This window comes from Sarcophilus harrisii, chromosome 3 (genome assembly GCF_902635505.1).
Source record: "Sarcophilus harrisii chromosome 3, mSarHar1.11, whole genome shotgun sequence".
NCBI classification, from domain to species: domain Eukaryota; kingdom Metazoa; phylum Chordata; class Mammalia; order Dasyuromorphia; family Dasyuridae; genus Sarcophilus; species Sarcophilus harrisii.
Window position 1 is genome coordinate 446,026,862 of NC_045428.1, and position 72,089 is coordinate 446,098,950.

General features: G+C 35.7%; 1 protein-coding gene across 2 annotated transcripts; it reads left to right on the forward strand.

Annotated features, from left to right (window-relative positions):
- Positions 1 to 14,067: 14,067 nt before the first annotated feature.
- Positions 14,068 to 49,058, forward strand: GJA3 (gap junction protein alpha 3). 2 transcript variants are annotated; one of them, XM_031960829.1, is made up of 3 exons: positions 14,068 to 14,483; positions 22,113 to 22,210; positions 47,220 to 49,058. In XM_031960829.1, the coding sequence occupies exon 3, from the start codon at positions 47,237 to 47,239 to the stop codon at positions 48,623 to 48,625; it is 1,389 nt and encodes a 462-aa protein (XP_031816689.1). In that variant the 5' UTR covers positions 14,068 to 14,483; positions 22,113 to 22,210; positions 47,220 to 47,236; the 3' UTR covers positions 48,626 to 49,058. The 2 variants fall into 2 exon arrangements, with proteins under 2 accessions (XP_031816689.1, XP_031816690.1); XM_031960830.1 differs by lacking the exon at positions 22,113 to 22,210.
- Positions 49,059 to 72,089: the final 23,031 nt, after the last annotated feature.

Below are 72,089 nucleotides of genomic sequence, written 5' to 3' on the forward strand. Positions count from 1 at the left end.
TCACTGGCAAAGTTGACTGTCAGTCAACTATAGGTGGATCTGCAAATGAAACCCAATTGCATGTGAACTATCTATCTATTATTTCTCATCCTCCTTACATGACCAGTCCAATTCTTCAAGCAATATCTTTTTGATAATTTTTTTGTACCTCTTTTCCCGCCCAATTCTTTTTTTTTTTTTTTTTTGCTGAGACAGTTGGAGTTAAGTGACTTGTCCAAGGTCATACAGCTAGGAAGTATTAAGTGTCTGAGGTCAGATTTGAACTCAGGTCCTCCTGACTTCAAATGCTCTATCCACTGTGTCATCCAGCTGCCTCCCACCCAATTCTTTATGTTCCAATTTGTTTGTTCCCATCACACATCTCTCTATTTTGGATGACCCCCAATTTTCTTTCTAAGTTCCATGACTACCAGGCATATATCATCATTGGAAGATACTGATGTTAAAAAGATACTTTTGTTTCAAGGAGAGAAATCTTGGAGAAGATAAAACCACTATCTATGTATCATACAACATTCAACACCAGAGGGTGCTCTGGGGTATACACAAAACTCCTGGAACTTTTCTCTGACTCTCAGAATTGGCTGTTGCCAGATCTCTGGCTCTGCTCCTTGTAGGGGAGTGTTTGGATTCTCAGATCAGTTTAGGGAGCTTGTCTGCACCCTTTAATTAAATCTCATGGTTCAGTTATCCACACCCTCTTAGAGTCCCATTTGTCTTTTTATTTCATTTTATTTAAGGTTATTTGCAAGGACATATTGTATAAAGGTTTTAATTAAAATGATCAAAATAAAATAAAGCTAATTAATATAGATTTGTCCAGCATGCATGTTCCCAAATCATGATGCTCCAAGCTTTTAGCTGGAAAAAAGGCAAAGCTTCAACATTTGGTTGCCTTTGGCTCCCAGACCCCCCCCCCAAAAAAAAGGAAAGTTTTGAGTCAAAGCTTCAAAGCTTTGCTCTAACGATGCTACCAAATTGTGTTGGCTTTAGAATGATTTCTAATTGCTTGAAGCATTCTGGTGATCTCTCTCTGTATGACAGAGGTTAAGCAAATAAGGATACTGGGGGTTGCTTTCATTTTTGTCTTTGAATTTCCAAAACTCAGCATAGTTTCTAATACACAGTAAAGCAATTAACAAATGTTTGTTGATTGATTGAAGAATAGAGGGATTTTGAGATGTGGAGAAAGAAGTAACAACAGATGGTCTCAGTTTTCTCATAAAAGTCAGAAGCAAAGCCTCTAGAGAGAGATTCTAAAGCCCCATACTTCCATCTCTCTCTCAGGGAGTTTTATGTATAGAGTTTAAGAAGAAAGGTCTGGAACAGCTGCTGCAGGGAACATAATAAGAAGTCAATTAGGGAGGAATAAAGAAGTTGCAAACTACTTACTATATGACTTGGGAGAAAGATTGTTGCTGACAGAGTGATTACAAAACAGACAAGTTCATATTTGAGTTGGACTTTAAATATTAGATAAGTAGGATCCCAAAAAGTAAAGAGAGGGAAAGAGAGCTTTCAAGAAATGTGGAAGAGCTCTGAGTAAGGTTAAAGGTGTGTAGCTAAGAAAATATGAGAAATTTAAAAGACAAAGAATAATTCAGTCTAGCTGAAGTATAGAGTATGTCTAAGGTGGTAATATAAGGCATTACCATTATCTCTAGTATCCAAGAATAAGATTTTCATATCAATTAGCTCTGTCCAGATGAGCAAGTTGTAAACTATATTAGCTTTCTCAATTAACAATAATTGGATTTAAGATATCGAAATGACTCAGTCATTTCAATATTTTCAAGTAAAAGAGATGAAACTTTTGTTTTATATGTAATCAGAAAGGATTTTATGTCCATTGCTAGTTACTAAATTTGGTAATTTTACTGAAAAGGATAGAACATACTGTGGAATGTCTATAACTCTGCCTACAAAGGTGGAAAGCGAATCATGTTTGGCATTTGAATAACAAGGCAGCCCCATTGCAATTGCATTGTCTACAATAGTGTAAGCAGTCCAGTTTGAGAAAGGACCTTAATGTACCTTATCTTGCCATGTGATCTCCAAAATCTTCCTAAGACAATTCAAATGGAAACAATTCCATTTCTTGGCAAGGCATAGTTTAGGTTTTATAGGTATATAAAAATAAAGTCAGCACGCCAGCTCTGTATCCCTTCACTTTGGTAGGCAGTTTAATGCCTCTTCTCTCTTACACTTCCTTCAGAGCCATCCAAACAGGGAGCTAGCTCTAGCAATGTGTGTGTGTCAACCTTAACATCTATGTATATAACTGGAAAATATACTGCCTAGATAAGTGAACTTCCACAGCATTCAGAATGTCTCCATTTTCTGTAACCAATGGGTTCACATATAGATGGTGAAGTGCTGGCTGGTGGAAAACCTCTGTTTCATCAACATTAATTGTCAGGCCAATATTAACATAAGAGGCAGAGAACTAATCCATATTCAAAAGAATACATCTCAGAGGCTGAACAAAAAGTCATGTACCAACTCTCCTGCTACTTTAGTCTTGACATTTAGTCTTTTCCAATTAAATAGTTTATTGTCAGTGCAGTAGCTGATCTTAATACCTATTTTCATCCTTGTCTGACAACATTGTGTAAAACATCATGCTGAAAGACATGAGAGCAAGCACACATCCCTGCTTCATTCCCCTGTTACTGGAAAAGTGTGAGAACATTTTCCTTCATCCAGAACGCAGTGCAAACATGCCATCATGAAACTCATTTATAATACTGATGAATTTCTCCTGACAACCAAATTTCACCATGATGTTCCACAAACTCTCATAATCAACCTTGGTCAGGACAAGAGACCTTGGTCAGGTCGACAAGCACCGACCATCCTCTGTCATACTTCTGGCACTTCTCCTAGAGCTCTCAGGCAGCACACACCACACTGACCATTTCTTATCCCTTTCTAAAGTCACAATGACCCTTAGGTAGATGACCATCTTCTGGGTAAATATGAGCAAATTAAGAAGGACTTTGGCAAGAATCTTGCCAGCAGTACTAAGAGAAAGAAAAATAAATAAAAATAAAAATAAAAGAGAAATATCTACCCCCACCTCCATCCCATGATTGTCACAGGACAACCTGTTTCCTTTTCCTTTATAGAAATGGATAATGGAGGCATCCTTGATCTCCTAAGTGATAACCTCTTGCCATATAACCTGCAGAATTTCAGTCAGCTTCTGTATGAGCAGTGCTGGGACAGAATCAATGCCAGGCTCTTTGCCACACAAGAGGTGCCTAATGGCATTCAATATCTCTTCTTTAGTTGGAGGTTCAACTAGATGGATTGACTTCAAACTGAGATATAATCAATGGCTTCAGCACTGGTTTGATGAATCTGGTGAGAATACTATAAAAGTGTACAAGCTAGCTTTCCAGAAGGAGGAGAGGGAGAGAAAGATCCAGAGAAAAGGAAAAGAATGAAGAGAGGAGAAAAAGGAAGAGGAGGAGAAGGAAAGAAAGAAAGAAAGAAAAAAAGAAAGAGAGAGAGAGAAAGAGAGAGAAAAAAGGAAGGAAGGAAGGAAGGAAGGAAGGAAGGAAGAGAGAGAAGGAGGGAGGGAGAGAAGAAGGGAGGAAGGAAGGAAGAAAAAAGATCATGAAGAAGAAAGCTAGGAAAAAAGGTCTTGAGGAAAATGAGGGGAAAAGTCAGTTCTATGGTACTCTTTGGAACCCCCACTCTATTTAATTAACATAGTCCCCTATCAAGGAACTTTCCACCTAGCATTCCTTCTGCCTCCTCATGTTACCTCCTATATTAGCCTTGAAGAGCAGGGACAGTTTTGTTTGGTTTTTGTCTTTCTTTATCCCCATTGCTTAGCATAGTATCTAGCACAAAAAGCCTTAATAAATGCTAGTTGACTGGCTGATCTGGTTTTCATCATCATACCTTTTGCAAATCTCTTTATTGGAGGTCATCGTTTCCTGATCCTCCAAATTCAGAGCCAGGAACAGGAGAAGGCATACTCCTTTGTGACAGAACCAGAGTTCTTGCTCTCCTACATCTCCTTATACCCTTTCCCTGAAATAGGGATCCAATTTCTGTAAAAGGCAACAAAACTGTCCCTTGGACCTTGATTGACCTCTACTTTCCTTTAAAAAAAAGGTTCTTGGAAATCAAAGGTCATAAAAAGTTTCACCCATATAGTGTTGGGGTCCCTCTGACTTGATGGATGTCTACAGATGACACAAGTCATAATCCCCTGTTATGCTGACCATACTCGCTTCCATATAGAAATGAGGGATCAGTTCCACCCATGCAAATTAAGTACTACCATAATCTTGTTGCATATTCTTGCTTAGGTAATAACAAATTTGAATTTTAAAAAGAAAAAATAAGGGGAAGAGAAAAAAAATCTGTAAACAAAACAAAACAAAACAAAACACATCAATACAATGAGAAAGTGTAACATTTTGTTTCTTTCTCCTGGCTCCTCAGGACATTACTGCTGCCTTGGCTACAAAATCAGTCTAAATTTTAATTCCCAGATTCTCCAGCCCTTGAGGCTCAAGATCCTGAGACTTGAATCTCATCTGCTAAAAAGGAAAAGGACAAATAAAAAGACTAAGAAGGTCTCAGTGTCAGGGGAGGGGATAGGGGTTGGGGCAGGGTTGTGGCCTCAAGGCCACTAGTCATTGTGAATTAAGGAGACACCTTGCCCTCCCCAATAGTCAATTCAATACAGAGTTGGTGAGAACTGACTTAAGCCCTTTTAGAAGATCCTGATACACTGTAGTAAAAAACAATACCCCTAAGTAACAGGTCAGAGGCTAACCAGAACCAGTTACAGAATTTCTGCACATGCTCCGGTTATCACAATTCTACTAGAAGCAGCTCCTTAGAACCCCCCACATGGAAACAGGATCTTATCAAGTTGATTGGGTCTGCATATGAACCTTACCCCTATTATGCATTTATGCACCATAATGTATTTAGTCATTTTCCAATCAATAGACATTTGATTTGCTCCCAGTTCTTTGATAGCACCAAAATCAGGTGCACCATTTCACCCAACTTTCCACCTGTGAAGAGTGAATAGCAGTCACATTCCAGTAAAACTGCCTTGGCTGGCAGGATAAAGTAGGTGGAGAGCAACCAACAGGCTTTTGAAGAGGACCTATGACATCACCAAAGATATTTTGGACTTGTGCCTGAATCAGGTTTAAGTGAGACAGAGTTGCACCCTCACTCTCTCTTCCAAAGTCACTGAAATCCAGCAGCAAGACATAAGTGGCAACTGGAACAACTTGTTCTCATCTGCAGGTGAAATCTTCACATGCTTAGGATGGACACCCCCCTAGCTCACCAACAGGTTTGAGCCGTGTTGGTTACCTTCACCTTGGGTTAGCCAGTCTGCCAAGGCAGTTCTACTGGAACGTGCTGCTGTGCATGCTACAGCTTCTTGCAGCCACAGGTGAAAGCTGCGTGAAAAGGTGAAACCAAAGGTGGATGAGCAGCCCTGAAAAGGGCTTGGCAAGCCCTCACTAGCAGTGCTAGTCCTTCCTGAACACTTCATACACACTAAAGTAGAATGTCTAGGGCTTGAACCAAGGATATCTAACATTGATGGGGGGCAGATTTCTCCCTGTCTGTACTCCTCATGTGCTCCTAAGACACTAGTCCTGAACTATGCCCATCCCCTCCCCCAAAACACCCACAGTAGAATTGCTTCCACTCCCTAACCTAAACCCAGATTACTTTTCCTTCCCCTCCAATCTATCCCCATTTCTTCCCCTAGTCCTGTCAGTGAGGGAGTCGATTTCTTGGAGTCCAGTAGCTATTCTGGTGCTATTAAGAACCAATCTCAATTCAATTAAATTCAACAAACATTTAGATAACTAAACTTCTCCATCTCACACATTTATCTTGATGCTCTGTTATATTTCATGATTGGTTTAAATGTTTCTAGTTAAACCTTTTAATCTATTGCATGGGTTTGGGCATAGTCATTTTTTGAAAATGGACATATAAGTGGTAGAGAAGAATGATTATTATATGTAATCACTTGAGTATATGCTCAGGGCATTCAAGGAGTTTATCTCATATTGTAAGAATTCAATATATTCAGAGATAGATAAATACAAAGATATTTATATACAAATACAAAATAATTATATGAAGAATTATATTTCAGGAAAAGTCTCACATAGGAAAGATATTTTTGTTACACTTTAAAAGAAATTAGGGATGGAATAAAGTATAAATTAGGAAGGAGTACATTTTGTCCATGGTACAAGGCACAAAAATGGAAACTCCCTCAGCCTCTTTCTATACCCCACAAACTCCTTCAATTCTTTCTATCACAGAAGAAGAAACATTCCCCTCTTTTTAAAAACTATCCCCATAATTCTATTTTCTTCACTTCCTCCAAGGCCCAGCTCTCCCATTTATCTTCAGTCTCCCCCTCTCAACCCCATTTACTTACAAACATGCTCTGGTCTGCCCACTCCTATTAAAAAAAAAAAACTTCCATTTTTCTTTCTAGCCTATCCATCTACTATTTCATATTTTTCGATGCTAAATTTTTGGAAGAAATTGTTTGATTTCCTTCCCAATTCATCTATCCTACTCCTGCTTCACTTGAAGTTTTGACCATATAAATTATGTTAATTTAATGTTTTGCTTACAGTCTTAGAATGTCTTCCTATCCTCCCAGCCTTCATCTTTGATGTTCTTGACTTGAAAATAATTTCTCATCACTTGGTAATCTTAACCATATTATTTCTCTTCTCTTACCAAATTGCTGAGTAGAGCTGGGAAAAAAATCACAAAAATGAAGTGATTTCATTCAAATCAATTAATGAATATTTATTCATTAAGCACCTGCTATGTGCTTAATAGATTTAATCAAAGTAGATGAACATCTATTGTTCAGCAGAAAAGCTACATTTTTAAAAATTAGGACTCAAAAAATTGTAATCATTTGACTTTCTGTTTATATTTTAAGAAACTTTGAATCCAACTTTATACTTCCAGGAATTATCTTAGCATTTTTTACATGTAGTAAAATTAATTTTCTCATATATCTTGTGAAACATTTTTAGTCCATGTATTTTTCTACTAGGGCAGCCAGGTGACACAGTGAGTAGAGTGCTGGTCCTGGAGAAGACAGAAGACTCATCTTATTGAGTTAAAATTTGACCTCAGACATTTACTAGCTGTGTGACCCTGGACAGGTCACTTAACCTTCTTTGCCTCTATTTCTTGTCTACAAAATGAGCTGGAGAAGGAAATAACAATTAACTCCAATATCTTTGCCAAAAAACCTCATATGACACAACAACAATATTTTTCTATTATCTTGAACACAGATAAGTTTATCTTACCAAGTTTTAATTATTATTATTTATTCTTTATTAAATTAATTAATTTATTTACAACTTAAGTAAAAAGGGGGAGACCACTGCCATATGCATAGAACATAAGAGAGGATTCAAAATATAAAGCAATAAATTTCAATTTCACGAAAACCTACATAATAAATACTACACATTGTGTTCAGAACTCTTCATCTTATCTTTGCTTCCTTGTTGGTTTTCTTTTGTTCTCTGCTGTGCAACTTTTACTTTATTCTTTTTTCACCTTGTTTACCTAGGAAGGCTATAATTAAGTGCAGATATATTTACACACACACACATACATATGTACACCCATACAGATACATACATATATACATGCATAAATATCTATAATCATACATATATTCATGCATATTTATGTAAAACCATATCATTTTTGTTTGTCTTCTTGTTTCTCTGAAGATGGATAATATCTTCCTTCAAAAGTCCAAGTCTTTCCATATTTTTTCTACATTTTTAACATAGCTAAAGAAGTCATTCAATTTGTATAAAATATACATTAAAAATATAATTAAATTTATATAACATGTCACAGTAACAATGATTTCAGGGTTCTATATTGGGGCATTTAATACCATATTATTTGATTCCATAGATTTTCTTAATTTATCTTTTGTGGTATCAAATTAATTTAGCCTAATCTGAACCACTATGCCTTTTTAAGGTTATTTTCAAGACAACAAATCCACTTACTACTGAAGCCAGGAAAAAAAAGTTTGTTGGGTTTTTTTTTTTATTGTAGCTATTCTAAACTAGTCCCTAAAATATTGTAGCTCAACCTTAGGGGCAGGTAGATAACAAAATACAGAGTGCTGGACCTGGAGTCAGAAACCTAAATTCAAATCCAGCTTCAGATACTAGCTGTATGATGTGAAGTAGAACAGTTGACTTTGTCTGCTTCAGTTTCCTCATCTGTAAAATTAGGATAATAATAGCACCTACTTGCCTGTGTAGTTATTAGATTAAAATGAGATTGAATTTATAAAATGCTTTGCAAACCTTAAGCACTATATAAATATTAGATTTTTTTAAAAAGAAAAACTGGAATGAACTTATATTTAAATAGTACTGTCTATAGTACAGTAGACAAATTTGGATAATTTGTTTTCTTTCAATGTAACTTCCGGAGTATTATTACAATTGTTGTTGAATTATCATAGCCCTGACTTAAGATACTTTTTCAAAATACCAATACCAATATTTAAACATTATTTCATTTTCTATATCTGTGCTCATTTTCTGATATATTTCAATCAAGTCAATAAAACTTCCATTAATTGAAATGTCTCCAGTATCAACATGGCTCTATCTCCTAATTTGTCTTATTGCATAAAATATCTAGAGTAAAATCAAGCAAAAAGAAAAAAAAATTCTTGGCTTTCTTAATTTTACAAATAATTTTATTACAAACATTATTCCCCAATAAATGGAAAAATTCACTTTGAATTTTGGGTGACAAGAATTTTAGAGTTCCTTTTCCATGATTCTGCACATGGGTGTTGGATTTTTGATTTTGAGGGTTTTTTACATACCTATTCATAATGGCTTGCTTATTCAAGCATATTTCAAGGAAACTCCCAGTTCTAGTACCATCAGTCTTTTCTTTGTTTCATGCAAGAGAAACAATAAAATATTTCTTTTTAAAGAATATCTAACGTAACTTTCAAAATAAGTCACTATTTCCATTTCTCATTCATAAATGCATGTTCAATATAGCATCATCATTAATTAATGTTTCTTATCCAATTTTGTTTCCTAAATTTTTCTGTCATAAATTTATCTCAATGATTTCTGGTATTTTCATGATCAACTGGTTGATTCAAGTATTACCCTTTAATGTATTAGAGCAAGATACTGGATGATATTTTGAAAATAATATATGTGAAAAGGAGAGAATTGATTATGACATCCCTAATTAGTTGATTTCTCTGAAGCCCAACTGAAGAAATTATGGCAAAGATAAAAGACAGGGTGGTACAGTGGCTAGAGCAGGGCATGGAGTCAGGAGACCTGGATTCAGATCCACGGTTAGATACTAAACACTGTCCCTGGGCAAGTCACTTAACCTTCAGTTTCTTCATCTGTACAATGAATTGGAAAATGTCAAGAAATCCTAAAACAAAATCAAGAAGTAAGACACAATTGAACAACAACAAAGGAGGAACTTAAATGAAGTATAAATAACTTTATTCTTTACTTTGTTGCCTCTTTTCAAGGTTTGAAGTTTTCCAAACAAAACTCACAGAAATAGACAGCAGCTTACTATTGGCTGGCCAAGGATCAACCATACCTCAGGCATTCCTTTAAAAAGTGGAACACTCTGCAGGGATCCTCAAACTTTTTAAATATGGGGCCAGTTCACTGTCCCTCAGACTCTTGGAGGGCCAGACTATAGTAAAAACAAACAAACAAAAAAAAAAAACTTTGTTTTGTGGGCCTTTAAATAAAGAAACTTCATAGCCCTGAGTGAGGGGGAATAATCGTCCTCAGCTGCTGCATCTGGCCCGCTGACCGTAGTTTGAGGACCCCTGCAAGGATTCAGTCAAAACAGAACACAAATGTGACCTCTGACAAATGAGGCCTCTGAAAGCAAATAGAAAAGAAGAATTTAGTCTTCAATATGGAATCATTCTTCACTCCTTTGAGAGAAGAGATATTATCTCTTTTCTCCTCCTCTACTCCTCACTTCCTTTGGCCAGGTTATCTTGAAGCAGAGATATTCAAACCTAAAGGACCTCCATATTCCATAGGTGTAAAAAGCTCTATCCAGCATTTATGAGTTGAAAAGAAAGTCAATTCTGCTCATTAAGACTTGAAGGATCTCAGCTAAGTGACTTGACCAGTAGAGCTGTCACGCTCAGAGGTAAAGGATATCAGGGCCCTGCAGTGCTAGAACCCTATTTCCTTGGCCACATTGGTTCCTTATATTTTCTTTCTACTAATAGACTCTCAGTGAGAATCCATTCTTCCCAATAACACTTTGGAAAAACATAGGAGAGTGTACTCTAGGTTTATGAGGATATTTTTAAACTATATTTCTTATAGTGTCATCTTAATAAATACCTTTTCTTTATCTAATTAATTCTACTAGCTGACTATTAAAGGTAAACACAAAGGGGGCTTGTGAATCTTAGTTATAGTACAGATGCACAGAATTCCTTAAACCCATGTAGCCAACCCATGGGGCCCTCCAAATATGAGTTGGTGGTGAGAGTCTATCTCAGGAAATCCTACAGAAGAAAAACAGTAATGTAGATTTTTGGATTAGGTGGGTCGGTTATGAACCACAACCTCATTATTAGAAAGTTTCTTCAAAAATAAAGAAACAGAAAATGTACTGACCACTTCTTTTGTGATGGATAAGGTATAAGACCCTTCAGGCCAAAAGGCCTGTCCATGAAGTTGACATTTTTGCCTTATTTATGTCCCTGTATAATCAATAAAATCCTTATTTTGTTTGTAACTTCAGGCCTTGGGGGAAGGACTATGATTATTAACAAAAATTGAAATCCTACTTGCTTACCTAGTGCATCATCTTTGATTTTAAGATAATTATTTCTGTGATTGACATCTATCAAATAGATATTGATAAGTTAAAAAACTGATTTATTTCCTTTCTTTTTATTTGCTTTCTGGTAGTTTTGTTATCTGAACTGAGTAATACTTGGGTTTACATTTTGTAATTTTATCTCTGCTGAAACTTGAAGATTGTTCTAGGTTTTCATCTAGGATTGAACAGCTTTTGAGGTGATCCAGTTGTGAAATTGTCAGTTTAATAATACTAGCCAACTGTTCATATTGTTATGCTGCTTTGATATTTTTCTTCTGTAATTCTGTGTCTTTCCTTTTGTTGTTTCACTAATTTCATAACTAAAATTTTGCTACTTCTCTTGCACATATTAAACACAAAAGAATATTTACTGTAATATATGAAATTCACTTTTTTTTTGCAAGTTGTGAGGTTAAAAAAAACAAACAAGTTCAATTGGAAAGGAAATTAGTTACCTAGTAAGGAAGGTCCTTGTCAGCAATGGGCTGTCTGGTAGCTTTTTAGTTTAATCCTTCTTGCTAATTAGGTAACAATCTCACTTGTTCCTAGTTGGTGAGTGAGTGAAAGAGTACTTATTTTATTCTGCCTACTAATCACTCGTTGAGATTTAAAAAAAGAAAAAAGAAAAAAAAAGAAACTTTGTAAAATTAGGGAGTTGTTGGGGAAGTGACTTTTTTTAAGTGTATCTAAAATATATTTAATTAAAAAGAGAATACGTTAAATCTTTTTTACCCAAATTGTTTCTTCAAAATATTATTGAAGAAGTAGGTGGACAGGAAAGAACATGAGATTTGGAGTCAGAGCAGCATTCACCTGTGCTTAATCTTAACCTTACTCTAATATTAACATTAACCTTACCTGGATTATCGAATGCAAGACACTAAAGGGAGATAATCACACCCTTCTTGACTTCTCAGGAAGGATGAGAACACCAAAGAGCAGTGGGAAGCCAAACCAGACATTGTCAGCAGGTTCCTTTTGGCCTGAAGGGTCTTATACCTTATCCAGAGTTTCCCTACTATCTTTGGCCCGCTACATCTTCCAATTTCTTTTGTTTTAGTTGAAACAGGTATATATAAATCCATCAGCATGGGAGGTATTACCCAAGCACATAGTCATATAACACAGGTTAGTAGTGATGTAACAAACAACATGAATCAACATGAGGAATTATACATACAAGTAGTGATGTAACAAATAATACAAATTATCAAATACAAGACAGCAAACACTACATCATGGCAACCCAGATTTCATAGAAAAAGGAAACAGTATGGTATGAAGGAAGGAGAGTAGAGAGAAGTTCTGGGTTCTAATTCAGCCTCTGCCACTAATTTGTTAGGTGGTTTGGGACAAGTAAAATAATCTCATAAAGTTCCTTTTCATTGTAAAAAGACTGTGATCAATGGAGATAATAAATATGAGAGTCTTATAGACTTTTAAACATTTTATAAACATCAGAAAGGTCGTGTTTTGTTTTGTTTTTTTTAAATTTCTTGATCGAAACTAAAAGCTCTTGAGGCAAGGTCTCAGACGAACCTGAATACAAAAAACATTGAGAAAGAGAACCAGCCTGGGCTTAACAGTAGAACCTTTAACAGCTCCATCAGTCTAGGATGCTGGTGAATTAGAAAAGTACAAAATCTAGTTAAAAGAGACAGTGAAAAATAAGAGAATGCCAAGTGCATTGTAAAATGAATGTTTAATAATCTGGCCCTTAAATGTGAACAAAGTCTACTTAGAAATAACTCAGAACACCCTTTAGATGATTCAGGAGAGAAAAATCAGGTAGCTGGGAGAAAGAAAAGCAAAAACAGGAAAAGGAAAAAAACAAAACACTGGATTCATAACTAGTCCCTCTCCCCCCCCCACCCCCATACACCAAATTAAACTTTGGAACAGTGCTCTCCTCCCCAGTTGTCATGTGTCCTTTGAAATACATGAAATACATATTGCTTTCGGAGATTTCTTTTTTCCTTCATGACTTCTCTTAATGTTTATTAGATCTTATTTTTCCCCCAACCTGAATCAACCTGAAATTAGTTATCTATATGTGAGTAATTTTACATCACCTCAGGCCCTGTATTCCGTTTCTCATATATCTTGCATGCAAATAAACAAGTTTAAAAAAAATTCATATGCCTATCCGGCTAAATTAAGTGTGTTTGATGAGAACCAGGCATGGCTGTCGCTATTTATAGCTTCTTTACAGTCTCTTCCCCCTGGGACAGCAAACTCGAGCGAGGGTCAAGCTTATAGGAGAGCGTTTCCCCTTGGCATTCACCGGGTGGCGCAACTCTTCAACACGGCTCAAAAACGCCGGTGGCCAACTATGCTTTTACGGGTAGCTTGGCAGGTTAAATGGGGACTTGGCTACTTCAAACTCCCCACTACGAACACTCCCACCTCAGGCCTTCAGGGGATGTGAACGCGTCCCGGTTACTTAATGAGGGTGGGGCCAATGTTTTACTGTCCTTGTTGCAGGCTACCCCCTCCTCCCTATCCCTGTGCGCTTTTCCCGCTGGGGGTGTCTTCGCTCTCCAAAAGTTTGGAGGGAGCTACTTATGAGCGCAAGTAGCTGTGTCGCCTCAAGCAGCCCCCGGGCTCTGGTCTCGGGACAGGTGACCAAGGAAGCTGGGATTTGGGCTAATCAGACAGAAGAGAAAAAAAGGGAGATTAAGCAAACGGAGCGATAAAGCGGAGTTCTCGCTGGGCGCCCTACGGCTACACTAGGGCAGCTGAGCCGGGCACCGATCCCTGTGCGCACGTGTGAAAGGGGCCGAAAGAGACCCCACAAGGGAAATGGACGCCGAGTGCAGTTATAAATACATGTGGGGACACATGGCTATGGAGAGGGGCAGGGCGGGGGCGGCGGCCGGGGGGATGAGGCTGTGGCAAGAATGTACGGTGGAAGCCAGGCGCCAGCCGGGGCTAAGTGTGGGTGTATTACGAGGCTACAGCTAGTAGCTGTACACACTCACCTCTGCCCCTGGTGGGACACACTTTACAGAAGCTGAGCTGCGAGAGAGAAATTTGCCCATAGTCCCACGCCAACTGTGGGCACTGCGGGGTCCCTTCCTGGGCTAGGGGTGGGAAACAGCCCCCCGCTTTTCCCAAAAAAGCTCCACTGGCCAAAGGGTAGGGAGAGAGGTATCCCTGCTGAGGCGCAGAACGCACAAAGAAGCGAAGCAGGCCGTGCGCCCCTCTGACCTCCCCCCACCCGGGCCGCCTCCACCAAAGTGATGAGTTTTGGAAGTGGCAGGGGCGTGGCATTGGCCGGCCGGGGCTACTCGCTTGGTGGGGGCAGCCATGCCCGGTCACGCATTAGGATAGCAGAGATGGCCGAGGAGGAGGAGAAGCCGGCTTCTCCTGGCTTGAGGCTCGCACGTTAAGTTTACATTACACTTCTTAAAGAAAAGATAAAGAAATATTAAAAGAAAAAAAATTCCAGCCTCGCCTTAGCCTGGCTTCTCCGAGTGGCCTTAGCCCTCCTGGGCTGAGGAGAGGGGGCAGCGCGCTTCAGGTTGGCCAGCCGCGGTCCGAGCTGTTGGGTAAGCGCAGGCAGAACGGACCGGGCTGGGCTGGATTGAGCTGGGGGATCGAGGTGGGGGAGCAGCTCAGGAGGGGCTGGGCCGACCTAGGCCCTCTCAGGAGGCCACAGTGTGGGGCGGAAAGTCTGGCTCGCTGACTCTATCTGGAGGAAAATGCTCTGGGCCTCTCGAGCAAAAGATACACTTTGATATGCCAAGCGCTTCCGTTCCACAACTTAAACAGGCTCCAGCTAGCTGGGATAAAGACCCTTCGGGATAATTGAGACTCATAAGATGTTTGCAGTTTTGTTCCTGAGCCTCCAAGTACTGTCTTGGAGAAATCTTTGGGAAGGGTTGGTTTCTTGAACTTTCTGGAGACTGGATTGGAATTGACCTTCAGTATCTTGAGTGTGTAATTTTCTTTCCAAACGAATAATTGTTTTACTGAATAGTTTGACTGAAAGTTGTGTTTTAAGCTGTGTGCTTTTTTTTTTTATCATCAGAAATTAAGTAAAATCTCAAGAATTATTTAAACATTTTCATGAAAAGCAGTTTTCTTCTAGCAACAAGTGATGGAGTACAAGCCATTGCAGATAGTTAGGTTTGCATTTCTCAGTGACCAATTTTGCTAGGGCTATTCAGAAATTGTGCTGGGTATTGGTGGGGGGGGGGGGCAAGAAAGGAACGGAGGGAAGGAAGGGAAAGAGGGAATGGAAGGAAAAAGGGAGGGAGAGAGGGAGGGAGGGATAAAACATAACAGGCTATAGCTTTAGTTAAAAATGACCTGGCTAAAGGTCTAGTCCATATGATGTTTAAGTGCCTATAGATTATCCAAAAAAAAAAAAAATAGCAATGCTTTTTATATATTTATGTTTGAGAATTTTTTTTCATTTTTAGAGAGCATCTGGATATGAAATTGCTGTAAATATAGTTTTGCTTTCCTAAACCTTTGTACTCTGGTGGGCATTATGCTATGACTAAGCTTGTCAGCATTTATAATAATAGGTAATATTTATAAAGCACCTTAAGGTTTGCAAAGTGCTTTACAAATATTTCATCCTCACAACAATTCTGGGAGGTAAGTGCTATTATTCCCATTTTACAGGGAAAAAAATATGGCAAACATAAGTTAAATGACTTGCTCAAGTTCACATGGCTAAAAAAGTGTCTGAGGCCCCTATTTGAACTGAGGTTTTCCTTAACTACAAGGTCCAGTGTTCTATTTTCTCTACCTCTTAGCTGCTTCTGAGCGTAATTTTATAAAGGCAGAGGTAAAGTTTTGACTTTACCATTTACAACCAAAGTATGTAGTCTGTGATTTTTAACATACAGACAAAAACAGCTGACACCACCTTATAACTCTGGAATTAAAATTCCCTTCTAGCTTAAAGATTTAATGTAGTGGCAATATATCAATCATATTAGGAAATGTATTTGTAAAACAAACATAGATTTCTGAATAACATAAAAGAAAGGAAAGGAGAATTAGTTGTATTGTCAATGTCTTTAAATAAATATCACCTAATCTGTTACTTTTCAATGGGGCAGTTTGATTCTTATTGGAATAAGTATCTAGGAAGGGTGCATGATCTTGGAATATAGAGTGATTGGCAAAAAATTTATAAAAAATAATTGTTATGTTGAATAGTAGTACATATTCATTTTCTTAAATAATTTCCACAATATATTTGTTATTCACATAGCAGTTTGTACAATGTTTTGCATATAAGGGGTGCTCCATAAAAGTTTGTTTGAATTGAATTGTAATGATGAATTGAATGTGTAATACATATATATAGTCTTTCTATGTAGCTTCATAGATGTGTGCATGTTAAGAATCTAAATTGTTATATTTCTTAGATGTGTCCATTCCTTGAATCCAAAGAACAAATGTAATATTTAAATACTGTCTGTATAAAGTGTCCTCTACAAATAGGCATAAATGTCAATAACTGATCACCTGTTACACTATCTCCTAAAAGTTCCCATATCTGGTCTTCATAGATCTAAACAAAACAAGGATATAAAATTTTGTGGAAACTTCTGCATCTCCTAGGATGTTAAAGATACAAAACTGAATTCAACTTGATTTGAAACTACCATCTTTAAATGTGAATTAGTATATATAAACAGAGTATGTAGTTTTATGATTTTGGTTTATGATTTTTTATTTCTGTACTCTGTGAGTATTTAAATAGGAAAAGAACACATTATAAAGATGCAGTTTAAGATTTATCCTTGAAATTGTAACAAAAAAAAAAACTTCAGTCCTAGATTTTAACTATTGTTAGATCCCCAGAAGATAGATAATGAATCTCCTTGAAAAGAGTTGTATTATTTGAATTCATATTCTATATTTCCATTGGGTTATAACCAGTTACCACATTTTATATAATTATAATTTCAAATAATGTTAATTCAAATACACATAACCACTTAAAGAGATTTCTTATTCATACCAATTGAGGACCTGGTTGTACATCACTTTTTTTTTCCTTTTCTGTATCTTCAAAAGTGCAATATGAAAGAAAATAGCAAGTAACTTTATAGTTTTGCTATCACCATTTTCTTAATAATAATCCAGAGAAATGGAGAAAATCATAATAGTTTAAATTCTGATTCTGGTTATCTACAAAATTTTATCTGCTTATGAAGTTCCAGATACCTTTTTATTAAAAGTGCTTCATTGTATCTATGCTATGGAAGATTACATAGATTTTAGATTAAAGGTAGATTTCAAAAGGTCTGTGAACTTGGAAGAGGGAAAAAAAAAAAAACTACATCTTTATTTCAATATAATTTGTTCCCTTTTAATATTTTGTATTTTAATAATAATTAATACTTACATAGCACATTAAACCTTGCAAAACACTTTACAGATATTATATCATTTAATCTTAACAACAGCTATGTAAGGTAAGATTATTATCCCCATCAAATAAAGAAATTGAGGCTCAGATTATTAAATGACTTGCTAGAATAATCCAACTAAAAAGTGTCTGAAGCCAGATTTAAATTTAAGTCTTCTGTCTCCAAGTCTAGAACTCTCTCTACTATTCATCTCTTTTATACATTTACAAATATTAGTCTTAAAAATTGTGCATATGTGTCATCAGACTACCAAAGGGACTTTTCACTACTCCTGTCCCTACACACAGAAAACCGCTGTTTTGGACAATTATGAGAGGAATAATAATTTTTTATTGATATTTTTGGGTTTTAAAAGCTTCAGAGATTTTGTGTGTGAGAAGAAAGAGGCAGGCAGGCAGACAGACAGACAGAGACAGAATAAGAAGAGAGATTGCTATACCAAGATTTAAAGAACATAAATCTGAACCTATGCATCTTCCAAAGGAAATTTTTGTATATAATTTATATTGCATAAAAATCAGGTTGTTTTTTTTTTTAAGACATTAGTGGTAACCATTTACTGAAGCTTAATATTGACCCTGAGTAATAATGAACAGAATAGAACTTGTACTGAAAATATTATTTATCTAAACCTCTTGAAGAGATTAATTTAAATCTGTGTGTTTCTGATCAACTATCTTCTAACAATGAAAATATTTCCTATATAAGGAAGCTATTATAGGTTTCTTAAATCACCATAACCTGAAAAATGTATTTCAATCACAGCTTTCCCACTAAGCTACATCACATCTTTTTCTTTTTTTTTTTCCCCTTAGTGGATATTGAATGTCATTCCTTGAAAAACATTTAATGTAGTTTCTGAATTAAAAGGAAAGTATGCTGTTTATTTAACTGGGACATTCTATAGGAAAAATGTTTCTATCACATTTTCAGATCATGTGATTTCACTGATTATTCAGAGAATAAATCTCATTCTTGTTTCAGCTTTTATGGAAGTCTACTTAACTTAATATCTGCTGGGTAGCATTTTTATAGTTCTCTAATTCATTCATCATTGTTTCATTCCTTTACAAAATAAAGGACTATTAGGCTCTAATTTTGGAAGCAGGTAGGTGGTGCAATGAATAGAGCATTGGGCTTACCCAATCTTTATTAGTGATTATGGACAAGCTACTTAACCCTGTTTGCCTCCATTTCCTCACCTGTAAAATGAATTGGAGGACATGACAAACTATTCCAATATCTCTGCCAAAAAAAAATTCCAGATGGGGTCACAAAGAAGCAGACCCAATTGAAACCACTCAATAAACAGGCTGTTTTAAGGTCAATAACAAAGCTATCTTCTGTTTGACGTTTAAAAATTCGAACATTTGTTTTGAAATTAAGCTGGGGAAGTAAGGTCCATTTTTTATATCTAAAAGGAAGTATTTAAATAATCCAAAAATTCTAATGGTCCACTTAGGGTTTTTAATGTAGTAGCCCCACCAGCTATAGTTCTAGAAAGTTTTAGCTTTAAGCTAAATTTTGCTGAACTTCTAGGTAGGATTGTTCACTGATTAGGATCTTATAATTTTATGTTCATGGTAGAGGAATTTTTGGATTAAGATTAAATTGGTCAAGCCAGAGAAAGGAGTGCTGGTTTTTGAATCAGAGGATCTGGGTTCAAATCTTACCTAAGATGATTTGAGGCAAGTCATTTGATGTCAGCATTTTCATGAATGAGTTGAGCTAAATCAAAGCTTCATAAACTATGAGTTATGACTCATATGGGGTCTGGTAACTGAATGTGGGGTTTGCAAAATTATGATTTATTATCAGTATATGTTTGACTTGTTTACCTATTTTATATATCTATATGCCCAGCATCATGTAAAAATTTCTTGGGTGAAAAGGGGTCAAGAGTGGAAAAAGTTTTAAGAAACCCTAGGCTAGATGGATTTGGGGGGTACTTTTCACTTCTAGATTTATGATTCTAGTAATGTTTCTAATTCATATCAAGACAACTTTCTTATCAATTGAATACAAATTAGAACACCTATTCATTTTTAAATTTAACTTTAAGATTCTAAGTATGGATATGATTTAATGCTAATTTTGGAAGGAAATTTGTAATCTGGAGTAGCACTTTTAAGAGATAATGTGAATAGGTTAAAGTTCTGACCTTGAAGAAAAATATGCATAGAAACACATTGACCATATTTGGATCTTTGTTTTTATTTCTCTTGTCACAGCCTCAAGTGACTCTTAAAAGCTATTATTTATAAACTAATGCAACATTCATTTATTTTGTGACAGTTATCCTGGTTAAGAATTTAAATTTCAATAAAACTAAGGAAAATGTGAAAATGATTGTTATATCTAATTAGAATTAGAAATCAGTAATTTTTTTTGTAACTAACAAGATAAAAAGTCTTAAATGTATTTAGCTTCGACAAATAAAGACTTAGAGGATATGTTAACCATCTATAAATATCTGAAAGATCAAATTGCCAAAGTGGGAAAGGAATTACTTAGGGTATAAAATAGAAGTTATGGAAGCAATATACTTTTTTCCAACATCCTAGGATTTATCAAGGATTATTTTTTCTGGCAGAGACCTTATCAAATTGTGACATCCGTTAATAAGGATTAAAGAGTAAAAAAAGAGAAATATGTTTACAATTCTATTAAATGCATGGAGTCTGAGAGAGAAAATAGGGAGCATATATTGTGTCTCTTTACTACAATATTAGCTTACTGAATCGTCTCTCGTGGGAATGGTACAAACCCATAGTTTGAGTAATTTAAAACTAGCATGGGGAAAGCACTGAAAATATGCCATTTGAGATCACTATGCATCAGGGAAAAAACAATAATTTTTGTGTTTGTAGTTTGTGTTGGTTTTTTAAATAGTTGTAGCAGTAACTTAGAAAACCTACATTATTTTAAACAATCCCAGGAGTTTTTAAAAATACAATAATAATTAAAGTTAAGCATAATATTATTGGATGAAGCACAAAATTGCTACAGTATTAGAAAACACCTTCATTATAAAGTTCTACTTATTTCCCAGATATATCTAAAACTGATTACCCTTGATTGCTTACCACGAATCTTCCCAGAGCCATCATAAATTGACACCTCTTCGATGAAGCCTCCCCAGTCTCTCTCCAATGAAAGTATTCTAGATTTCCTGAAATATTTTTATAGGTTTTTTTTCCTCCACACCTCAAAATTCTTCCACATCATCTGATGTTCTCTTCTGCTTGTTACAGTATCTGACAACAAAGTGATCCTTCCTCATCCAAGGCCAGTCCCATTACTTTATCCCATCCCTTGCCATCTTTTCTGCTATTCTGTGCCTCCAGTACTCTTTTATCTTCAGTTTCCCCTTATTTACTAGATCTTTCTGTAGATAACTCCATCCTTTAAAAAAAAAAATCTCTCTTCACTTGACCGTACCATCCTCTGAATTATTATCCTGAAGCCGGGTAGGGGTGGTAGAAGCTAAGAATCACATTCAAACTCTGCCTCTGACACTTTGTAGCTCTTGTGACCATGGAAAAGTTACACAAATTCTCTAAGCTTCAGTTTCCTTATCTCTGAAAAAAAAAATAGCACAGCTATTACTATTTACATTGCAGGGTTGTGGGGAGGCATAATTAAAATGATGTTTATAAAGCACCTTGTAACTTTCAAAGTACTACCTAGATGTCTATTAATATTGTTAATATCAATGTTATCCTATTAATATTATTATGCAATATTGCTTCTCCTTTTCATATACAAAAAGTCACCTAGTCTCCCACTAGCTTGCATTTGCTGATGGCCTTTGCAGTTTGACTTTCCACTCCACTAATCAACTGGAATTGCTTTATCCAAAGTTACCAGCCATCTCTTAACTGCTAAATCCAGTGGCATTTTCTCAGTTCTTATCCTCCTTGACCTCTTGACAACTTTTGACACTGTTAACCATCCTCTCCTCCTGGATACTCTCTCTGCCCTTGATGTTTTTGTCACTGCTGTGTCCCAGGGTTCCAGCCACCTGTCTCACTGCTCCTCCTCAGTCTTCTTTACTGGATTATCATCTATCTCCAGCCTTCTAAGTATGGGCGGCCCCTAAGGCATCTTCTCTCTCTGCAATTGCTCTCTTGGTGATCTCATCTGCTCCCATATGTTCAACTACCATCTCCTTGTAAGTGACTCCTAAGCTTAACTAATCTCTATAATGAACTTCAGCCCCCCATCATTGGCCATCTTCTTGGATATTTTCATAGGCCTGTTCCTCTTACCATCTCAGATACATACAGCAGTTTAAAATGAGTCTCATTCTCTACTCTCCCAAATTCTCTCCCTCCAACCCTCCCAATTTCTGATGAGGCTACCACTTTACTTTCAGTAACCCAGGTTAGGAGCCTCCTTTCCCCCTTATACCTGCTATCCAATCTGTTGTAAAGATTCAGTGTAAAACAGCCTTCCTCTTTACATCCTAGTCACTATATACTACTCTAGTTGAAATTTTCTTCATCTTCCTGAACTACTGAAATCCCTATTTATAATTGCTCTCTGCTTCTTTCCTCCTTCTTTCTAAATCATTCTCCATTCATTTGTCAAAATATACTTAAGGCACAGGTGTGACGATGACATTGTCTTACTCAGAAATTTTTTGTGACTTTCTGTTGCCTTGAATAAAGTATAAACTTCTCATTTTAGCATTTAGATCCCCCTATACACTTTTAGTCCGGTTCCAGTCTAACTTTCCACACTTATTTCTTCCCCTTCTTGAATTTTCTGTTCCAGCTTAACCAGTCTGATTGCTGTACGCTGAATTTGACCATTTTAAGTAGGAACTGCTGGCTTCAAGATTCTCAAGGACTGACAAATGAAGCATACTCAAGGTTGGTTTGCTTGCATAGGCTTTATCAAAAGATTTACTGAAATAGTAAGTTAATTAACAAACATTTACTAAGTATTTAACTCTGCTCCAAGCATTCTACTAAGTACTGGAAATACAAAATGTAAGAAAAAAGACAATTACTGTCTCCCAAAACTTAGATTCTAATAAGGAAGAAAATTCATTGAGGAAGTTGAAGGGGAAATGAGAAGAGATACAAGGGTGTAAGTACCTGGAGCAAGGGAATGATGGAAAAGTCTACAGGAGCTCAGCTAAATGAGAAACGAAAGAATGGATGGGCTACGTGCCTTCCTCAGATGGAAGCTCTGTCCTCCAGTTACAGGGAGAGGCGCAGGGGCAGAAAATACTGATGAGGTGGTACTAGAGTGATCTTCCATAATGAAGAATTTTCTAGGACATAAGAAAGATATCCAGAGAAATATACCCAGTAAAATAGGAATATAGAAATAGGTGAATTGTCTGAAGATGGCTATAAGCTGTCCCAAGACTCAGAATGGTTCCCTTGATGCTAAGGTATTTTGAATCCCAGGGATACCAAGTCCAGTGCCTTGGCATTTGTTCCACACAGATCTGCACTCTTATTAGAATTGAGTCCCATCACTTTGGGGGCAAGGGGTTGTCACTTAAATTAGAATTTGACACCAACAATCTCATATGAAGGGAACTTGTTTAGAGGTCATCTTGGGCTAGGTATGCTTATCCTCCACAGTGTTTTCTCCCGCCTAGATTCAGCAAATCCTGGGAGGCCAAAATAACTCTCATCCTGTACATATGGTCATAAATTTGGCAGTTTATCACCCGTCACTACTTTTACACAGGCTCGCCATGACTAGAATGTATGTACTCTCTGTTCAACTGTCTGTCAAGGCTCAGCTTAGGTGCCATTTTCTAATCAAATCCTCTCCTGGTGATGGACTCTTTTTGATTTTTGTCTTTGTATCTCTAGCATTTAGCACAATGCTTTATATATAGCAGATGTCTATATATTAATATATTTAATTGTGTTTTATTTTGTATAATATTTAGATGTATTTGATATAATATCCTATTAGAGGTTAAAGATTGTGTTAATATTTTTGTATGTACATTAGTACCTAGAAGGATATTTTTCACCTAAATTTTGGATTTTTACCATTTATGAGACAAATCTCTGGTAAGGAACATACTTTGCCAGTGAAATTGCATTCCTTCTTCTTCTCCTTCTTCCTCAGAGTCCCTTATAACAGTGAGATGGTGGATCTGGATTGTATTTAATTTCCAAATGTGAGAGAGCTTAGATTTAATATTTAAATATCTCCCCCAGTGTCTAGTATAGTATTTTTTTTTGGCTGAGGCAGTTGGGGTTAAGCGATTTGCCCAGGGTCACACAGATAGGAAATGTTAATGTCTGAGATCAAATTTGAACTCAGATCCTCCTGACTTCAAGGCTGGTGCTCTCTCCCCTGTACTATCTAGCTGCCCCAAGAATAGTATCTTTTAAGTGATTTTTCTTTCCCTGGAAATTGATCTGCCTAACATGTTTATTGAATTAAACGGAATTATTATATGTCCTCTTTGTCAATATAGCTAGAGAAGTAGGTAACATCTAGTAAATCATATGTTCTGTCTTCAAAGGACAGAAAATAAGCATTAGAATTCACTAAATAATCTCAAAAGTCAAAGGCACATTTTCACTTTTACATTGTTCTTTGGGATTTAAACTTTTTTTTCCTTTTTCTGCTGTAGAGTCTTGACTGATAATGCTGTAGAGTCTTGACTGATAAATGATCTTAGACCTGTATTTAAAGGCCTGTCTTTCATCCTATTTTTCAGTCTATAGGGCTGATTCCAGGGTGGACAGTAGTAACTTCCCCTTCACTCCCTAGCCCTCCAAAATATATGATCAAAAAGCTGGGTCTCTCCACGGCTAGGAATAAAAGTTATATTTCTTTTTCTTTTCAATTCCCATCACGCTTCCCAGCAAAAAAGAGCTGAAAAGAGGGGCAGGGAAGAGCACTGTGATCCTCTGCCCAGCATTTTTACCACCATAGGTACCGATTCCCCTTACATTAAATGGTGGCTATGACTAGGCAGGTAAAGTGGGGAGAAGGAATCTTGCTTTGCCCTATCTTGAGGATACTTCAGTATAGCATGCTTTTTTTTTTATTCCAAGTACATAAGGACATAAATTTAAGAGCTTGGAAGGGACCTTGAAGGTCACTTAGTTCCACTGTTTCATTTTTAAATAAGGAAGCTGAGGCCCAAAGAAGTTAATTGACTTCCCCTAGAACACACAACTAGTAAGGTAAATGTGTGAGTCAAGATTTGAATCTGACCCCAACTCTGTCCACTCTTAATTGTTCTGTGAGACTTGTGTCCATTTAGAAATGCTCTTGATACACCCTTTCCAATTTATATGTGTAGAATTTAAATATAGAAGGAGTTGATCTTTCTAGGATATTTCCATATAAGTGAAATAAAGGCATAGAGGAACTAAAATGTTTATTCTTATCACAGACTTGAGTTTACTAAATCTTACTCTTCCATTGATAATGCAGAATCAGTGAATGGTAGAAAACACTTTTCCCTCCTTAAATGTGGCCTCAGACACTTACTTTGTGACCATGAACAAGTCAATTTGTTTGCCTCAGTTTCCTTAATTGTAAAAATAGGGAAAATAATAGTAAGAAATGAGGCAATATGTGCAAGGTGTTTAGCACAGTGCCTGGCACTTAATAAATGTTTGTCCTTTCCTTCTTCCTTCTCTACTCTCATAGTCCCATAGTAATAGTAAGATCTTCCCTCTGCAAACATTTTAATTAGTACAAGAGAATATCTATTAACCAGCTTGTATAAAAGTTATTACAGGCCAGAAAACAATGATCTATGGAGGCCCTGAATTTTAATTATAGTATATTAGAAAAGAAGCTGTACTTAGTCAAGTTATGCTACTAATCCAGCCGATTGCTTCCAATGTTAGAGAATGGACCCCAAATGTTCATAGGTATTATTTGTGTCCAAGCTATGTCAGAATATTCCAAACTCATCTTGGACTGATCAGTCAGAAACACTAACATAGTGATGTCATTTGGTCCACTTTGAGAATGAAGAACAACAACAATAATGTAAATGGAATAAGATTGTTACTCATTTTTCTGTCTGTATAACCCCAGGAACACAACCACCATCATGTAAATGGAGTAAGATTGTTACTCATTTTTCTGTACTTCTGTATAATCCCAGGAACACAAGGTCAAAAGAAGGTACATGACCAAAATTGTACTGAGTGAGCCATCTGAAGGACAGTTTTCCAGTTACCTCTGTCTCTGTTCTATAATTGATCTTCTGCATACATAATATGACATCAGAAAAGGGACTCTTCATCTACTTCATCTAACCAGAGCACAGTGCCATTAGGACAGATCGTTCATTCTTCCTTCCTGCCTACAGGCTGTATAAGAAAGAGTTGATTCTTTATGGTTAAAATTTCCAGTGGGACTAGTGCTTATATTGGAACAGGCAAAACTCACCCTACTTAGGATGCTGTAAATCTCCTGATATATCTATCTCATAAGTAAAATGTCAACCTATTTCTTTTCATACAGACCAGAAGACAGACAACCATTTTTAACCTAAAAAAAAACTGCCTGTTGATAACATCCAACTTTTTATTATCTTTCTAACTTTAATGATATAGTAATTATCTTGCTTCTTCAGCTTTCTTTTAGCATTACCTGAAGCTTCAGATGAAGTCATTGAAAACTTACAAAATATAAGAGTTAGCTGGTCAGATCTGAAGGTGATAGAGCACAAAGCCTCTGTAGTTTGCATAAGTACTTGCCTGAGTGCTATCAGGTGTCCCATAATAATAGATGACAAGGCAGGAGTGTTTCTTCATCTTAGACCCAGAAAACAAATGCTAGTGACCTAGTATTCTAGGGCTTTATTTTGCCTCTTTAATAGAGGTAAGAAGGTTTAACTCCCAACCCAACTAGCTTCGGTAGAGTTTGGGAATCTACATGAGGAAAATCCATTCCTCTCTAAGGTGGTGAAGGCTTTCTAAAAAGCAAAGGAGAGCATTCCTTGCAAAATTTCTGTGAGTGGGAAGGGAAGGATTAAAATACATGCTATAGAATGAAGGGGAAGAAGCAAAGAACAGAAAGGAGCTAGTAATGGGAGGATGAAGATGAGGATGATTAAAAGAGAATGTAAAAAAAAAAAAGGTTATTAGGATGAAGACTTGAAGACAGGAGGGAATGAATGAAAGCAGGAAGAAATGGGAAAGGAACAAATTGGGAAGGAGAACCTTTTCAAAATAGAAAGAGATGATGAAATAATTGTTTATAAAACCCATTGCTATTTGTAGATGGGAAATAGTACACTGGCAAAAACACAGGAGCTGTAATCAGTGGACCTGAATTTGAATTCCTGTTCTCACTTAATACCTGAATGATCTTAGGCAGCAAGTTAGTTAACTTCCCCAGACCTCAGTTTCCTTATCTATAAAATGAGAGGCTGCTAAGGTCCCTTTAAGACTAATTTTTTTAAGCTTTAAATTTAAATTTAATCTTAAATCATAATTTTTTTAAAGTTATGATTTAAACTTTAAAATTAATGTTTCTATGATCCCATATTCATCCAATATTCCTGGAAAAAATGGCCAACTACTTTGACTTCTGTTACAGATGAATATTTTCTGTGAGTCACACTTACATTTCATGGAATAAAGTAGGGCTTTTTGCTATGTACTCACCATGGGATCTCACATTTCAAAGAGCAAAGGACCTAATCTTTCTCACAGAGGAGGTTCAGTCATCTTCATGCCTATTGGGAGGTTTATAGAAAATGAAACCTAGGCATGGCATAAGATTTTTGTTCAATTGTCTCATCATATCCCACTCCTCATAATCTCATTTGGGGTTTTCTTAGCAAAAATACTGGAGTGGTTTGCCATTTCCTTCTTCAGGTCATTTTACAGATCAGAAAACTGAGGCATGCAGAGTTAAGTGACTTTCCCAGAGTTACATAACTAGTACATATCTGAGACCAGATTTTAGCTCAGATCTTCCCCACTCCAGACCTGGAGCTCTATCCACTGTTTAATATTTATTAATATTTATTAACTTTATTTATTTATTTATTATTAATATTTATTAACTTTCACATGGTGCTCTTTAGAATGTTTCTGAGATTCATAGAGAGGACAGTTTTTTCTTGTATAAACTGGGACAGAAAGAATTTTTATCTTTTTTATACCCTAGAAATAAGTGGGGTTTTTTTCTTGTTAACATTTTTCTTTGAGAAATTACTCAAAAATCCCAGAAAGTTATGGCAACAATAATTCTCTATGTTAACATTTTTTTAATTTTAAATTTTGATTAAATGGAATGTTTGGGGGGATGAGGTTTTCTCAAGGAATCATGAGAGAGAGATGTAGTAGGAAAAGGGAGAGGGGGAAAGGGTCTTGGAAAATGACAGAAGGCTAAACAATGAGGGATGAACAGCCATGTGCTCCTGTAGCAAATATGCAGTATAAAGAAATCTAGAGGAACGGCTCTGGATTGTTGGTTGAATTCCCAATAGAAGGCTGATGGGAGGACAGAACCAAATGTCTCATAAGATGAGAAAGCACAAGTGGATAGCAGCTGGTGAAGCAGTGATTAGAGTGCTAGCTCTAGGGTCTGTAAGTTTTGAGTTCAAATCAAGCTTCAGATGCTTACTAGTTGTATCACCCTGGGAAAATAACCTTAGTTTCCTCATCTGAAAAATGGTGTTTAATAACACCTTCATCCCAGGGTTGTTTTGAGGATCAAATGAAATAATAATGTTAAAGCTCAGCACAGTATCAGGCACATAACAAGAAGTATGTAAATGTTAGCTATTTTTTTTTTTATTATTGGAGAGAGTACCCATATTGATGAGAACACAGATTCTTTAACATACGGAAAGAAATATTGTAAAACACAAAATCCTTTTATATTAGAAATATTCCTGGAATATATAAGTACATTTCCTTTCCTTGCCTTAGTTACATACACACACACACACACACACACACACACACATTTTTCCATGATTTGGAATTTTTCTCAGGGTTATCACTTAGAAAATCAACTTTGATTTTCAATATTGTGGATGTAGACTTAAATGTCATTAGATTGTACTGAATTATAGTTTAGTTTTTGTAGATGTTTTTGTTGTTTTTATCTTATTAAAACAAAACCTGCTATCAACGTGCTTTGTTGCAATTTGTCTCTTTTTTATAGAAGTAGAAATCAGGAAAAAACAAAAATAATTCAACCACTTGTGAGTTGAATTCTTGTCAATTGACAGTTTTACTATACATACCTTTCCTACTAACTGCTATTTAAAAAAAAAAATTCTTGCCACCAGAGAATTTATTATCCTCATTTGAGAGTTGAAAAACTAAGGAAATTACCAAGAAAATATAAGAAGGTGAAATAGGATTTAATTAAATAATCATTTAGCAGCTATATTACATTTTTACTTAAAATAACTTTAGTGTTTCAGTAGCATATGGAAAAATACATTTTGACATAGTTAATCTTTTTCATGTCTGAAAGATTCAGAATATAAGAGTAGATATTCCATGAGAGAGAGGGAGAAGAGGGAAGAAAAGAAAAAGAAATTTACATGACAATTTTATTATATATTTAAACAGAGTAACAAGATGTACATATTAGATTTACAATTTCATATGTGATCACCTTTTTTATTACACTACATTATAGAAATGTTGGTTTTATTCCATAACTTAAAAATTAAATAAATAAAAATGTAAAAGAACAAAGAGCGCAAGGGGAGGAGGAAAGGAATTCAGTTTTGCTGGTAAGACATAATCCCTACCAAAGAATTTTCTTATAAATGGTTAAAAAAAAAACACCAAAGAAAAAATTGTAGCAAGAGAAAGAAGGATGTTCTAGTCATGCCTGAAACTAGCCTTTTTTTTTAACCTCATCAAGGTAATTTGTGCATCTTTCCATGGATTTATAGATATATTCAAGTCACTTTAGAATGTATGAGGGTATATGGTTATAGAAAAGATCTCTTGAAGCCAATATTGTACTGTTGAATAAATGTTTAACAAGTGGCTCCCTTCCTCCTCCCCCCCAAAAATGCATACAAGGCATAACATCTGCATTATTAACATTTTCTCCATCACTTTTCTAAAGGGTAATCAACATAACAATAAACCAAACCTTGATTTGTATCAGTTTGATGAATTCTGAGGCATAAATGCTCACACTGAAAATTTAACATTGAGTTCTCTAAAGTCAATTTGGAGTTGGCCCCAACACACCCTTGGTAAAGCACTACAAAACCATATGATTCACAAAGACCACATAAACAAAAAACTTACAGGACCTAATAAGATTAGAAAACTATATTGAGATGAGAAGTTTAAAAGATCTCAAGATAGAGATGGAAGTAGACCCTTCTAGAGAGGAAGAAAGGGGACAAGACATAATGTGGTCTACTGGTCATCCTGCCATCTAGGGGAGAGGGTGGAGGGGTAAGAGGTAAAAAATTGGAACAAGAGGTTTGGCAATTGTTAATGCTGTAAAGTTACCCATGCATATATCCTGTAAATAAAAGGCTATTAAATAAAAAAAAAAGACATAATGTGGGCCAGTCAATTAAAAGCAGTAATGCTTTAATTAAGTATCATATTAAATACAATCTAAGCTGATCTGCTTTGGTAGATAAGAGACCATCACAAATATCTGGGTGTTTTGTGGCTCCTGACCTTCAAAGGTTTAAGTGATCTAGGATCACTAAAGGAGAATCACTAAGATCACTAAAAGGAGAAAAGATGTTGCTAGAGTATGCCCAAGAGTAATTTTGCTTTTAATGGATTCCTAATAAGATGTGGGTATAAAATATTTTGGTGTAGGTTCCATACAAATCATACCTGATCTTGATTCCTTATTTTCTCCATTCTTTTGCAACATAATCATCTCTATTTCAGACTTTCTTCTCTCTTCTCTAGTATCTAAGCATATCCTACCACATACTGTACTTTAAAATAGGGGGAAGCAATGAAGGACTTGATTTCTAACCGTTTAGTTAATTTTCAAAACATTTATTAAGCATTAAATTTTATTTCAAGGACAATTAAATAGTGCAGTGGTAGACTGGAAGGAAGTCAAAAAGACCTGTCTTCCTGAGTTCACATCTAGCCTCAGACACTTACTAGCTGTGTGACCCTGGGCAAGTTACTTGACCCTGTTTGCCTCAGTTTCCTCATCTGTCAAAATGAGCTGGAGAAGGAAATGGCAAATCACTCCAGTATCTTTATCAAGAAAACCCCAAATGGTGAGGTCATGAAGAGCCAGACATGGCTGAAATAACTGAACAACAAAAATTTTATCAAATTAAACTTAGTCATTGAACACCTACAATGTAAACCACCGACAGTTCCAAGGTCTTTTTCTTGGATCTTAAAACCTTTTAATTTTTTTCTACCTCACTGCTATTTTACTGCTACTCTCCAAACTGCTCCCTCCCAGATAATTCACCTCTTTATTTTCCTGTAAATGAAGTCTCCTGATCTTCAGTCATATTATCTCCCTATTTGTTAGGGACCTCTTTTATTTCAGTTTCTAGTTCAAGCTCTCTTTGTCTCTCTCTTGAATTATGGCAATGGCTTCCTGATGGCCTTCATTCTTTTTTCTTTGTAATCCATCTTCTACAAAGTTGCCAAGTTGATATTCTTAAATCATAGATCCATCCATAATCACACTTAGCAGACTTTTTACGCCCCTTTTCCATACTTTGTGATCCAGCCAAAACAGCTTCCTTGCTGTTCCTCATAGGAGGCATTCCATCTCTGTGATCCCTATGCATAATGCCGTCCTTTCTTGCCTCCACATCTTAGAATTCCTATCTTCTTTCAAGGCTCCAAACAAACTGTGCCTTTTACAGGAATCTCTCTCCCAGCTGCTCCTTTCTCCTCCCCTCCTCCACCAAAAAAAAAAAAAAATCACCTTGGGTATATTCTGCATTTGTATTTTCTTATATTTATACACATTGTTTAAATAGAATTCAAGCTGCTTAAATGCAAGAACTGTTTTCACTTTTGCAATAGAAAGGATGAACAGAGGCACTCTTGCTTCTTATTGAAACTTAAGTACTTTGCTGGGATGAAATAACTCTTTATTGATCACTAGTGCTGAGGAATTCCTTTCAAGGTAATGATTGGAGACTAAGAATCAGGGAAAATGGACTCTTATGAATGAACCTTGCCCTGTCTGTTGTCTATGAGAAAAACTATAGAATGCTTCCATGTAAATACTTCTTAGTGTCCCCTGGGTCACAGTACACACATTATGGGAGTTCTGCCAGGTTGTTAAGGGTTGATTTTTAATTGACCCAGAGAATTTAGATCTTTTTAGGAAGCATCATATCCTGGAGACTCTCTTTGAGTTAGGCTGATTCTTTCTGAGCTAGCAAATTTGTCCTAATGTAAAGTGATCTCTACCTCTATTTTGATGCCCAATGTTTTACAAGGATGCACTGAAGAAATTTTAATCTCGACATTCATATGGATTGTCCTATGTATTGGTAGGGATCCACTAGGAAATTATGTTCCCCTGTATGCTGAAGAGACACATGAAAAAAATTTTCTTGCAGGATAGAATGTTTTCCCACTGGAAGGCAAAAGATTTCTTTGTCAACACTAGGTTTCCTTAGATGGTTTTGGAGTTTCTCTTGGTTAAGACTTTTTCCCAAGTATGAAAATTTGAATGTATGTGTATGTATGTGTGTGGGGGGTATTTTAAATTTTCTTTTTGCTATTGTTAACTTTTTGTGTTATTTTCATTTTACTCTTTCCTAATTATTTTGGATTGTGAGAGGCACTTAAAAACTTCAAGGCAAATGGGAGTAACTTATGAAAATTTGGTTTGAATCTTCATTATTTTGTATTTGGGGAAGAATAATCTTCAGCTATGGTAATTATGGACCCTCACCAAAAAAAATGCTGTTAATCTGAGGAATAAGGATATAAGAACTATACTGAATGGATTTTGCTGTGACCCTTTGTACGGCACTCTGGAAGTCACTAAAAACTATGCTGTGTGCACTTTTTTTTTTAATGAAAGGCACTAGAGGAAGCACTCAGATGGAGTGTTTGAGTCTCCCCTCAGAGAGGTCTCCAGAGAACTGTCCAGAATAGGGGATATGGGCAAACGTGCCAACAGCACTCCAGTTTGATTTGCTGAGACAGCAAATATTTAACTAGGAGAAGAGTGTACCACAGGCAATCAGGGATACTCCTTATTTGACAAAATGGAGCACTTCCCATGGAGCTAAAGGTACACTCTGATTCTCTGTTGAAGAGAATGTTCCTTGCTGAGATGACGTAGACACCACTGATTGAATTCCAGTGAGTGGGGGCAGGGAAAAATGCATCAAAGATGTTTTATGAATAAGACTTAAGAAGATAGATTTTTGTGTAGGAAATACCTTCCTCTAAAGTCTATAAGAATTGTAGGAAAAGATCTATGTGCATCTTTGTATCCCTAGCTCCTGATACTTAAAGTAGGCATTTAATATATATTCATAAATAGATTGGTTGATGTTACTTACCTCCCTAGTAAAAATTTCTCTGATTTTTTTCTGCATTCTCTTACCTTTGTGTAGTTGTATAAACTGCTGCCACTACTACCAGGAAGCTTCTCCCCAGAGCAATGAAATTTAGAAGGCCAAAGAATGTACCACAATCAAAATAATTCATTAAAATTAGATATTAACAAGGAATTGTTAATGACACCCAACTATGAGACACTTTAAGAAACTTCAACTGTTGACCTGATTTTGTCTTAATTTTATCTTGGTAGTCTTTACATGTTATGAATTACAAAACATATTTGAAAGGTCCAAATTGTGCTGCATGACCCATAGCCAAGATTGCCAGTTAAAATGCTGCAGATTGCATCATTTAGGTGTCTACAAAAACCCTGTGAAATAAGTACTACTGTTTTACTGTTGTGGAAATTGAGGCAGAGGTTAAATCCCTTTCTAGAGTCACATTGCTAGTGGTTATGGATAGATTTGAATTTAGGTTTTCCTGAGTCCAGATCCAGCTCTCTATCCACCGTGCAGCAGAGATCCTATGAAGTACTTATTTTATACCAAATTTTGAACTAAGTGAACCTCTAAGGAAGTACAATGGATGAAGTGCCAGGCCTAAAGTCAAGAAGACTCAACTTTGTGAGTTAAAATCTGGCCTCAGACATTTACTAGTTGTGTGATCCTGAACAAGTCACTTAACCCTGTTGCCTCATTTGTAAAATGAGAAGGAAATGGCAAATCACTGCAGTATTTTTGCCAGGAAAATCCCAAAGGTGGTCATGAAGAATCAGACCTGACTGAATAACAAACAAAAACAACAGGAATGTAGATAACAGCATCCCTCTACATATCTTAGTTTTGCTCAAAATCTCAATGCTTTCTACTTTTTGATGTATACCCAAAGAATATTCTCACATATTTTAATTAAATTCATTTCCTTCTCCAAAAACTTCTTCATTGAGGTAGAAGAATTAATTGACGGAATTCAAGTTGAAATCACCAGTGGACATTGGTTAAGTTTGGGGTTATCCTAAAATCCAGGTGATTCTAATATTTTTTTCCTGCAAAGTCAAGAATTGTTTCTGTATTTTCTTTTTCATTTTTGCTCCTTTGTAGGCAATCATTATTAAGTGACTTGCCCAGGGTCACACAGATGGTAAGTATCTGAGGTTATATTTGAACTCAGGTCCTCCCAACTTCAGAATCAGTGCTCCATCTGCCCTGCCCCGTCTCTGTATTTTCTTGATTTAGTGCTCTGAATTTGTTGCTATAGGAGTTTTTGATGGGGCATTATTTGCAAAGACTTTCTAAAACAATCCTAATGTATAGTTTTGGAACAATTTGACCCAGAATGGAAGCATTTTCTGATAATCTCATGCTACATCTCAGACATAATTATGCAAGATAGGTTGAGTAAGACTGAGCCTATTCTGGGATTATCTTTCTTTCCATTAATGATGAAAAATAGGTCATATTCCATCAAGTGAGATCAATCAAGATGTGTCATTTTCACATTTCAATGGTTTTCTCAAGGCAACCAAATCTCTTACTAGCTTCTAGTATTCAGGTCCAGTATTTTTGATAGCTTGGGATTGGGAAACGGATTGGGATACAGATGAGACCTGTGATTTCATTGCTATATGGAATTTTTGTTTGAGGAAACTCCTTCCAATGAATATTGGCAACTTCTCCACAATTGAGTCTTCTTTGCTAAAGCATTGAGAAGGTCACACAGTCAATATATGTCAGAGGCTCCAAGACCAGCTTTTTATCTACTATGCCATGATATTTCTCCTTGATAAATACCTTATTTTATTCTGGGGACTTCTCTTCCAAATATTTTGATATGTCATAATATTAAAAAATTACTTAATTTTAGAGAGAATACATTTGACAGGTTATACAGTGGATTCTGGAAAGGATTTTTTTTTAAATATTTGAAAGTAGTTGCTTCAGTAATTTTTCTTTCCTTTTTTGTTATGCTAAAATATTAGGATAAAAAAAGTGTCGAATGAAAGTAAATTATTTAGCATTTACTCTTAAATCCACAACTCCAGTCTCTTACTTCTTCAACTCATTCTTCATCTAGTAGTCAATACAGTCTTCTTAAAGAAAGTACAGATTTGACCAAGTCCATTTTCTTCTCAAAAGTTTCCAGTGGTTTCATATTAGTCCTGCTTCAATCTGACTTCAACCTACATTTACATCCTTATTTGACATTACTCTTCATAGTAGTAGCTCTAACTTCTTCCCGAGTTGGACTACTGAATTTAAAATATTCCATCTCCCACATCCCCATGTTCACTTAGCCTTTCCCCATGTCCTCCATCCTCACCTTTGCTTCTCAGAATTTTTATTCTCTCTCCAAGCTCATCTTAGGTGCTGCCTCTTCCATGAAGCCTTTTCCCCAGTTAAAGATCAGAGTATTCTCCTTTCTCAAATCCTTATCTTTACATATCAGTATACTAGCTCAGTGCTGAGGAGGCTCTGAAGGAAAGCATGGGAGAGGAGAGGGATTAGACTGACTACCAAATTGAAGGTCTACAGATCTATTGTGCTAGCCTCATTGTTGTATGCCTGTGAAACCTGGACAGTATACCAGCGCTATGCCAGGAAACTGAATGGCTTCCATTTGAATTGTCTTAGGAACATTATGAAGATTATTTAGCCGGATAGGATACCACACACTGAGGTCCTTTCTCTCTCTTTTTTTTTACATGTTAAATCTGTTAAAGTATATGTTAAATACAATATATGTATACATATTTATACAGTTATCTTGCTGCACAAGGAAAATCGGATTTAAAAATAAGGTGAAAATAACCTGAGAATTAAAACAAAAATGCAAACAGACAATAACAGAAAGAGTGGAAATGCTATGTTATGGTTCACACTCATTTCCTATAGTTCTTTCACTGGATATAGCTGGTTCTGTTCATTACTGAACAATTGAAATTGATTTGGTTCATCTCATTATTGAAGAGGGCCACGTCCATCAGAATTGATCATCATATAGTATTGTTGTTGAAATATATAATGATCTCCTGGTCCTGCTCATTCCACTTAGCATCAATTCATGTAAGTCTCTCCAGGCCTCTCTGAAATCATCTGCTGGTCATTTCTTACAGAACAATAGTATTCCATAATATTCATATACCATAACTTACTCAGCCATTCTCCAATTGATGGGCATCCATTCAGTTTCCCGTTTCTAGCCACTACAAAGAGTGCTGCCACAAACATTTTTGCACATGTGGGACAAAGGGTATGCACAGTTTGATAACTTTTTGAGCATAGTTCCAAATTGTTCACGGAGGTCCTTTTTCAAATCAAACTGCCAGACATTCTACTGCAGAGAGCACTATTGCACTGGCCAAATTGTTTGAATGCTAAATGTATGCTTTGCAAAAAAAGTATTTTATAGAAAACTCACACAGGGCAAGCCTCACAAGATAGATAAAGTGATATGAGGACACTGTATTATATGGGAGACACTGACATAGGACCATCCAATATGGCGTGCCCTCATCAGAGAAGATGCTGTGCTCCATAAGCAAAATAAAATTGAGTTAGCTTAGAAGAAATGCAAAATGAGTAAAGTTAGAGAAGCCATCCCCAAATGTTCACAGGAATTCTTTGTGTCCTACCTGTGGCAGAACATTCTGAACTTGTATTGGTCTGATCAGCCACAGTCAAAATTATTGCAACTCAATTCTAACATAGTGATGTCATTTTGGTTCTATTCGAGAATGAAGGACAGCAACCCAAGCCAGCACTAGCTTTATCCCCTCATAGAATGTAAGCTCCTTAAGGACAGAGACTTGTCTCTTTTTTGTCTCTGAATCCTCAGCAAGCTAACACAAATGCCTTACACACATTTCAGTGTATCTGTGATCTAAATGATATGTGGATTCTTACTATAGTTAGTGTTCTAAATTAAAATCCAGATCACTTTCTCATCCTTTGTGACTACTGTTCACAACTATGGAGAACATAAACAAAGCTGTGACAAGTATAGACCATTTATTTCCTTGGACTACAACAGCTCCAAGGGATTTTGTGTCTTAAGTTTCTCTCAGCACCTAAGACCTTAGGGTGCCTTATATGAGGCCATTGTGGGAAATAAGATAGACCCTTGTCAGGTCAGGAGAATGCTCTGGTATTTTTCCATCTTGCCTCCCAAAGGATATTAAAACCCTCAGCACCAAAGAAGCATGGGGTCAGTCAGAGTGCAAGATCTATGTCCTAGTGATTTTCTGTTCATCCTAGACATTCAAAATCTTAATGCCCCCTGAGGATATGAAGGCAGGAAGCCAAACTCATGATGACTGTTAAAGACAGATGACCTGGATTTTTTCCAGCATCTCTCAGGGGTTTAATGAATACCTGAATTATCCTATGTATCCTGATAATAAATGTGTCCCACTAGGAAAACAGAGAAAAGAATAAGCATTTATCAGGATCCCTGCTGTTACGTCCTGTGTTAAATGCTTTATAAATTTTATTTCATTGGATCACTAACCATATTTGATCTTTGTATAGTCATTGTGGAGAAATTTTTAAATTATAAATGCTTATATAACTGGCCCTTTGATATTTCATCATTAAATTTCTCCATTTGGAGTCTCTTCATGATTTAGGCAAGGGGGACCTTTTTCTAGGTCTGTTAACATGTACCAGGGCAATATGTGGGCTGGTCTTCTGTTGTCCTCACTTTTACAACACAAATAACATCTTACATGTCATTAATTTTATCTTTAACTCTACTTCTTATATGCAGTTCATTTTTGCTAAATGCTATAAATTCATCCATTATGCATTATCCCATTGCTCTTTGAACAACCTGAATTTTACTTCTTTGAAAATGATGGCTTGACATGATTTGTACTCTTACAGTAAAAAGAATATGAAATGAATCAATCAACAAGTATTTTTTAATACTATGTGCCCTGTGCTATGTTAATGATACAAGGATAGGCCAAAAAAAAAAAAAAAAAAAAGCCCCTGTTCTCAAGTAGATCACATTATCATGGGGGAGAAAATATGTAAATAAGCAGGTACATACACCACACATACAGAGTGTACCAAAGATAACCTTAAAGGGAAAGACTCAAATGACTGGAGGGACTGGAAGTTCTCCTATAGAAGGTAACATTTGAGTTGTGTCTTAAAAGAAGCCAGGGATATCAAAAGGCAGGAGGGAAGAGGAAGAGCATCCTAAGCATAGGGAACAGGAAGTACAAACACACACCAGGAAGATGAAATGCTGAACAACAGAAGATCTTTCTATTTGGAAAGATAGAAAGAGACCAGGTTGTGAAGAGCTTTAAATGTCAAAAGAGAGGGTGTTATGTTTGAACCTAGAGATAACAGAGAACCATTGGAGTTTAATTAAATACGCAAGTAACATGGATAAACCTAGAAATTATTTTGCCAGATGTGTGAAGGATGGACTAGAGAGAAGGACAGATATGAAATGGGAAGGCTAATGAGAAGGTAATTGTAATAATCCAGACAAAAGATGATGAAGGCTTGAACTAGGAGGATCTAAATTCAAATCTAATCTCAGGTACTTGATGTTAACTAGATGTGTGATGCTAGATAAGTCGCTTAACTGATTATCTTGTAAAAAGGGATATACACACGCAGATAAATCATTGGTAATTTTTGAGAGGACAGTTTCAATTGAATGATGAGATCAGAAATTAGATTATAATCAGTTTAAAAGAGTGAGGAGAAAGGAAACTGAGTATAGATGACTTTTTCAAGGAGTTTAGCAAAGAAAGAAAGGGTAAGTATAGAATTATAAATAGCAGAAATGATAAAATCAAATAAGGGTTTGTGAGGACATGCCTATATTCTTATGCAACAGGGAAGTAGTCAAAAAATAGGAAAAGATTTAAAATTGGAGAAATCTGGTTGATGGGAGTTGTGGGGAAAGGAAAGTGAGGAAAGGAAAGATGAAAATCTGTTGGGAAAGACTGAAGGGGATGCACATATATACACTTAGGGAGTCTGTCCTAGATAAGAAAGCTTAGAGTAATTAAGGAATCCCCGTTCCATTTAGGCTAATAATAAAATCTAGGAACAACAACAAATAATTTGTTAACAAAATCAGAGGAAAGATGATCAAAAAGGATAAAGGACTATTACCTACAGTGACTGAACAGTAATAATGGTTAATGGAGAGAAGGTGAAGATACTTAGCCCTTACTGTGCTCTCTTTTTCTTTGCCAAGAGGAATGACCTTTGAAACTGAATACAACTGAAAGAATTGGCTAACAAGAAGTTCTAACTCTACATATGGGAGATAATAAGATAATATCTTGCTATCTTGGTGAATCTAAGTCCCCAGCTTCTACTTAACTGTGGTTGTATACTAAAAAAGCAGAAGTTAATTACTAAACCATTGTCAGAATTCAGAGATCTTGGAAAGATCCTATAGTATGGAAGTGGAACTACAGGACTTGAGCATATTTGTCTAAATTTTCAAGAAAAAGGAGAAGAGAGTAGAGTCTGTAAACCATAAGTCAACTAAACCTATTTCAAATCTTGGTGAAATCCTAGAATATTTTATTAAAGTGAACATTCAAAAAAAGTGATGATCACAGTGAAACAGGATGGAGTCATCAGTACAAGTTCTGCCTCTGATCTTTATTACCTGTGTTACCTCAGTCAAGTAACTTAACTTTCCTGGATCTCAGTTTCTTCAAGGCTAAAAGGAAGGGATTGATTTAAGTAACCCCTGGGTCCTTTTTATTTTCCAGTATCATCTTTGCTGTTCTCTCTTATGTTTACTTTAACATTGAATTTACTGAATATTAAATATATATTGACTTAATTTGTAAGGTTTGAGTTCTTTATGTAATTTTTCCTTCTTATCTTCTATAACATTTGTTGGCACACAAGCTGCAATTATCTTCAGGTTCATTGTTTTGTTCATGTTCAACAGAGAGATAAGTGCTAGGCCTGAAATTTCATTGGTAAAGAGAACTCCTGGATGAGGAAACTTTCTTTAATGATGTGAGTCAGGATGACTTGAGAAAATCTAGAAAGACTTACATGAACTGATGCAAAGTGAATTGAACGGAAACAATGATACTGTAACAGTGATCAGTTGTGAATGATTTAGCTATTCTCAGCAATACAATGATCCAAGATAATCCCAAAGAACTAACAGTGAAGCATGTTCTCCACATTCAGAGAAAATACTGATACTGATACTGTTGGAATACATTCTGAATCAGGATATTTTTCATTATATTTTTTATTTGTGTTTTCTTATACAAAATTATGAATGGAAATTTTTATGTGATTGCACATATATAAATTATATTGGATTGCTTATCATTTCAGGGAGGGGAGAGGGAAGGAAAGAATTTGAAACTCAAAACTATTTTTGAAAAGTTAAAAATTGTTTTCACATGTTAAAAATCATTTTTGAAAAATTCAAGTCAGCACCTTTTTCACAAAATATAATTTCAGATGATTGCTTAGAGCAGTAAGAAGATTAGTGACTTGTCGAGGATCCCACAGCTAGCATGTATCTAAAGTAAGACACAAACTTGACATTTTGAGTTTTGAGACCTGCTCTTTCATTACATAGCATTGTCTGTTAGGCTCTATCCCTATATTCATCTTAAGAATTAAAATGCAAGATAACAAAATATCCCAAGAAAACTTTTTTGTTGTTGTCTTTTGATGCATAATGAAACTGAGAACTGTTTTTATTTGGCTCTCCAAGGAGAATCTAAGAAACGTCTACATTTCATTTAAACATCTGATTTCACCTATTAATTTGAAATGTTTTTATTGATTTTTTGTTACCACAATTTCCCATAGTATCCCTCCTCCATTCCATTCCAGAGAGCAGTCCAATATAATAAAAACTATTTTTAAGTGGAAAAAATTTTAAAAGAGGAAAGAATCAATATAACTAATCTCCATTAATAATGCATTATTGTGGGTCAGTTAGATGGTGCAATGGATAGAGCACCAGCCTTGCAATCCGGAGAACCTGAGATCAAATCTGATCTTAGTTATGAGATCTGGGCAAGTCACTTAACCCCAACTGCCTTAGCAAAAAAATAAAAAATAATAATGCATTGATATGTCTTTCTTATTACAACATCTCTCCAACATCAACTTTACCATCTTTGCTAACTTACATATATGAGGCAAAATTTCAGGGTTTTGGTTTGCAGTTTTCTTGTTTTTAGTGATTTGAAGTATTCTTTGGTGTGGTTGTTAATAGTTTGCAATTTTTTTGAGTATTGTTAATTTGTATCTTTATTTAGATATTGGGGCATGGCTTTTAGTATACACATGCAAATATAGGTAGGTAGGTAGGGGGGTAGGTAGATAGATAGATAGATAGACAGACAGACAGACAGACCGACAGACGGATGGATGTCTTAGGAAGATTCTGAAGATCATCCGACAGAATAAGATACCAGATACTATAATCCTTTCTCAAACTAAACTGCCAAGCATTCCAACTCTCTGCAGAGATCACAGCTCCATTGAGTTGGCTACATTGTTCAAATGCCAATAAGCTTGCAAAAAAAAGTTATTGTATAGAGAACTTACATGGGTTGTCTTGACACAAAGACACTCTCAAGGTCTCTCAAGAAATTTAGATTTGATTGTATGATATGGGAAACACTGGTACAGGACCATCCAATATGGTATGCCCTTGCCATAAGAGGGGCTGTGCTCTACGAGCAAAGCAGAATGGAATTAGTTCAGAAAAAAAAAAAATGTGAGATGTGCAAAGTTAGACAATCTACTCCAAATATTCATAGGGACTATTTATATCCAACCTGTGGCAGAGGATTATGAACTCATATTGGTCTGATCAGCCACAGTCAAATATACTGCAACTCGACTCTAACATAATAGTGTCATTTTGGTCCTCTTCCAGAATGCAGGACAACCAACTAATCATCCAGATAGATGTATGTATGGATAGACACTTTGTGACATTATTAAAAATCTTTGTATCATGTTCCTCTGGTAAGGGTTTGGTATCCAAGACATATAAACAAGTGTATGTATGTGTGTATCTGTGCACATACATACACAAATATATACACACATATATACATATACTTATGCATATACAGAATATTTATATAAGAATAATTTATATACTTATATGTATATATGTATCACACACACACATATACATATATATATAAATATATTTAAATATAGTATTTCTTAACACCTTTTGCCATTTTTTCCCCAGTCTGACATTGTCACTGCAAAAGCAAAAGGGGCAAGAGAGGACTGAGGATCATTTAAAATTTAATTTAATTTAAAGCTTAAATTAAATAAAACTTTAAGTGAAAACTTTTTATTTGTTTCATGAGAATATACCACAGCCAAAGAAGTGATGTCCTAGTAACTAGCTGATTAATGATGAATCTTTCCATGTCTAATGAGGCTGTTCCTTCTTGAATTACAGAAATTATGGATAAATCTGTATTTAAAGCTTTCCCATTGTGGTAGAAAATGCCAGAGTTTATTTTTGAGGACCTTTGTACCCCACATAAACTAGATGATTTATACATTTTATTTAGTTGAGTGGATATTAAAAATGTTAATGCAAAAAGTTAGAAATTTAGCAGTCTTTTTTTTTCCTCTCCAAAAGAAAGAGATGCTTTTCCCTATAATTTAAGAAATTACTAAGTCAATAATAGAGTGTTGAAATATTTCTCAGTCATTTTATTAAAATATTTGTGCAAGTATGATGGTAAAAAAATCAAAATTATCTTCAAGTTTACCAGGTGAACTGAAATTGACAGTTTCTGTTTTGGTAAAAGCAAGAATAATTTTAAATGTCCCCAACACATCAGGAAGGAATGTGAAAGAGGAAAGAGGAAAATTTGATAAAGCTGGATAAATCTTTTTTTTAATGCATCTAAATTCAGTTCAATTCATTAATTATTTGTTAAGCATCTCCTCTGCTATGGGCGAAGGACTGTTCTAGATGCTGGGGATATGAAGATAAAAATGAAACCCAGTCTTGCCCACATTAGAATAGATAGTTCTATTTTATTATGCATTCATCTCCAGTACCTTTTCCACTGCTAAGATTCTATGAACTATGCTGCATCTTCCATCATGGAATATTTTCACTTAACTTTTAAATTTCTTTACATGTCATAGTGATTTACATTTACATAACATTTTTAAAGTTTACATTGCCTTTGCATATGTTCTATCTTTTGAGCTCACAATCTTTTTTTAAAGAGTATTTTATTTTTCCCAACAATATGTCAAGAAAATTTTTAACATTTTTTACAAGATTTTTAATTGCAAACTTTTCCTCCTCCTCTTCCTTTTTCTGAAAATGGTAGGCAATTTGATATTGTAAATTTATACATGTACTATCACGTAAAACATTTATTTCCATATTAGTAAAGTTACGGAAGAAGAAAAAACAGATCATAAGAGGAAAACCCAAAAAAAGAATTAAGTGGAAAAATATGCTTTGATCTGCATTCAAAGTCCATCAATTCTTTTATCTGGTTATGATTCCTTCATGAATCCTTTGTACTTATCTTGCTGAGAAGAGATGAATCAATCATAGTTGGTCATCACGCAATGTTGCTGATATTGTGTACATGTTTTTCTGCTTCTGTTCTTTTTACTTTCCATCAGTTCATACAAGTCTTTCCAGATTTTTCTAAAATCTGCCTATTCATCACTTCTTATTGTACAGTCATAATTTAATCAATAGTGCAGTGTCCCAGTTTTCCCACATCCTCTCCAACAGTTATCATTTTCCTTTTTTTTTTTTTTTTTTTTTTTTGTCATATTGGCCAATCTGATAAGTATGAGGTTGTATCTTAAAATTGTTTTAATTTGCATTTCTCTAATCAGAAGTGTTAGAATACTTCTTCATATGTAAAGATAGCTTTGATTTCTTCTAAAATTTCTTCTTCATATACTTTGACCTCATCAATTGAAGAATGGTAACTTACAAATTTGACTCAGTTTTCTATATATTTGAGAAATGATTTATCAGAAGCTCTTGCTGTAAAGACTGTTTTCCAGCTTTCTGCTTCCCTTGTAATCCTGGTTGTATTGCAAACACAGAGGGCCTAGCTATACCAGACCTAAAGCAATATGATAAAGCACTGGTCATCAAAACTACTTGGTATTGGCTAAGTGGATCTGTGGAGTAAGTTAGGTTTATAAGACACAATAATCAATGACTATAGAAACCTACAGTTTGATAAACCCAAATACTTCATCTGGGATAAGTACTCACTATTTGACAAAATTTCTGAGAAAAATGGAAAATAATATGGCAGAAACAAGTCATTGATCAACATTTAACATCCTATACCAAGAAAAGGTCTATGATTTATGGACACATATCTATATCTATATCTATATATATATATATATATATATATATATATAGATATATCTACCTAATCTATGTATTCATGACTTAGACATGAAGAGTGATACTATATGCAAATAAGAAGAACAAGGGATAATCTACCTCCCAGATCTGAAGAGAAGAAAGGAATTTATGGCCAAAGAAAACTAGAGAACATAAATGGATAATTTTGATTATATTAAATTAAAAGATTTTTGTACAAACAAAACCAGTGCAGACAAGATTAGAAGGGAAGCAGAAAACTGGGGAGAAAAATTTTACATCCAAAGTTTCTGATAAGACCTTCTTTCTAAAATATATATGGAACTGAATCAAATTTATAAGAATACAAGCCATTCCCCAATTAATAAATGGTCAAAGGAAATAAACAGACACTTTTCAGATGAAGAAATTAAAGTCATTTCTCATCATGTGAAAAAATGCTATAAATCACTATTGGTTAGAGAAATGCAAAGTTAGACAACTCTGAGGTATCACACAACACTTCTCAGATTGGCTAAGATGGCTGGAAAAGATGATAAATGTTGGAGGGGATGTGCAAAAACTGGGATACTAACTAATACATTATTGATAAGAGTTTTGAATTGATCCAACTGTTTTGGAGAACAATTTTAAACTATATCCAAAACGCTATCAAACTGTGCATTACATTTGATCTAGTAGTGTCTCTACTGAGTCTGATTCCCAAAGAGATCATTAAAAAAAGGAAAAAGACCCACATATGCAAAAATGTTTGTAGCAGCCCTTTTTGTGGTGGCAAGGAACTAGAAAATGAGTTGATGCCAATCTGTTGGGAAATGACTGGAGAAGTTATGGTATTTGAATGCAATGCGCTATTTTTGTTCCATAAGAAATGATCATCAGGCTGATTTCAGAAAAGTCTGGAAAGACTCACATCAACTGAAGCTAAGTGAAGTGACTAAAACTAAAAGATCATTTTACACAGCAACAACAAGATTTTGGTGGAGTTGGTTCTTTTCAACAGTGAGGTGATTTAGGGAAATGAGGTGATAGAAAGAGCCATTTGCATTCAGAGAGAGGACTATGGGGACTGAATGTGAATCACAACATATATAGTTATTTTCACTTTTGTTGTTGTTTGCTTGCTTGCCTATCTAGCATTTTTTTTTCTTTCTCATTTTTCCCCTTTTTGATCTGATTTTTCTTGTGTGGCATGATAAATATGGAAATACATTTACAAGAATTGCACATGTTTAATCTATATTGGATTACTTGTTGGGGGAAGGCGATGGGAAGGAGGTGAAGAAAAAATTTTGGAGCACAAAGTTTTTCAAGAGTGAATGTTGAAAACTATCTTTACATGTATTTTGAAAAATAAAAGGCTATTATTATTTTTTAAAATAAAAACTAATCTTGGTTGCATTGGTTTTTATACAAAATCTTTTTAATTTAATATAATCAAAATTATTTGTTTTGCATTTCATAATGATGTCTCTTGTTTGGTCATGAATTTTTCCCTTTCCCATAGATCTTACAAGTAGACTATCACCTCTTCCTGTCCATATCATGCACCCATTTTGATTTTATCTTAGTATGTGGTGTGAGATATTGGCCTATACCTAGTTTGTGTCCAATTGTTTTCCAGTTTTTCTAGCAATTTTTGTGAAATAGTGAGTTCTTGTTCCCAAATCTGCAATCTTTGCGTTTATCAACCTCTAGGTTATTATAGTCATTTACACAGTAGTATGTTGTGTACCAAGTCTATTTTACTGAACCATCACTCTTCTTCTGAGCTAGTACCAGATAATTATTATGATTACAGTTTTATAGTACAGTTAATTACTATAATTAATTAATTACAGTTAATTAATAATGTGATATTAATAGGCTACCTTACTTTGTATTTTTTTCATTGATTCCCTTAATATTCTTGATCTTCTGTTCTTCCAGATGAATTTGGTTGTTTTCTTTTTCTAACTCTTTTTTTTTTTTTGGTAGTTTAATTGTTATAGCAATGAATAGGTGAATTAGTTTAGGCAAAATTGTCGTTTTTATTATTTTGGCCTAGCCATGAGCAACTGATATTTTTCCATTTGCTTAGATCTGCCTTTATTTGTATGAAAAGTGTTTTGTAATTATATTTATATAATTCCTGTGTTTGTCTTAGTAGGTAGGCTCCTAATATTTTATATTATTTGCAGTTATTTTAAATGGAATTTCTGTTTCTTAATTCTGGGCTTTATTGATCATATAAAGGTTTTTTGATGATATATGTGGGGTTTTTATATCCTGAAACTTTGCTAAAGTTGTTAATTATTTCAAATAAATTTTAAAATCATACTCTAGGATTCTCCAAGTATACCATGATATCACCTGCAAATAGTGATAGTTTTATTTACTCATTGTCTATTCCAACTCCTTTGATTTCTTTTTCTTCTTTTATTGTATTTCTATTTCTATACTGAATAATACTGGTTATAATAGCATGCTTGTTTCACCCCGAATCTTACACGGAGGGCTTCTAGTTTATTCCCATTACAGACAGTGCTTGTCAGTGCTTGTAGGTAGATACTGTTTATCATTCCTTAAAAAAAAAATCATTTTAAAGAATGATTCCTTTATTCCTATGTTCTCTAATGTTTTTAATAGGAATTGGGTGCTTTATTTTGTCAAAAACTTTTTCAGTACCTATTGAGATAATCATATAGTTTCTTTTGGTTTAGTTATTGATATGATTAATTATGTTGATAGTTTTCATAATATTGAACCAACTTGAGCATAGTCTTGCATAACTTAGCATAAGATAGTGAATGGGAACAGTCATATAGAAGCTACTATGGTATATACTATACAGGGTTTAGAAATTTGGGACTAGGTCCCTCTAAAACAAAATCCACAGAAGCTGTAGCCTGGCAATACTCATGGTTGGGATTACTGATCCAATAGGTATTTTACATGTGTATTTTTCAATACAAGGTGAATTATTCATTTGATGAAAATTTGTTTATTAATAACAGTGATCATGTTCCCATTATAGGTTAGGAATCTGAAGCAATGGGTGACTGGAGCTTTCTGGGGAGACTATTAGAGAATGCGCAAGAACACTCTACGGTGATTGGCAAAGTTTGGCTGACTGTTCTATTCATCTTCCGAATTCTGGTGCTGGGTGCAGCTGCAGAAGAAGTCTGGGGAGATGAGCAGTCAGACTTTACCTGTAACACTCAACAGCCAGGTTGTGAAAATGTCTGCTATGACAAGGCCTTCCCCATTTCCCACATTCGCTTCTGGGTCCTGCAGATCATATTCGTCTCCACACCCACCCTCATTTATCTGGGCCATGTGCTGCACATCGTACGCATGGAAGAAAAAAAGAAGGAAAAAGAGGGAGAACAGCTTAAGAAAAACCACCTGCAGGGAGTGGGGGAACTCAGTGGTCCCAACAACCATAAAGAACCACTAACCAGAAATGAGGGTACCAGGATGGAAAAGAAAGAGAAGCCTCCCATACGAGATGACCGAGGCAAAGTCCGGATAGCCGGTGCCCTACTACGCACCTACGTCTTTAACATTATCTTCAAGACTCTATTTGAAGTGGGCTTCATTGTAGGGCAGTATTTCCTATATGGTTTTGAGCTAAAGCCACTCTACCGCTGTGACCGGTGGCCATGCCCCAACACTGTGGACTGCTTTATCTCCAGGCCCACAGAAAAGACCATCTTCATTATTTTCATGTTAGTGGTGGCTTGTGTGTCTCTCTTGCTCAACATGCTGGAGATCTATCACCTGGGCTGGAAAAAGCTTAAACAGGGTATGACCAACCATTATAACCCAGATTCTCCCGAAGCCAAAATCGTTCCCTCAAAATGTAGCAGCCTCGGCCCACTTCTGCTTTCCTCCCACTCTGCCCCGCCTACCGTTGGATTCCCCCCTTACTATACTCAGTCTGCCTCTTCCCTAGGCCAGGCAACCACAGCAGGCTATCCTGGGGCTCCTCCACAACCCACAGAATTCAGAATGGTCACTCTTCCCGAGGAGCACAGTAAGGCAGCCCCGGCTAAATATTATGGGGGCAACCACCATCACATCTTAATGACTGAGCAGAACTGGGCCAACCAGGAGGCAGAACAACAGACTTTTGAAAGGAAGTCATCCCCACCTGACACCGCCCCTGGTACGCCCACCACCCCCAGCAGTGTCCGGCAGCTCCTACATGAGCGAGGAGACAGTGGGGGAGGAAGTAAAGTGCCCCTGCTGTTGATTAATGGGAGTAGCAGCAGCCTGGGGGCCGCTAAATCAGAGGTAAACTCTGAGGGGGAGAAACAGCCAGGTACCACCACAGTTGAGATGCACGCACCTCCCCTGCTTCTCATTGATACAAGACGGTTAAGCAAGGCTAGTAAGTCCAGCAGTGGTAGAGCCAGATCGGATGACTTAGCCGTCTAACATTGTTCACTGTCTCTCTCTCCACACTCTTCTCTGAAGAGAATTTTAAAGTAACCTTTCTTCTAAAAAAAATTTTTTTTAAATAAAATTGAAGTTGAAGCAAGAACCAGAAGAAAGACAGGTCCTAGGTTGGGAGAAGAAATAAAATCGCAAAGAGGAGACTAGGTTTCCCTATGTAATACCTGCTGTTCTTAACACACTGTGAGTTGTAATGGACATAAAGGCAACGTTTTCTGATAGAATAAAAGTAACCAGATCCGACTGTCAGTCTCAAAGATGTCCAGTTCCAGCAGGCAAAGGCTTTGTAACCCGAGCAGAATTTACAAATTAGTTCGCACACTGCCTACAGATTCTTCTTATTTCTTAAGCATTTATATAATGCCTACTCTGCCAGCCACTGTGCCAAGTGCTGTGCAAATATTGTCTCATTTGATCCTCACAATAACCCTGAAAAGTAGGTGCTATTACTTTTTTTTTTTTTTTTGCAGTTGAGGCAAACGGAGATTAAGTGATTTGCCCCGAATTATATAGCTAGGAAGTGTCTGAGGTCAGATTTAACATCAGGGCTTCCTGACTCCAGACTCTATACCCTGTCATCCCGCTGAGATCCCCTCCAAATGGCCACGTATTCCTAAACTGGATGAAACCTATCTGGTTAGTGCAGTAAGCAATTAGACATATCTGGCTTCAAAAATCTTTAAGTGGCATGCAGAAGGGTTTTGAATTTTGCTTTTTTTTTTAATTTTAGAAACAACCAAAGGCATTTGCACTTCTGAACCTGCACAGCAAGACACAAGAAACACTCATTTCATGTGTTATAATATAACCATATAATATAATACAAAGTGTATTGATTCTTCAGGGGCAAGAGTCATCATTCCAGGGTGCACCACAGATAAATTGCTTTCACCCAGTGGGAAAATTGAAATAAAAGCATGGCTGGAGTGCTTTAACAATTTCTCCTTTTCAGTGGTCCGTTTTAGACTTCAGGACAAGTGTGATATTCATTTTTCAACCTTAAGTCTTTTTGAGAAAAAAAAAATTTAGTAGTATTTGAAATGATGATAATCCACAACTAGTGTTAAATTGGTCCTATGACATGTAAGTAAAGATTTGGCTTTTTCTTTTTAGAGGAAGTCTGTAATTTCATCGATCTGTTGACTACTATTGGGGAAGAGGGGGAATAAATAGCTAAGCATTTCAAACTTTTGTCCTAGTTAAAATATTTGAATAGAAAACAGAAATTTAACTATGGTTGCCAGAATAGTTCAGATGAATTAATGACCTACAGTTTTTTAAAGCACAGAACAAAACAGTCTTCTTTGCTTCTTAAGTAAAAATAAAAATACAATACATTCAAAACATTCAAATTGAGTATAAGTAAAACATAACAGTTTTGTTTGCTTATACATCAAAGGAATCTCTACTGACCAGGATACTATTTATGGACATAAATTGGTTCAATTTTTCATTTCACAAACCTCTTTACTAAAAATAACTTTTAATTCGTCACTTTTTCATGAACTTAGCAAAACCATTGATACAATAAACTATCAAGATATAGAGTGGTACAGTCATTTCTGAATCAATGAATAAGTTAATAAAAAATAGCAACATTGGGCCTAATCCTATTCACATTTTCCATCTTTTGCTTCCATGAATTAGGACTTGCTGTTTTTCAATTTCATACCATCCATCACCACCACAACCCACCGCCACCACCCCCCCCTTAACTATATCATCTGTCTGTCCTTTCATGGAATACATTTTTTTTAATTTCAGGAAATTAACTTATATTGATTTGATTTGAGGCCATGCTCCCTAATAACCTTCTTTAATGTGTTTTAAAATCTGATAATGAGCAAAAGTAGTTAGGACTTTGTAAACTACTGAATAGGTCCTAGTTCCTAATTTAAATGGTTCCCTTGGTATTAGGAGCAGTTCCAATAGGATAATAGAAGATTTAGTCCATTATTAATCACCTAATCTTAGAAAAAGAAATCAGTTTCTCAGCATTAATGTATGTCCTTGGACCACCTCTAGAAAAGGTTGTAGTCAGTTTGCCAAAATCAAAGCTACAACTCACAAGGCTGTGTTTGAACATATGCCTCAGGAACTTCTACTATGACAAATTTTAACCTCTACAAATTTTAAACTTCTTGGTTTCCCACCATTTGATTTTGAGTTGAGGGAGGGGAAGGATTGATTATAGTTTTAATTTTTAAATTTTTGAAAATTTAACTTTATGCATAATGGATAACATGTATGGTTATCCCTCTATGATACAATTGCATTTAGAATAGCTTGAGCCTCTTCTCCCTAGTACATGGGCAGAGATTTAGTTGTTTGAAGGGATTTGTGTGAAATATCTGTTTTAAATGTAAATTGGATTCAATTTGCTTCCTTGAGTAGTATTAGAAACAATTAAGGAACCAAGAAGTATTGAAATTTTGTGAGGTAGAACAGCATCTGTGGAAGGAGATATTTGTTAGTTTACAGGTGAATTTACTGGTCACGGTTCTTTTTAAAAGTGAAAAATGACATTTCTTACTTGAGTTATGCTGCTGTTTGAGGTATTAGTGTTTTTGAAACCAAAAGGTCAGGCTTCTCTGCCCCATGGGGGTAAGATGAGTGGTGTGGAAGGTTGCTCTCTTTTAATAAATTATTTTAAGTATTAAAATGTGCAATGGAAAATTAGACAGTTATACATTATGGACAAAACATATTTCGTCCTATATTTTTCAGTCATCCAAATAGTCTACTGATATTTATCAACACTATTTATGATTTAATTAGGAGATTTGGGGTGTGGTTTTTCCCATTTCACTAAAGTTGTCTAAAAATATTCAAATGATTTATCAAATGTACTTGTATATTTTTAATCAGAAATATAAAATATTTATATTCCACTTTATCAGTGACTCAGAAACCCATTCCTATAATTTGTACTTAAGGGCTATATGACTTTTTTCAATCCTAGACCCAAATGTAAAAGTTCTTTTTCATTTAGATTCTGCAGGATTTCTTGGAAAATCTTACATTCGCTTCTTTCTTATTCCTTTGGGATTTGTGTATTTTTAACTTTTTTAAGTGTAATTCATCATTACTTTTTTGAAAGTATTATTTTTGAACATAGAATCAGAGAATCAATATTGATTTCTGTCATTTATTAAATGTGCTGATATGCTTTTTCCCCATAATTCGTTATGTGTCAGAACCCAAGAGTAGAGTTGATTAAATAATTCCAACAGTCCTTTAAAAAACAGCCAATTTTTGAACTAATTAACAAATCCCTTAACATAACTAAATATAAAGACTATCTTTTTCCCACTTGTTTCTGATTTTTTATGGGAAATGTATTTATGACTTTGTTTTTCTGACTTTTGCATTCAATTTTTTATTTTCAAATTGCACATTTAGAAGAACTACATGGTACCTGACCCTTATTTTGATTAATTTAGATGTTAAGGGACTCTAACGAAATACTTATACCCCCAAAAATGAATGTCTTAACATAGAAAGTCTTCCGTACACTGAGTGCCATTTAAAGAAAGCTAGTTTCACATAAATATTATCTCTATGTTTTTTTTTTCCTCTTCACATGCTAAGACATGGGCAGGCACAAAATGCGGTCAAGCAGCCTATCTTAGAAAATGTTAAACTGTTCTCTAAATATAAAGATGAAAATTTGCCTTTGTTCCATTCTTTTGCATTTGTTTAGATATTAATGGTAGCAAGGTAAAGTCTATTAAGAGCTGTTACCAACTGTGGTTCACAGATTCTTTCCCTACCTCCCCCCCCCCCAAATACTCACAAAGATTACTGTCCTATTATTTTAAAGGAAAAACATATTTTTGTAAAAGGCAATGCAGATTTTTTTTTCTCAAAATCTAAACAAGTGAAAAAAATATGTGGCTATAATCAAAGCAAACAATTATTTAAAGCTCAGGAGATGCATTTATGTTCCTCACTACACAATCTCTCCCACTATACAAAGGTTGTGCCAGCTTACTCAGAGGTTTATTATGGCCCAAAGAATGTTTTGTCTTCTATGTGACTGATCTTCATGACATAGAGATTTCTGGGCAGTGAGGGATTTACAAGCAGTAAATCGCTAAAAGAGCTGCCGTTGCCTCATGTATACACTTCTATAGAAATCAGTTGATGTCAATGTTCATTTACCTCAAATGTTTACAAAACTGTTACTAAATAAACTTTTTGTACCATAATGTTGTCTCTTTTAGATTGTGTTTTCATCATAACTGTGACTGATATCTAGCTGGAATTTCCCTTAAAAAGTTGAAATTAGCAAAAAGGATCAAATTTACTTCAGGTTAAGATGGGGGGGAAAGGGTGGGGTCTCAGGCCAGACATTCTGTAATTTATAAGTGGAGAGTACCTATGTAAGAAGTAATGGTGGGCCCTTACTTCTTTGTTCCTCTTCAACCCACTATCCTTTCTCTTTTTTGTGAGCTGACAATCTATAGAGAATTATTTGAGCACTAGCTAAGAACCAAAGTATAAGTAGGTATAGGATCTAGAGTGAGTGAAATAACTAGTATGTGTATCGAACAAAGATGAGAATTCTATATTGCTTCTAGGCTCTGACCTGAGAGGACGTTGGGGTTAAAAATACTCTTGATGATGATGATGATGATGATGATGATGATGATAGCTAGCATCTATATAGCATTTTAATGTTTACAAAGCGCTTTACATTATCTTTTGATCTTCCCACTAATTCTATGAAGTAAGTGCTATTTTTATCCTCATTTTACAGATGAGGAAACTGAAACTTAGGGAAGAGAGAAGACTTGCCCACTATCACACAAGTAGTGACTATTTCAGGATTTGAATTCAGATCTTTCTGACTACAAATCCAGTAATCTGTTCTCTAAGTCAACTAACTGCCTTAAAATACATTTATTTAACATTTATTCTGTGCAAAGCTATCCCAAGGAGCTGATAATCTAGCTGAAGAGAGATAAATGTATCCCCCAGTAGAATATAAAATCCTTGGGGATGGGAAGTAGTTTGTTGTTGTTGTTGTTGTTGTCGTTGTCATCATCATTGTTGTTGTCCTTGTAATAATATTAGGCTAACATTTATATAGCTCTTTAATGTTCACAAACTGTTTTATATTTATAGCATTTTATTTGATCCTTATGGCTCCATAGGTCATTATTAAAGAAACAGAGACTTAGAGAATAAGTGACTTGGATAATGTCATATAGCTTGCTATTAAGGGTCTATAGCAAAATTTGATCAGAGATCTTCCTGACTCCATCATTTTCTTGCACTTAACAGGCATTGAATAAATGCTTATTGGATTGCATTGAATACATATGACAAGATAGTTAACAAGATAAGGAAGTCTATCACATAATAAGTATTAAATTAACTTAATAGTGCAGATCAAAAGTAATGGAAAGGAAATGGCTCAAAAAAAGCTTATGCAAAATGTGTGGGACTTGGGTTGGGCCTTGAGAGAAAAGTCAAAATGGAATTGACTGGAGAGAACATATGGGCATACAGGCAGAGGAGGACAGAATAATCAAAAATAGAGAGATGGGCAAAGGCCAGAAGATTTGAGGAGTTTCAGGGTGAGCTGTGCTGTCAGCTTCACATTCCATTCCACTGCCTTTGCTGGGAATTCAACACACACTCAGAATGGAATGTGTGATGGACACCCACCAAGTAGAACCCCACCACAGACCAGCGGAAAGGAGATTTCACTAAAGCTCAACCAAGGAGGCTCTGGAAATTAGGGACAAAGTCAGTGACCCAAGTGAGTGTGATGAGTATTGGAGAATTTCTCATTTGTGACTTTTAGAAGTAGTTTGTGAAATTCATCATGGAAAGGGAGATTTTAACTAACGTGTGCAAGGCCATCTATGGTAAATATCCATAGAGTAGCACAAATAAAAAGGAGCTCAATGTTGGAAAGAAATGACCTAGAGATCATTAAATGCTTACTACAGCAGAAGGAACTTGAGCTGGGCCTTGAAGGATGATTCTATCCATATAATGTAAACATGGGATTAAGATCTGGAAGGAACCTTAGAGATCATGTAATCTAATTCTCTTATTTTTCAGATAAGGACATTGGGGGGGCCCAGAAGGATCATAAGATCACAGATCTAAAGCAAAGATCATCTAGTCTAGCTTTCTTCCTCTGATTTTACATTATTACCTAAAACTTGGGAAGATCAACTAAGTCTTCCAAAACCATACAGACAGTATGCATTAAAATGAAATTTGAATCCAAGTCCATTATATCCAGGGCTAGTACCCTCTTCAGGATCTTGTTTTTGCCTCTTAATCTATGAGTTTCTCAAAATTTCATCTATCTTCTAAATCTTCTTTGGCTCCATCTGTATTTATGGTACATCAATTCAATTCAGTTAGCATTTATAGCATGCATAATATATGCCAGATATTGTGCCAGATGCTATGGATGCCAAGGCAAAACCACTTCTACTGGTTGGCATATATCCCAATTAAATCAATGACAAAAGGAATATATAGATACCAAAAATATTTACAGCAGCACTTTTTATAGTAGCAAAGACCGTGAAATAAAGTCAATGCCCAGGAATTGGGGCATAGCCAAACAAGTTGAGATATATAAATATAATGAAGTATTACTTAGCAATTCATCCAAAAATAACCATAAACTCATTTTACATTAATGTAAGTAAAATATTCTATGAAAATAACTATTTTCTAAAACAATAGAAATATTATATTACATTTTTTATAAATATAATGTCTCTTAATAGGACAGCTGGATTCTCATCTCTTCTTCTGACTACTTTGTTGCAATATGTTCTTTTGTTTGAAGTATATGATCCAATTTTTCACAGATAAGTAATTGGAAAACAGAGAAATATTTTAATAAGCAAAAAATATCTTAGTAGTATTATAAAAATAGTTTTGGCCTCTTGGAACTACTAAGAAGGGGGAACCTAACAAGTTCCTTGGAGCCGGGACTCTAAGAGATCAAAATATAGTGGTAGAATTATAAACCACACTTTTAAAATTTGCTTTTTAGACCCTAACTTGACTTCTTTCACCAGACCTGGCTTTTAAAATTCAGACCCATCCTTTAAAAAAAAATGACCCTTGAGTCATTCAAAAAACAATGCCTTAAGTTCTAGAGAAATTTTTAAAAAGAATTCCAATAATATTTTGTGGAATAGCAGTATAATTGAATTAAGTAGATAGTATTTTAAGGGGGCTGCTTTGAAGAAAGCAATACTGAATTTGGTCCTATACATTTTGGTATATTTATCATAGCTGTTTATTGTTATTTTTCAAATAATCACATTATAGTGATAATAATAATAATAATCACATTATATTAATTTCTTGGAAAAAAATATCTGAGCTCATTTCTCTCTGGACTTTCACACTGTATCCCCGACACAATGAAAATGAAGTCATTGAATCTGGGCTCTTTCTTTGGTGAAATGGCTAGACTTATCATTTGCACCTACTGTTAAGCATTTACTACACTAAGAGGTCTTTTTAGTGGTGTGATGAGTCCATTTTTGACGAATGTTAATTGATAAACTACAAAAATGTAAATCAAAAGAGATTCAACTTATTAAATGTTTTAAATTTCATTCTTGGATGCATGATTTGGCCAGATTTCATTAGCCATTTGTGGCTCACATATTGATGTGAATGGCTGTCCTGACATTGGTCATAATAAAAACCCCACATGCACTATTTCCACTGTCATCATTGCAATTCGAGTATAAACATTATGAATAGAAAAGTATCTTGAATTATTTTTACAGCTGATAGTTGTATATGGTTCATTTCAGATAAGTTAACAGAACAAAATATTTTCTCTGTAGATAGTGAAGAGCTACTGAAGGTTTTTAGAGGACTGGTCTTACTGGTTTACCCTCAACTATCACTTTAAGGTTTTCATAGTACTTTATTTATACTTATTTAATCCTCATGATTCGATGAAGTACTATTATTATTATAGATGAGGAAACAGATTTTGGGAAATTTAATGAGATACAAAACTAGTGTTTCTAAAGAGATTTAAATCCAGATCCCTGCTAACTCCAAATCAATTGGGGTTTTTTTTCCCACTATACCAGTAGAAAGATGTTTCTAATAGTGATGAAAAGGATGATTTCCCTTACCAAAGAAGGGTAAGGCTGGAAACAAGGAGATCTATTAGAAGGCATTAAAATCATCTAGTTGAGATTGAAGAAGAATGTTTTCAGTGAAAATAAAAATGAAGGGATGAAGGTAGGAGATTTTGCCAAAGTAAAATTGACAGGACATGGCAACTGATTAGCTCTACAACACACAAAATAAGGAAGATTTCAATATGACATGCCTGGGTGATGAGGAAGGTTGTTGTCCCATCAGCAGAAATAGAAGAAGAAACATTGTAGGGGATATGATGAGGAATTCAGTTTAGAATATGTTAGATTTGAGTGTTGGTGATATATTTAGATGGAGACAGATTGCAGAAGGCATTTGGAAAAAGAAAACCAGAACTCTAGAGCAGTTTGGATGGGGATGTAGATTTAGGAGTCATCCAAGAGGAATGTCCTCCAGTGCCCCAAGACCCCTCAGATGAGGAACAAACCAATCATATTCCAGTCCCTAGCTGATGACTACAAAATCACAAATGGACTTTCCCCACTTAGCACCTACATAATACTTACTCTTGTTTACTCTCTAGTAATCTTTTTGCATTAGATTTTGCCCCACTTTGGTGGGCAATCTAAGTGTCATCTGGGAAACTGAATTTACACTGAGTTCTTTTTTCCCCTCCACAGTAGTACCTTATCTCCTTCCCACTAGCCGATCATAAGTACTCCTGCTTTATAAAAGAATCACTGACCTTCCTAGATAACTGGTTGACTCCCTTAAGAAGAATAGCCCACTGGTTATGTTACCCCAAATAAATGCCTTTCCTTGGGTTGAAGACAGTTGGAGCCTGAATTCTTTAAAAGCAGCAGATACTCAGCAAGAGTCATTTGCAAAGAGATGATAATTAAAGACATGACAGTGGATGCCATTTCACAGAGAATAAAAAGAAATGAAAAAAGAGCCACGAATATTGGATAGAATGGTGAAAGGATATCCATGTTTGAGAGTTGGAAGGAGGATTAAGAGACAAAGAAGTAGTTAGGTAGAAAGAGAATATGAGATTTCAGTGTATTAAGAACCAAGAATGAAGAGCGTCTAAAGAAGAAAAGGCCAGTAGGACTCATCCTCCAATTTTTAAAAAATGGATTTATCTATAAAGAGATTATTAATGTCCTTGAAAAGGATTGTTTCAATGGTCAGAAAAGAAACTAGATTGTAAAGGTTGATAAGGAAGCAGAGGTCACAAGTGTACTCTTTTAGTCTAAAGGTTTAACAATAAAAGGGTGAAGAAAATTAGAAGTAGAGTCAAGAGAACTGGATTCATTGATGGGGGCAAAGTTTAAATTTAAGAGAAAACATGCATGTTTTTTGATGAAAGAAAGGAAAGAATTTAAAGAAAGGGAGTGATTGAGGATATAGTAGGGGAAAAAAGGATGACTATTGCAACAATGTCATGAAAATGATAGGCATGCATCTACACCCAGAGAGAGGATTGTGGGAACTGAGTGTGGACTACAGCATAGCATTTTCACTCTTTCTGTTGCTATTTGCTTACATTTGTTTTCTTTCTCAGTTTTTTTTCCTTCTTGATAAGATTTTTCTTGTGCAGCAAGATAATTGTATAAATATATATTGGATTTAACATATATTTTAACATATTTAACATATATTGGTTTACCTGGGGGGGGGGAAGTTGGCAAAAATTTGGAACACAAGGTTCTGCAAGGATCAATGTTGAAAAATTACCCATGCATATTTTGTAAATAAAAAGCTTTAATAAAAAAAAAAAAGAAAAAGATAAGTATAGCAATCAAAGGGCTTGTTGATAGCTCCTACAGATTTCTAGTTATAATCGCCTCTGCTAGCTAAGTTTCCCATTATCTGATTGGGCCTAAAAAAGAGGACTCAAGCTTTTTTCTTTTCCTATTCCCTGAAAATAGCACTTACTCTTTTGGTGTTTTGTAGCTTGTACTATGGGGGAAGAGGCGGGAGAAACACTGCAGTATAGTAGATAGTAAATTAGCTTCAATAAAGAACCTGTTTTCAAGTCCTGCCCTGCCATGTTCTGGTTGTGTGATCCTGGGTAAGCTTTTGATTTCTTAGTACCTCAGGAAATTCTCCTAATACAACAAATTGCAGAATGATCACACAAATATATTGGGAGAGGGAGTTTCCTATTCCAAGGTGGAGCAGGGAGGGGAGGGAGGGAGGGAGGGAGGGAGGGAAGGAAGGAGAGAGAGAGAGAGAGAGAGAGAGAGAGAGAGAGAGAGAGAGAGAGAGAGAGAGAGAAACAGGAAAGAAAGGAAGGAAAAGAGGGAGGGAGAGAAGAAAGGAAGGAAGGAAGAAAGGAAAGAAGGAAGGAAGGAAGGAAGATATAGAGGGTCACAGATAGTGGGGAAACTCTGGGTGAGGTATAAGACCTTTCAGCCCAGAGGGAACCTGCTGTCTGGTTCAGTTCCCCATCTCCCCTAAGGGCTCTCTGCCTTCCAGAGAAGTCAGAAGGTGGTGACAACCTGTATTGTGATTGAATCAGAGTGATACCAGGTGACAAACTACATACAATAGCAAGTTGTTTGTGGTCCTACTTGAGCAGTATATACAGTATAGTGCATGTCCAGTGTTGTTTTTGTTACATAAGGGTATGAGGGTATAAAAAGGGAAAGCCCTTGAAATAAATGGACTCCATTTTTCCACCATCGTCAGGAGTCCCACCTTATCACTTCTCCAGTAGAAAGGTATATTTTAATCACCCTGGCAGGGGGGCTCTAGAAAGCACAGTACGTTTTATCACTCCAACTTGGGAGTTCTAGAAAGCAGACATGGGAGGAAGGGAGGAGAAAAGGAGGAGGGGAGGAAGGGAGGAAGGGAGGGAGGGATAGACTGAGGAAGAATCCTGCACATATATTTACACATTTACAAGATGCCAGCCTAGAGCCTCCTTAGTTCTTCCTTTTGGTCTGGCTGACCACTTCTTTGTTTTTTTGTTTTTTTTTTTTTTTTGTGTGTTCCACAAGAAAAATCAGATCAAGAAGGAAAAAAAAAAACTGGGAAAGAAAACAAAATGCAAGCAAACAACAGAGAGTGAAAATGCTTTATTATGATCCACACTCAGTGCCCACAGTCCTCTCTCTGGGTGTAGATGGCTCTCTTTATCACAAGATTATTGGAACTGATCTGAATCATTTCATTGTTTGAAAGAGCCACATCCACCAGAATTGATCATCTCATAGTCTTCTGTTGTTGTGTATAATGATCTCCTGGTTCTTCTCACTTCACTTAGCATCAGTTCATGTAAGTCTCTCCAGGCCTCTGAAATCATCCTGCTGATTGTTTCTTACAGAACAATAATATTCCATATCATTCATATATCACAACGTATTCAACCATTCTCCAACTGATGGGCATCCATTCAATTTCCAGTTTCTTGTCACTACACAAACATTTTGGCACATATGGGTCCCTTTCCCTCCTTTTAGCTCTCTCTGGGATATAAGCCCAGTAGTAGCACTGCTGGATCAAAAAGAGTATGCAGAGTTTGATAACTTTTGGGGCATAATTCCAGATCGCTCTCCAGAATGATTGGATGCATTCACAACTCCACCAACAATGCATCAGTATCCCAGTGTTCTCACATTCCCTCCAACATTCGTCATTATCTTTTCCATCATCTTAGCCGATCTGAGAGGTGTTTAGAGACCACTTACTTTTTAGTAGATCTCATCCTCAGTCTGTGGTGTCACTTCTGGGCTAGATGGTCATTAAATTTCAGATCCTAACCAGAATTCAATTGACCAAGCTATAGGTACCTCACTCCTAGAATTAATTTCTCTGACTTTTATCTCAAGGAATGGCAATCTCTGAAGTAAATACTTATCTCCCAGAATTCTCCCCAGTGACCCCACCCCACCAGAGTTTTGTGCTCTCCCTCAGGAGAAAAGTCAACAAGTATTTATTAAAAAAACTTTCCGTGTGCAAGGTATTGGTAATACAAATAAACCCCTGCTCTTGACGACATTATATTCAAATGTGTCAGGATCCCCACACCAAGACCACCGATCTCTTTTTACTCCTCTCTTTTTGCTATTAGGAGACACCCTGTTTTCCAGAAGCAGGGCCCAGCAAGTAAGATATAGCCTGAGCTTAGCATAACAACAATCCTTTGCACTCATCCTCCAAATGAATTCTGCTACACAAAAATCCCAGAATTGTTCTGCATCAGCCCCAGATGGTCCGTGAGCTTAAACAAACACATGCAGGAACTATGTTCCAGGCATGAAACCCTACTATAAATCAGACTTATCTCATTGTTGCTGTTAGACCTTATTGTAATGGCTACAATTCACTGTGAAGCTACTGTTACACGTGTCAAGATCTGTCTTCACTAAAGCAGATAACAGCAGACACATGTATCTAGTTTCTCTCCTCCAGCAAAATAAAGAAAGCTTTTTGCTTATGGCCACTTTAGCTCTTTAGTTTTATTTTATTTTATGTCTTAGAGTTAAGTGTGGTTGTGATAACTTTGTCATTTTCAGAGTTAACAGCAGTTGTATACCTCTATAACTCTGGTTTTCAGACTCAGCATGGGGGAAATCAACACATTTGGTAGGTTCCCACATGGGACATGGTAGAGAAAAGAGTCTGAAGATTCAGGAGGGAGGGCTCGGAGAAGAAAGAAGAAAGGAACATAACTGGCCTAGAAGTCCTTTCTGAAATGAGCCACAGAAGGAAACAGCTAATCAAAGATAGGGGCTGCGGAACAAAGGAATTTCCTAAAATGAGAAGGTTGCTGGAACATGGAGGCAAATACAACTTCCAGAGTAATGAGAAAACTTTCATTCCTTGGTTATGAATATGTTGGATACAAAATTCTGAACCCTGGATAAGGGCACTGTAAATAAACAAACTCAGAATGAATGAAGCAGTTTAAATGTTCCTGCAAGAAGCAGGTGTGAAACTTAAAATGAGCACATACACACACTTTACAGAGACAAGATCATGCCCTTTTATCCCTTCTTCAGCTCAGAGTCCTTTCCCCATCTCCCCAGTGGCTGGGAAGATGAGGTGACATTTTTTTCTGATTCTCCTACAATATACATCCTTTAATATGCCCCCTCCCCTCCCACTACGTATATTGTATAATCATAAAAATAAGTCTTAGCTCCTCCTAGGGAGGAGAAATTAATATTTATGAAGCAATTAAGCATGCACTCTAGCTAAGCTACTTTCAGCTTTTTAAAATTTATACAATTAGTTCTGTCCAGTTTTACTTAGTTTCAATTGGTTTCAGCAACTCCTCTACTCCCTTCCTTCTTTGGACCACTTCTGATTTTCCTCCACTATGGGAATACAACTGTTTATTGTTTCTCACAGATGTGAGGCAGGATTCCAGTCTTTGCCTTTGACTTTTTGGACAGAAAAGATCCTTCCATCTCCAATATTTCCAAGGTTTCAGATCTTCTGCCCCAAGCTGGTATGTTTATCTCAAAAATTTTATAACACTGTACTTGAAAAGTATACTTTTGACCCAAACTCTCCTAACTGGTTTGAAACAGTTCCTCTAACCCTTTGGATATAACTGAGATTTCCCTTACTTAATAAGAGTTGTCTCTTCTATGCCTGATATTTATTTATTTATTTTATTTTATTTTATTATTTTTTTAAAAAACTTTTTATTGACAGAACCCATGCCAGGGTAATTTTTTTACATTATCTCTTGCACTCACTTCTGTTCCAATTTTCCCCCTCCCTCCCTCTACCCCCTCCCCCAGATGGCAAGCAGTCCTATACATGTTAAATACGTCACAGTATATCCTATATACAATATATGTGTGCAGAACCGATCAGTTCTCTTGTTGCACAGGGAGAATTGGATTCAGAAAGTAAAAATAGCCTGGGAAGAAAAACAAAAATGCAAACAATTTACATTCATTTCCCAGTGTTCCTTCTCTGGGTGTAGCTGCTTGTGTTCATCATTGATCAACTGAAACTGAGTTAGATCTTCTCTTTGTGGAAGAAATCCACTTCTATCAGAATACATCCTCATACAGTATCATTGTTGAAGTGTATAATGATCTCCTGGTTCTGCTCATTTCACTTAGCATCAGTTCATGTAAGTCTCTCCAAGCCTCTCTGTATTCATCCTGCTGGTCATTTTTATAACATTCATATACCACAATTTACCCAACCATTCTCCAATTGATGGGCATCCATTCATTTTCCAATTTCTAGCCACTACAAACAGGGCTGCCACAAACATTTTGTATGCCTGATATTTATTGATTGAAATTTGAGCCTTTCTCTTCTCTTGAGGTCATTTGGTCTCTCTTATGTAGTCTAATCCCAGCATGTCAAACTCAAATAGAAACAAGTTTCATAATTTCATATTATCTGTTTTATTGTATTTGTACTTATTTTGTTAAATATTTCCCAATTATATTTTTAATCTAAGCTCTGCTGGGGAATTTTGATGTTGGATATTTCTTGTCTACTCTGCCATAAATCCCTTTCCCCAGCCTAGTTTTCTGGTACCGATCAATTAGCCTATGGTCTCTCTTCTGGACGCTGATATTCTTCTTTGAAATTGTACTTCCTGATGGCTTTCTCATGAGGTTGTTGTTCTGGGTCTCCTAACTTCCAGTCACAGATAGAGTGCCAATGAAAGATTGTAACATGAAGTCTAGAAGTCATGGTTATTTTTCCTTGGCCCTTCCTCTCAAAAATGGGTTAGGACCTCTCTTGGGGCATACTAGATTCAAACTTCAAAGTAAAGAAAGAAAAGCAACAAGAACTATACTTAGACTCAGAACTGAGGTCAAATCATTCTTCCAACACATTATCTGAGGGATGCTGAATAAATTTTAGTCTTTTTTCAGCCTCAGTTTTCTCATCTGAAAAACAGAGATAATAACAGCACCCATCTGATAGCTTATCTCAGTGTTATGAGCGCACACACACACACACACACACACACACACACGCACACACACTTAAAGTGTTATCTCAGTGCCAATTATTATTATCATTAATAATAACAATACCACCAACCAGTTTAGAAATGAAAAGACTATGAATAGATATGTTGAAATTTCTAAAACATTATTACATTAAATAGCAAATAGATTTGTCTGTATTGGTCTAATGTGTCCATGGATAAAAGACAAATTTTATCTCCACTCTTTATTCTTCTTTATCTCTGATATCTCCTTACCTCACTTCTCTTCAAAATATTCTGGAATAAGGAAATCTTGACTTCAAATCTATCCTCAAATACTACTTATATGACCCTGGAAAAGTCACTTAACCTGTTTACCTCAGTTTCCTTCACTGTGAAGTAGCAGAGTGAGTCAATTAACTTCTGAAGAAGTGACTTATCTAGGAGATAATAATAGCTATATAAATACTTATTTTCTTCTCTTTCCCATCTAACAATAAGAGACTTATACAATGAAATAAAATTATTTAATGAGATAATGAACTTCCCATCCTCAGAGCTATTCAAGATGGATGATCATTTGTTAGGAATTTATTGGGTCTCAGGTTGGACAAGATGTCCTTTAAGGTCTTTTCCAACTCTAAGATTCAAAGGCAAATTTTCCAGATTGTCCTTCCAAGATGATTTTTAAACCCTCCCCACCAATAAATCAGGACATAGTTATGGCATTATCATCAATGACTTTCTAATTAATATATATCATCAGAAGGGATAAAAACATAACCATCAATGAACTAGGTATTTGGTGACTTGTTACACTGAAACCCTGTGTAATGCTATTTACTACATGAGACTGATCTTCATCTCATGTGTTTATGTGTTGTTTGTAGAATTCATCTTATTCCTTAGTGTAGAATCCAAGATCAGTATCCTAGACAAGCCCCTTTAGTTGCTAAAGAACTAGACAAATTTGAACATAACAAATGATAAGGGCTTTTTTGCACCTTGATGCTAGAAAATCTTTTTTATTATTATTATAGCTTTTTATTTACAAGATATATGCATGGGTAATTTTTCAGCAGTGACAATTGCAAAACCTTTTGTTCCAACTTTTTCCCTCCTTCCCCCCACCCCTTCCCCCAGATGGCAGGTTAACCAATACATGTTAAATATATTAGAGTATAAGTTAAATATAATATATGTATACATGTCCATACAGTTATTATTTTGATGTACAAGAATCGGACTTTGAAATAGTGTACAATTAGCCTGTAAGGAAATCAAAAATGCAGGCAGACAAAAATAGAGGGATTGGGAATTCTATGTAGTGGTTCATAATCATCTTCCAGAGTTCTTTCACTGGGTGTAGTTGGTTCAGTTCATTAATGCTCTATTGGAACTGATTTGGTTCATCTCATTGCTGAAGATGGCCAGGTCCATCAGAATTGATCATTATATAGTATTGTTGTTGAAGTATATAATGAGCTCCTGGTCCTGCTCATTTCACTCAGCATCAGTTCATGTAAATCTCTCCAGGCCTTTCTGAAATCCTCCTGCTGGTCATTTCTTACAGAACAATAATATTCCATAACATTCATATACCACAATTTATTCAGCCATTCTCCAATTGATGGACATCCACTCAGTTTCCAGTTTCTGGCCACTACAAAGAGACCTGCCACAAATATTTGTGCACATACAGCTCCCTTTCCCTTCTTTATGATCTCTTTAGGATATAAGCCCAGTAGTAACACTGCTGGAGCAAAGGGTATGCACGGTTTGATAACTTTTTGAGCATAGTTCCAAATTGCTCTCCAGAATGACTGGATGTATTCACAATTCCACCAACAATGTATTAGTGTCCCTGTTTTCCTACATCTCCTCCAACATTCCACATTATCTTTCCCTGTCAGTCTAGCCAATCTGACAAGTGTGTAGTGGTATCTCAGAGTTATCTTAATTTGCATTTATTTGATCAATAATGACTTGGAGGATCTTTTCATATGGCTAGAAATAGTTTCGATTTCTTCTTCTGAGAATTGTCTGTTCATATTCTTTGACCATTTATCAACTGGAGAATGGCTTGATTTCTTATAAATTAGAGTCAATTCTCTATATATTTTGGAAATGAGGCCTTTATCAGAACCTTTAACTGTAAAAATGTTTTCCCAGTTTATTGTTTCCCTTCTAATCTTGTCTGTATTAGTTTTGTTTGTACAAAAACTTTTCAATTTAATATAATCAAAATTTTCTATTTTGTGATCAGTTATGATTTCTAGTTCTTCTTTGGTCATAAATTCCTTCCTCTTCCACAGGTCTGATAGGTAAATTATCCTATGTTCTTCTAATTTATTTATAATCTCATTCTTTATGCCTAGGTCATGAATCCATTTTGACCTTATCTTGGTGTATGGTGTTAAGTGTGGACCAATGCCTAGTTTCTGCCATACTAATTTCCAATTTTCCCAGCAATTTTCGTCAAACAGTGAGTTCTTATCCCAAAAGCTGGGGTCTTGGGGTTTGTCAAACACTAGATTACTAAAGTCATTGACTGTTTTGTCCTTTGAATCTAACCTATTCCACTAATCAACTAGTCTATTTCTTGATGCTAGAAAATCTGACAAGTTTTTTGTTCTTTGTTTTGTTTCTTGTTTTTTGTATGTTGTTTTCACTTGCATCAAACTCTTCATGACACCATTGGTGATTTTCCTAGCTATCATACTGAAGTGATTTGCCATTTCCTTCTCTAGTTCATTTTTACACATAAGGAAACTGAAGCAAATAGAGTTAAGTGACTTGCCCAGGACTACACAGCTAATAAGTTTCTAAGGTTGAGTTTGAACTCAGAAAGATTTCTACCTGATTCCAAATCCCATGTTCTACTCACTGCACCATCGAGATAGATGCCCTTGAACCTGAGATGAACCACTGATAATTTAACCTTGACACTTGAAAGTAATGATGACCATATCTGTTCATGCATTCACATATGGAGACATAGGGATATAAACACATGAAGTTTTTACTTTATGATTGCCCATGGAATTACAAATGGAGCAACAAGGGAGGGATTATACAGTCCCACAGAGCTGAAGAGACCATAACCAAAATAACTTTCCCTTCTCTTTCCTTTTCTCTGCTTTTAATAATTGATAATCTCACCTAGAATTAAGTCCTATAGATGGAAGGAGGAGGTTCTTATGTCTCTTGCTTTGGAACTGTGATTTCATTGATATAGCAAATATTTGCCAATGTCAATTAGCAATTCTACTGCTAATCTCAAAGACTTGACTACAGCAGCAAGATGTAAATGACTTGCCTAAGGTCACATAATCAATATTTATCAAAGGAAGAACTTGACCTCAGGTCTTCCTGACTCATAGACAGACTCAATTCATTAACCCATATTGTTTTCCCCAACTATCTTAATTGATTATTAAGGAAAAGACACATGTCTTTATATTATAATCATTTTACATCTTATCTAGGCTGAATCTTCCCTATGAAAGAAAAAGCAATTAAGCAAAAAATCAATAATATATTCATATAACATATCCATAACTTATCTGATGGGGAAAAAAAGGAATACCCCATGCTGTTAGGATTCATTTCTTTTATTTCCCCCATTAGGATGATTTTAGAAAAACCTGGAAAGACTTGTATGAACTAATGCAAAGTGAAGTGAGCAGAACTAGGAAAACTTATACACAGTAACAGCAATATTGTATTGTAATCAACTGGGAGTGGTTTAGCTATTCTCAGCAACATAATGATCCAAAATAATTCCAAAGGACTTATGATTAAAAATGCTATCCCCCTCCAGAGAAAGAATTGATAGAGTCTGAAGGCAGGTCAAACATACTGTTTTTCACTTTATTTTTTAAATGGCTTTTTTTTTGGTCTTCTTTCACATGACTGATATGTTTTATACAATTGCACTGTATAAACTATATCAAATTACATTCTCAGGGAGAATAGAGAGAAGGGAAGAGAGAAAATTTGGAATTCATTTTTTAAATGAATGTTAAAAATTGTTTTTATATATAAATATATGTAAATGGGAAATTTTTTTTTTAAAAAGAGGAATCATTTTCAGGCATAGTATAGAAGGGGATCTAATATATTTATACCATGAACATTAGAAAAATACTGACTCCTGCTACAAACAATTGCTTTGACAGATTTGTTCACATATTTCTTGGGGAGCCTCATGGAAATAATGACATGCAAAGAGGAAACAATTTCTGTGAACAAGACACTTGAAAGGGGAAGAGAAGCAATGTCATTGGTGTGATGCTGAAATTTTCAAATCACATTACTTATATTTCTCCGAGCTTTTATTTCTTAGTGTCCAGCATTAACTATTTCATAGTACCTTTTAAGATGAATAGAGTCTACCATGAAAAAGGATGGGAGAATAGTCATTTGAATCAGAATAATGCAGATTGAGATGGAAAAAAGTGCTCTGCCACTGACAGAAGGTCAAGACTCAGAAGCCCTGAAGGATTCAGGTGCCTACCTTGCTGGACAAAATGTGATTACTATGTTCTGGGATCTATCTCCGATGATGATCTTGAGATCAGAGGGGGTGGCCCAAACAAGGACTAAGGATGCAATCTGAAGAGAAAGGTGCCATGAACCATGGCAAACCATGACACCAGGTAGCAGAATTCTACTTGCTACAAGTGGATGTACTTCTTCATGAGCTGGGCAATAAGGACAATTTTAGAATTGTCTTTTCCTTTTTTTGTATTCTCAGCACTTAACACAATGCCTGGCACATAGTAGGTGCTTTATAAATGCTTCTTGACTGACTAATAAAATGTAAGCCAATATAGTTTCATAAGCAAACTAGCTAAAGGGATATCCATTTTCCTTCTCTGGCAAGGCAGCATTCAGAGTTTGAAAAGAAAACCCAGGAAAAGGAAGTCCATTGCTATGGGAGCAATTCCATATAAAGGGAGGTTGAAAGACAGTTCCTGAGCCTTGTAAAATCTGGTCTCTCAAGACTCATAGGCAAGAATGTTTAGCATATATTGGATTACTTGCCATCTAGGGACAGGGTTGGGAGAAGGGGAAGGAAAATTGGAGCACAAGGTTTTGCAAGGGTTAATACTGAAAAATTATCCATGCATATGTTTTGAAAATAAAAAAGCTTTAATAAAAAAAATTTTTAAGATTTAACCAATCAGAAAAAAAAAAAGATTCATAGAAAAGTGACAGCTCAGTGTATCTTGCTCATCATCTCCAACTAATGGTTTTACTAATTTAGAACCTAGGGATTTTCTAAAGCCCATCCCCTCCTAAATTGTGGTATCCAGATTTAACCTTTGATTGCAAATATGTTTAAGTATTTTTAATTTCAGTTATGTACTTCTATTAATGTGACTTAATGTTTCTGCTTGCTTAATAGAAATATTTTACTCTTAGTTTATAGTTTGTGGTCTACTAAAACCCTCAAGATCTTTCTCCTCTGAACTTCTCCTAAATTACATTTTATCCTGTTTCCTCACTATTTTCCAACTATTTGGATTTTTTAAAACCTAAGTACAAGACGTTATACTTTTTTTTTCTTAAATTTGTCTTGAGAGTTTCAGCCCTACATTCTAATTTAGTTCATTTTCAATTTATTTCTGTCATCTTGCATATTAACTATGCTTATTATTCCTCCCAGCTTTGTGGAGAAGCAAGTTTTAAACCTTAAAATTTATGTCTCCATCCACTTCATTGGGAAAAAAATGTTAAGACAATCACATAATCATGGATTCTCAGAGCTAGGAGGAACTTCAGAGGACATCTACTCCAACCTGATAGAAATCCCTTCTGTATCTCTGACAAGTGGCCACTCAACTTTTGCTTCAGAAATTCTGATGATATAAAATTTGCTTCCTCCCAACACAGGCATTTAGATAGTTATAATTGTTAAGAATTTTCATCAAACCAAAATCTACCTCTTTGCAGTTTCTACCCATTGTTCCTAGTGGTATTAACTGGTGCAAAGCAGAACAAGTGTAATCCTGTTTTCAGGGAACAACCCTTAGAATACCCAAGTATTTGAAGGAAATTATCATGCCCTACCCCAGCCTTCTTTCTTATGACAATACCATCATCCTTCTATATTTCACTATTTTTATCCACAAAGATATCTGGAGATTATTTGTCACATGCTTGGTTGAAATCATGAGACAGTTTCTATTTCAACATCCTAGTAATCCCTTCTAAAAAAGAAATGAAGTTAGTTTGGCTGACTTGACTTGTTCTTCATGAGAAAACAAACAATTTCATCATGAAATGTTGGAGAAAATTTCATTTTAAAAAAAAAAGAGAGAGAGATTAATAAAAGTACTCAAATTATAAAAAGAAAAAATAATCTGCCTTATTATCTGAAAAATATTGCTATTTTACTTATTCATTGGTGTTTTTGTTAATAATGTGTGTGGTAGAAAGTGTTCTAGACTTAGAAGACCTGGATTCAAGTCCCCCACTTTGCCACTTTCTGGATATATGACCTTCACATTTTAAGTCCTTTTATACTGGGGAGCTTCTATTTCCTTATCTGTACACAGTGAGTGGGGGAGGATACTAGACTGGGTTTCTTCTATTTCACATGATATAATCCTAATTATTACAGTGGTCCATGAAGTGTCTATTTTTGCTGAGGCAATTGGGGTTAAGTGACTTGCCCAAGGTCACACAGCCAAGAAGTGTCAAGTGTCTAAGGTCAGATTTGAACTTAGGTCCTTCTGACTTCAGGGTACCTAGCTGCCCCAGCCGCGTACTTTTAAGAAAGAAGCAATGATATGGAAATTTTAGGAGCAAGTAAAAAGCAGCAGCAGCCGGTGGCCCAGTGGATAAGGTATCAGACCTGGAATCAGGAAGACTGTGTTTGAAATCTGGCCTCAGATATGCACTAGCTATGTGAACCTGAGCAAGTCTTGCCTCTGTTTCCTCAATAGTAAAATGGAAGCCATTAATAGCACCTGTCTTCCAGGATGGCTGTGAAGATCAATGGGATAATAATTGTAAAGCATTTAGCCCAGTATCTGGCAATATTAAGCTCTAATAAAAATTAACTCCCGATATTATTATTATTATTATTATTATAAGAAAGTAAAGAACTTGTAGCACTCTTCTCACTGTCCAAATTGCTTTTGATATGGAGGTTAAACTATATGAATTAAAATATTTTATTTTTCACAATACCCAACTAAGCTACTGATCAGAGGAGGCACCAGGACATCTTCACAAATAGAAGAAAACAAAAATCGGGATTAACAGGAATTATATAAAGTATGATTCAGGATCAGGAGAGAACTTAGGATCTGCTTTTTCTAGTTTGTATGACTCAGGGATAAAGGTTTGCTTTCTCTGTCATCCTTTTTCAGGTGCTCTGCTCTCAATGTCCACACATAGACCAGATTTAGTCCTGACAGGGTAAGAATTCAAACTGCCCTGAATGAAAATGATTCCATGATTTCTTTAGCATATAAGATGATCCCAATGGATATCTAGACAAACATTTCCAGGTGTCTTTTCATGCTGCATAGACCAATATTTCCAGAATCTTTCACCCATAGGAAGACCCTACTAGAGGTTCAGATAAAATTTACCCCTGCATTACAGTGCACTTGAAAATTTCCCAATGTGTCTTTACCAGTTGCATGACAATCCTAATGGATTTCCTAATAACAGGACAAGAAAGTTTAATTCAAAAAGAAATAAAACAATCTGAAGTAATTGGAGTCATTTCTTCAAAAATTATTCAAGATCTCCACATGATAGCACTGAGACACTAAATGACTGCTCAGCTTAGTACATACTATGAGCAGGGATATTTGCCTGTACCCCAAACACTGGATTCAGTCCTCAGAAAACATGACCTCTAATTAGTGAGATTAGACTCCCCCTTCTCATTCTTGACTTGTTACAAGACCCTACCCTTACTCCCAGGAAAATTGCTTTGTGGTTTAAGTTATATTTCAGGTCTAGGTCTCCAAGATTGAGGGTAAAAAATATAATTTCATTGATGGAAAGAAGGGAGAGGAGTAGAGACCAATATCTCCTTCTTTATGTTTATTCTTTTGTCCATCAGCTCTTGTGGCTGAGCAGCCAATTGAGCAAAAATTCATTTGCCCATTGCTTTGTTAATAAGGTAACTAGTGACGCACTGGGCAGCTTGCTGGCCTGGAGTCAAGAAGACCTGAGTTCAAATCCAGCCTCAGACACTTACTAGCCATGTGACCCCAGGAATATTGTTTAATCTGATTGCCTTAAGTTTCCTCAACTGTAAAATGAGGATAATAATAACACTTGCATCCAGAATTGTTATGAGGACCAGATGAGAATATATGTAAAAAACACTTAGCATAGTACCTAGAATATAGTGAGTACTATATTAGTGCTTAT

Bases quoted from the DNA above. Each gene is read 5' to 3' on its own strand.
- GJA3 (XM_031960829.1), top strand. From the start codon at position 47,237: ATGGGTGACTGGAGCTTTCTGGGGAGACTATTAGAGAATGCGCAAGAA.